Raw genomic sequence first — 72089 nt, 5'->3', positions numbered from 1 at the left:
CTAGTTGATTTTATTGTATGTTAGTTCTATGCATCAAATAAAAGCTAAACAAGTAATTCTTGAACTTGTTAGTATTGACATTAAAATTTTTCTATTTAATTTTAGTATTTATTATTTTCATTATATATTTTATTTTAAAAAATTTTCATTGGGCTTTCTTTCTTATGTCATCTCCCCTCTTCACACTGTACAGCATTCCCATTGTTTTAACTGTTGTAGATTTATTTAGCCTGATGATGCACATTCAACATGGGCAAAAACATTAGCTCTATCATCTTATTTCTGCTGGTTATTTGGTTTTTGTGGCTTGATAAAAGAAACTAATTTAAAAAATTAGTTTCTTTTATCAAGTAATGTATCGTCATTTTTCTTCATTTATCATTCAGCAACCATTTGTGCTTTTAACACTTATGTAAATTAGGAGGTACAGTCTCAAATATTTCATTTCACTTATTTTAAAATTACCCCTCAATGAACTGTTAATGAAAAAGAAATGAAAGAAATAGAGAGGAAAAACAATAATTGAGATTATATCTTCTGAACTGTATATTACTGTGTCATATTTTCAACAACCATTTTGGAGAAATAGAGCTTGAAATGATGCAGGTTATTAAATTTTATTTTTGTTCTGGAAATTTTTGTAGAGTGTATGCTGGTACACAATATAACCTGCCTTAGTTTACCTGGGCTTATCTATGCAAAATTATTGTACTTTGTTTTGCATCACACTTAATTTCATCCCAATTAATCAAAGATGAACAAATTTGGCATTAAACTGAAGTATGACCAGTTTATAATATTAGTCATACAGAAATTTAGTACCATATTTACTTGAGTGATCCACACACCATTTTTTTTAATATACTGGTTAGAAAAAACTTGATAAATTTAATTTTTTTAATCACATATTTAACAAATTTATGATTGTAACACAACAGCAACCTTTATTCTCACTATTTTGTATCATTCAATATGGCAGCACTCATTTACAAAACCGTTTCATATTAAAAGATAAAAATACTGAGGAAAAAATAATTTAAATTATCTGTATCACATGTACAAATATCTGCAATTTCAGTAATGTATTTTACTTGACAGTGGAACCTCGGTATACATCTGCTTTAGAATACGTCCAATTTGGAATACGTCCTGTTTGGATGAAACAAATTTTGCTCAGTATACGACTTTTGTTCGGTACACAACTTAATTCAATTATACGCGCTATCTATGAACAAGTAGCACTATTGGTGTACTAGACCAGACTAGACGTTCACAGTGCCACGGTTTATAATTTTGTTAAATTTCTTCTGATTTTAAATTTTAAGTAAAATTTTATTATTTTTATTAATCATGAATTGCAAAAAGGCAAATGAAAAGCAACAGAAAAATAAAAAAAATTACTAGAATCACAATGGAACTGAAAAAAGAGATTGTTGAGAAATATGAAGGTGGCATGCATGTTCGAGATTTAACTGTTGCATACTGTATTCTGAGGACAACGATATCAACAATCGTGAAAAATAAAGACATTATTAAATCTGCTAACGTTGCGAAAGGGGTTAAATCAATTTCTAAACAGAGATCAAAGACATTAGATCATGTTGAGAAATTGCTTTTGCTTTGGATAACTGAAAAACAGTGTGCTGGTGACAGAGTATCAGAAGAAATTATTTGCAAGAAAGCTAAAAGGATACATGCTGATCTCATAAAAAATCAAGCAGAAACTAGCAAGGAAAGCAAAGTGTTTAAAGCCAACCATTTTTTTTTACATGAGAACGGATTAATTATTTTTACATTACTTCTTATGGAAAAGGTTGGTTTGGTATACGTCCTATTCGGTATAAGTCCAAATACTAGGAACGGATTAAGGTCGTATACCGAGGTTCCACTGTATAATGAATTAATTTACTAATTAACTGAAAGTAAGAGTTCTTTACATTATTTAATTTGAATTGAAGATGAAAAATTGGTAATTGGCCAATAGTTTAAATTAAAATCTAATATAGGTATAAATATTATTTACTGTCAGTTTGAATTGTACATTTAAATACTCTGTTTATCCTCATTTTTTCAAATTTAATCACATCAAAACATTTAATAATGTTGCTTGTAACTACTGACTATAGATGGTCATTATATTAAGCAAAGTCATTCAGTTGATAAGCAAAATTTATCACTAGCATAATAAACAGAAAGCTTAGTAACTGAAACCACCCTGGACTCCATGGGTTGCATCACCAAATTTGTTGCAAATAAATCATGGACTCCCAACTTTTTGCCATAAATTTTTGGAAAAAGTGTGCATGACTAAATATGGTATATTTTATAAATGAATGTAATCTCAAAATGATGTTTTTAAAGCTATACTGTATAGTTTTTAGCTTATGTTTTATTTTCAACTTTCAAATCAGATATATTTGAATGTTAATTAGTTTTCAATGACACCTATTACCTATAAACAATAGTTATTAAAACAAAATAAAACTTTGCATGAAAAGATTTTTTTATTTGAATGGTGAAATGAACTATATAGGATGTTAATATTTGATGTTCCATAAATTTAAGGGGTGATAGACATTAATGAAATATAAATTTTTTTATTGAAGCAACTTAGGGTTGAAAACAAAAATTAAGAGGCTATGGCAACGGAAAATTTTCACACTCCTAACCAGCCAACTCATTCACAGCAAATTTCTTTTTAGTTGGAGACTACCAATTGGGCAACACTTCCTACCACCATATTTGACTGCACAAGTTTATTGAGATTTCTTGTAGAACACTTTACCAGAACTTGAAGATATTCCTCTATAATAGCTCATTATCATATACCTTATTTTACGGACTATAAGACACACTTTTTCTTCAAAAAGTTGCCTCCAAAATCCAGGTGCGTCTTATACTTGAAATTAATATACAAATGTCCAGTGTTTGATTTAAAATTCCTGCATCTTAAAAATGGCCATATATTTGATGCTGTGGGAAACCTATCTCTATCTGGCAACATTGAATTCAACTGGCAGCAGCAGTGCACCAATGCGATGAACATGAGTTGTGGGGTGTTGGGATAGAATCGTCTGGATGTACGATTCCCACGCTTTTTCTCTTTTCAAACAAGCAACGGTTGTCGCCATAGAAACTCTGATCACGAGATGACCAGTGGTTCTGAATCCACGACCATGGATTGGCCAGTGATCATCGTGCGACCATCGTACGATCAGTGGACATCCGATAGCGCTACTAAGCGTTGATTTGTGGATCAGTGTTTGCTTCAATCTGTATAAAAGGATTGAATTTAGGCGGTAAAAATAGTAAAAATGTTATTTTTTTAAAAAATTGCTTAAAAATTAAGGTGCATCTCATACTCCGTAAAATATGGTAGTTCTAACACAATGGTGCTACAGACAACTTGTTTCTCTTAGTGCATAAGTATTTGAATAATGTCTTCATGCATCAAGAAATTGGGAGGAAATATCTAGTGCTTTGGCCCTTATCTCTTCTTCCTCAGGGATGTGAAGAGGCATGGTGATATTGCCTACCACACAATTACATGCAAATTTTGAATTCCAACTCTAGGTTGCTTCATAAAAATATGTTCATCTCAATGACTTCTGCTATCCCTTAGAGCAGGGCTGCCCAATTCATTTTGGAGGCAAGCTATAATTTCAATTACATGTCAGCCAGTGGGCCACCTAGTGAATCATATTTGCTTACACTCATGATCCTTCTATAAATGGATAGGTATTTGAATCAAACAAAGCTTTAAGTTGCACATGTTTTAATAATACGTAATAAAAAATACATGAATGAGACCTATGAAGGGACTTATTAGCTAATAATTTTTCAATATTTGGTGACAACAATTTAATTTTAATACACAAAAGTTGACTCAAAACTAATAGAACAAGTAATAAACGCATGGGTTAGGTATTAACAGCGGTGTGGTGGTGACTCAAGTCAGAGTTTATTCTGTGTTCAACCAATTGACCAATCATGTGGTGGTTGGCATTATTGGTAGCACGACATTTTGCATAGTGACAGCCATCTACTACTGTGGGCGGGCAAATTCAAATGTGTTGGCCAACTTTGTGCAGGCCACAAAGTGGCCCGCACTGAATGAGTTGGCTGGTTAGGAGTGTGCAAGACTGGGTTTGCACAGTCTTGCCTTAGAGGTTGTCCGTAAATGATGTCCACACTGGAAGAGAGGAAGGGGATTACAAGTAAGACAAGGGGGGAGGAGAAGGTTGAGCATCAGTGGGCATCTGTTTATTTCATTATATTTTGTACAGTTTATGCATTTTATTATGTGAGATTCTGGACACACCCCCCAATTAATTGAAAATTGATGTCAAATACATAAATTTTTAGAAGTAACATTTCTGATTTTAAAATGAAAAGTTTTAATGTTAAAAACGAAGGAAACTGGTAAAAGTCACTTCCTTCTCAATGGAAGTTCGATATCCTTTTTGTTTTCCCTTATCTTCATAAATTTTGAGTCACATACAGTCCAATTACCCCTTTGTAAACCCCCACTCATCCTAAACACATGGGAATAATACAATTCTCTGATTGCAGAAAAACATCAAAAAAAGGGGATTCTTTAGTATCATTCAGGAAGTATGCCAGAAGATCCCAAGGAGGACAGACGTATTCCATATAAACTCCCTACAGCCAATGCCCAATGCCCATATTCGACTCCCATAGTTCATATAAGGTTTGTTAATAAGTTTTTAAATAGAAGAAAATGTTTATTTATGTGCTGTCAAAGAACTAACCAAGAACAAGAACATTCACCCAGAACCTAAAATATAGAAGAAGAAAAACATATTTTGAAGTAGTATGGTTTTAATTGAAGTTGTAATCTCTCTCTCTGAGACATTCCATAATTATAGTTTGAGAATTCGATTTTGTAATTTATTTCTTGTTTATTAAATTTTTGATATTTTATATTAAAGTAAGGTCTAGAACAGCGTTTCTCAAAGTGGGCGATAACGCCCCCTTGTGGGCGCTGGAGGCTTTCAGGGGGGCAGTAGAAGGCTCAAAGAGAATTGGGGGGCGTTAAGGAAATATAGAGGGGCGACAGCAGACAAATTCTATATATAAAAATTCGACGGAATATATATAAAATGTTGACATTTTATATATTTTTTATTTTTTATTGAAGGTCACAACTTGAATATTTCTAACACATTGACTTTTATTTTAGCTCAGCGTTTCTCAAAGTAAGCAATAACACTCCCTTCTGGCGCGATGAATAGATCTATGATAGAGGCAGGGTATTGAACGGTGACCAAAGGCAAAATTGGGGCTGATAAGAGGAAACATTGCATTTAATGGTTTCCAGATGATGAGAACAATGTACAGTAAGGGCACAAAGTGTGAGATTCATAGAAAAGTTTTCCTAAGAATATTTCCAATCCTTTTCTCACACAAGAGAAAATGGGTTAGGGGGCGTTGGGTATAACTTTATGGAACAAAGGGGGCGGTGGATCGAAAAAGTTTGAGAATCACTGGTCTAGAATGTCTGAATTAAAATATTTCATCATCTCCATAGCTATTCAATACACGTGTTAATCTGTGGGTTATAAATTCGATTAACTGGTGTCATCATCCTGACGTGGATCTGAATCTCAAAATTTGGATCCCTTTTAAACGCCCTTAAGGCCATCCTTTGTCTAGAGACCGGATCTCCTGATCCGTGAACTCCTGAGAACAGATTTCACTTAATCTGTGCCAATTAAGTGGTACAAATTCTACGGATCTGTACCCCTGGCTAACTCACAATTATATTCATTTTAAAAAAAATCTTACTGGAACTAAAACACAATAATATAAATAAATAACGCCTTTATAACAGTCCAGCAAAAACATTTAATTCTCTAAGAACATTTTTGACCAATTTTAGCGGCCATCATCAGTTATTCCAATATTAAAAAGAACAAAGTATTCGAAACTATGTAATACAAAATTAAATAAAATTAAACTATGTTTGTGCAGAGCAACGGAAAAACCTTTGTTGGTTATTCATATTACAAAAACATAAAATACTAAAGTAAACAAATAAACCTAAATAAATAACAGTGCCATCATCGTGGATATATATATATATTAACCTGCGTTATTATAAAATGACTTCCAAGCAGAGGCCAATCCCTCTGCATCTCTGTGATTAATACATTCCGAGGTTATATGCGCTTTATGTATTTCTATTTTTTCAAGATGCCTCACTGCCTGTAAAGATCTTGTGGCCCTAATGATTGTCACACGATCCCAGTATACAGTTATATCGTGTTGTTTGGCAAATACTGCCAGAACAGTACTATTGATGTTCCTACTCACAGAATATTTATGCTCATTTATCCTTTAAGCTCCGCATCATTGCTCCAATGTACACGAGGTCAGAATTAAAATGATGATCCTTTATAGGTATAGAATATACCCCCATCAAGCTATTTCGATTATCTTTCTTCTTATCATTCCCTTAACATTCTATACACAGTTGGATTGCGCCGATATATTATTCATAGATTATTTTTGTTGGCAACTTTCCTAATAATTTTGTTAAGAAACAGAAAATAATTAAGTACGACATTTTTCCTTTGATCAGTTTTGGGAGGTTGTTGGTTTTGTTTCTGTAGCCTTTTAATAAGTGCCTCAATCTCACTTCTACGGTACCCCTGTTGTGCCGCTGATTTTTGTATGTAATCTAATTCCTCATATGTATCATATAAACTCGTGCAGTGGGTGTATGCTCTTTTAATCCACGCTCTAAATGCCACATATTTAATGTGCTTAGTATCCGTAGAATTCTTTGGGATGATAATAGGTTGATAAATCGGTTTGCAATATGCACTTGTCCATATTTCCCCTTCTTTACATGCGATTGATATATCCAGGAAGTTAACATTCTTCTTGCTTTCTTGATCCAAACCCAAAGTCAACCCATATGGGTTATTGTTGGCCTTGTCTATAAAATTCTGTGCATTGCCATCATTTCTCCATACAACGAAAATGTCATCGACATATCTGGAGTATATTACTATATCGCCACTAAAGATGGGTAGGATACTTCTTTTGAGCTGACGTAACACTAATTCACATAGGACAGCCGACATTAGGCTGCCCATAGGGATGCCCCTTCCTTGAAGATATGTCTTCCCTTCAAAAATGAAAAACGACGAATGACAAACCAAATCGGCTAGTTCTAAAATGTGCTTGTGGTATTTCCTAGCATTTTTTATGTTGGTAAATAGGAAGTCCCTCAAGGCACAAAAACAGGGTGCTAATTTTAATGAAGGTATAATGCTTTGTAATCCATTACTGTCATATATTCCTTGTCCTTAAGCACAACCTCCCTCAGCTTCTGCACTAGTTGTACTGAACTTTTTATGGAGAAGGGTACGCCTTAGCCTTATTTCGTATAAACTTGACCAGTTGCTTTTCAATAGTGAAAGTAGGCGAATTGCATTTTTCTATAACTGGGCATAGCTGAAAGCCTAGTTTATGTGTTTTCCCAAAAGCAAAAATTTTTGGTGTATCAAAAATTCATAAGCACTATATCCTTTCTTTGCAGCCATTCTCTTGCTTCTTTTATGCAGTAGTGGAACTGTCTTGTATTCACGTTATCTATTTTTTTTCCCTTTCAGTACAAAATCTTGTTTGCCATCTGATGTAATCCTGACTCGTGGAATCCATACCCTTTACAATAAGCTCAATATTAGGAATGACGCTTTTTGGGCTTGCTGCGGGATTAGGAGCGTAGAGTGGGCCGTATCTTAAAGTCTCTAACAAGTAATGTGGTGGCGTAATATCATCCCAAGCTGTTATAACTGCAGTCTGTTTTGTGCGCAGCCTCACGTTATGGCATTTAAACAACCATTTAAGCTTCTTAACATATTTGCGTTTTAAATTCCTTTCAACTGAGCAAGATAAATCTATTATCCTATTGTTGATATCCCTTAGAAGTGCCTGGTCTTTTCCATAAAGATCATTTTCACACCATATGAGCTTGTGCAAAAGTGCATAATATTTATTTCAAATTTCTTGTAAGTGTTGTTTCTACTTATGATATCTATCATTCATAAAGTGATAGAGGTTTAAGGGGGGTTGAGTTTTGTTGGACATCTAAAGAGGGGGTTACAGAAACTTGGGCAAACTGGGACGAGGGGGAGGGGAGGAAGAATAAAAATTCAAGAAAAATGTGGACATAATTTATGGACAGCCCCTTAAATTTATAACATGTTAAACATTAATATCTGTATAAAACACATTTTTTGCTGTTTCATTTGTTAATGGAAAAATTGTTGGTGAATCTTGAATTAAAATATCACTCTTATCAATTATATGGGTAATTTTATTCTCATAAGTGTTTATATTTTTCTTTTCAGCACAACAGAGAATTTAGCAGTATATATTTGGAATTCTTTATCCAAATATATTTCATCTGATATGTTATACTCTGTAACAATACATGAAACAGATAAAAATGTTGTTTGTTTTAAAGGTGAATTTGAAAAATAATAATTGACCTTAATTATAAAATGTTAAGGATTGTAATGGATTAAGTAAGAAAATAAGATATGTGCATTTAAATTATAAATGTAAATAAATTTTGAATATATTGAATAATATTAAAGATTATATATATATTTTTTTTTTCATATGAAGTGCACTTATTATTTTTGTGATGAAAAATTCTATGTATGTTTATTGTAAAATTGTTGAAATAAAGTAATTATTGCATTATGTTGTTGATAAATATATTGAAATAATTATTTATTAAATTTATCATTTAATATTGATTTAATTAATTAGTTCATTTATTTTATACTCTGAAAAAAGGAATTAGAGGAAATTTGTGGAGGTCAAATTCTATTTTTCATTGATTATTTTATTATATGTTGGACCAAATACTGCAAAATCTGCAAATTCACCACTAAACTTTAGCTTTATAACATTAGATAATATATAATTGTTACCTTCACATAACAAATTTTGATAAAATTTCTATTTCTTCATCTCAAATGAATCTACAAAAATTTTATCAGAATCTTTTCATATAAAAGTAACAATTATAAATCATGACTCAGACTACCTGTCCAATGTTATATCTCAAAGAATTAAAAATAAAATTGAATAGTGAAAGATATATTATTAAAATGCACAACAGGAATTCAAAAAGCAACAAATTAATGTCACTTCAGAAGAATTTTGATTCTTTAAATAATTTTAATAATAGTGTTTTACTACTAGACTTTATCCATCTGTCTATAACTATAATTAACATAATTATTAAAGTCAATATCAAAACAGTAGAATTAATGATAGAATAATAAATGTAAAATGAAATTCAAATCTCTCAATGTGTGAGAAAATGTTTAATAATGTTTAAAATAATTGTAAAGCAAAAATAAAACAAAAGGGCAGATTAAACTTCAGCAATATTTGTTATAACTTACATGATAAATATAAATTGCTGATTGATTGATTTACATACTTTATTTCAAAAAATGTATTGTTTATGAAATATGTTCAGTTGAAAGCTTATATTTCTGAAAAAGTCATGAAAATCATTAGTCTGCATTATGAAATTTAAAAATAGTTATACTTTTCATAACATTAAAATTTAAAATGTTTATTATTGAAATACAAAATAATAACAAGAATCTTCTTACAAAATAATTAAATTAATACTGTATGTACAGTACAAATAAATTCCAAAAGTTTTAAAAAACTCATTACTTTAATTAAGAGATAATAACTTTAAGAATTATGATTAATTATGCTTATCTTCCAAAGTCAAATATGTTATTAACTTTGATTAATAGTAAAATTTATTTTTTAAAAATAATTTTGATTATTAATGTTTCTTAACATTACATGAAGGTTAAATAGGATTCGAAATATTTTTTTTTATGCAAGACAATTTGATTAAAATAAAGAGACAATAATAAATCATTATTAATCAATGATATATTCACACACAATACTCAATATTCAAAATTTTGTAGTTTGATAAAAATGAAACCAAATGAAAAAATATTTTTTAATTAAATGAACTTTATGTACAATTATTCTTTTAACATTAATAATAAATTTTATGCAGAAATAAAAAACTTTTTGAAAATTATTGGTTTTAAATTAGATCATTTCTGAACTAATTTATTTTCAAATATTTTAACTTTGGAATTATGAGATAAACATCAAATAATATAAACTTGAAGTTTAATAACTAACTTTCTACCAATTGTTAACTTTATAAGTTTTAAGCTGATACAGTGCTGGATTAAGCCTCTACTGGGCCCTAGACAAAATTTAAATTAGGGCACCATTTAAATAAGTTGCTTTTAAAGAAATTGAAATATTATTAGTTAAAACTTTTATTAATAATAGTGAATAAAAACACTATAATAATAAAAGAGTTTCTGGTATAATGAAAAATATATAAAAAGATATATAATTGTGACCAGAGGGTCAGCACCATGTCAGAATGACACCACTGTGTCTCTATCGACCACGACAGCAATTTGTTTTTTTTTTTTGGACTTTGGTCTTGCAAGTGGTAGCATGTGTAAGTGATCGGATTCCGGATGGAGGAGATCTGTGAAACTGCTAGATGAAAGTGAGTCAATTGGATACTAGGTTAACAAATATCTGTTTATTTTTCAACAAACATGTTTCCAATATAGCAGGACAAAACAGAGACAAACACGTTATTTTTGCGAGAGAGAGAGTTTACATGAAATTGCATGTTATCATAATTACCTGGAGTAGAAGAAAGTCATTGGTAAATGAGATGATTGTCCTTGAAGAGAGGTACTGTACACACACGAGAGTTTTGCTCACTGGAGACAGTTTGAAGACAGGCGGAAATTTTCTATCTGTTATGGGAGTAGGAACTGAGGAACTGGAATATCAAGGATCTGTAGCTGGAGAAGAGGATAGTCCATTACTGGAGGCACTAATTATATTATTCTGTTATGGGAGGCAGTAATATTGGCAGTATCGGCAATGATTATATTCCGAATTGGAGATGATGATAATCCAAATGGAAGGTTTTGCATTATATTATTGAAAAGTTATATTACTTTAATAAATTGAATATTAAACTCAGCTTCTTTTAAAACATTTAACACCTTATAACACTGAGAATATTTATTAAATCACAAATGTTTTCAGCCTAATGACCATAATAAAGGCCATCATCAGGTGACAGGCTATCAAACAAATTTGAAAATTGTGTTAAAACGGAACTTTCGAACATTACAAATTCAAAATTAAAACGTAGAATAAATTAACCAATCAATATACAAAATAACTATAATAAATAGATTGAAGCCAAATTAATATAAATAATAAAATAAGATGATATAAAAAAATTTGAATACCAGCTAATTCGAATGACTCACATGAATACAAAATGTCAGCATTTCGTGCACTCATTAGGAGAGCATTTACTTATTGCTCTAGTGTATTGGACAGGATTAAAGAGATTGACAGAATTAAGGAAGTAGCTTCAAATTTGGGTTACTGCAAAAGTACAGTTGAAGGACTAATAAAAAGTTATGAAAGAGGCAAGAAGTTATTTAAATGGAATGAAGCATGTATTCTCAAGACTGGTCCTCATCGTTGGCTTTGCAACATGAAAAAATTGAAATTTATAAGAGTGAATTAAGGGACGGCTGCATCAATGCAAGGGATGCTGATAGTTTAGCTTCAGCATGGAAGTTCTTTGTAAAAGAAAAGTTAAAACACACAAATTCTTAGTTCCTATCTGCCCTTTATAATGTGATGCTTTTTGATGTATATNACAAAAATTTTATCAGAATCTTTTCATATAAAAGTAACAATTATAAATCATGACTCAGACTACCTGTCCAATGTTATATCTCAAAGAATTAAAAATAAAATTGAATAGTGAAAGATATATTATTAAAATGCACAACAGGAATTCAAAAAGCAACAAATTAATGTCACTTCAGAAGAATTTTGATTCTTTAAATAATTTTAATAATAGTGTTTTACTACTAGACTTTATCCATCTGTCTATAACTATAATTAACATAATTATTAAAGTCAATATCAAAACAGTAGAATTAATGATAGAATAATAAATGTAAAATGAAATTCAAATCTCTCAATGTGTGAGAAAATGTTTAATAATGTTTAAAATAATTGTAAAGCAAAAATAAAACAAAAGGGCAGATTAAACTTCAGCAATATTTGTTATAACTTACATGATAAATATAAATTGCTGATTGATTGATTTACATACTTTATTTCAAAAAATGTATTGTTTATGAAATATGTTCAGTTGAAAGCTTATATTTCTGAAAAAGTCATGAAAATCATTAGTCTGCATTATGAAATTTAAAAATAGTTATACTTTTCATAACATTAAAATTTAAAATGTTTATTATTGAAATACAAAATAATAACAAGAATCTTCTTACAAAATAATTAAATTAATACTGTATGTATAGTACAAATAAATTCCAAAAGTTTTAAAAAACTCATTACTTTAATTAAGAGATAATAACTTTAAGAATTATGATTAATTATGCTTATCTTCCAAAGTCAAATATGTTATTAACTTTGATTAATAGTAAAATGTATTTTTTAAAAATAATTTTGATTATTAATGTTTCTTAACATTACATGAAGGTTAAATAGGATTAGAAATATTTTTTTTAATGCAAGACAATTTGATTAAAATAAAGAGACAATAATAAATCATTATTAATCAATGATATATTCACACACAATACTCAATATTCAAAATTTTGTAGTTTGATAAAAATGAAACCAAATGAAAAAATATTTTTTAATTAAATGAACTTTATGTACAATTATTCTTTTAACATTAATAATAAATTTTATGCAGAAATAAAAAACTTTTTGAAAATTATTGGTTTTAAATTAGATCATTTCTGAACTAATTTATTTTCAAATATTTTAACTTTGGAATTATGAGATAAACATCAAATAATATAAACTTGAAGTTTAATAACTAACTTTCTACCAATTGTTAACTTTATAAGTTTTAAGCTGATACAGTGCTGGATTAAGCCTCTACTGGGCCCTAGACAAAATTTAAATTAGGGCACCATTTAAATAAGTTGCTTTTAAAGAAATTGAAATATTATTAGTTAAAACTTTTATTAATAATAGTGAATAAAAACACTATAATAATAAAAGAGTTTCTGGTATAATGAAAAATATATAAAAAGATATATAATTGTGACCAGAGGGTCAGCACCATGTCAGAATGACACCACTGTGTCTCTATCGACCACGACAGCAATTTGTTTTTTTTTTTTTTTGGACTTTGGTCTTGCAAGTGGTAGCATGTGTAAGTGATTGGATTCCGGATGGAGGAGATCTGTGAAACTGCTAGATGAAAGTGAGTCAATTGGATACTAGGTTAACAAATATCTGTTTATTTTTCAACAAATTTACATGTTTCCAATATAGCAGGACAAAACAGAGACAAACACGTTATTTTTGCGAGAGAGAGAGTTTACATGAAATTGCATGTTATCATAATTACCTGGAGTAGAAGAAAGTCATTGGTAAATGAGATGATTGTCCTTGAAGAGAGGTACTGTACACACACGAGAGTTTTGCTCACTGGAGACAGTTTGAAGACAGGCGGAAATTTTCTATCTGTTATGGGAGTAGGAACTGAGGAACTGGAATATCAAGGATCTGTAGCTGGAGAAGAGGATAGTCCATTACTGGAGGCACTAATTATATTATTCTGTTATGGGAGGCAGTAATATTGGCAGTATCGGCAATGATTATATTCCGAATTGGAGATGATGATAATCCAAATGGAAGGTTTTGCATTATATTATTGAAAAGTTATATTACTTTAATAAATTGAATATTAAACTCAGCTTCTTTTAAAACATTTAACACCTTATAACACTGAGAATATTTATTAAATCACAAATGTTTTCAGCCTAATGACCATAATAAAGGCCATCATCAGGTGACAGGCTATCAAACAAATTTGAAAATTGTGTTAAAACGGAACTTTCGAACATTACAAATTCAAAATTAAAACGTAGAATAAATTAACCAATCAATATACAAAATAACTATAATAAATAGATTGAAGCCAAATTAATATAAATAATAAAATAAGATGATATAAAAAAATTTGAATACCAGCTAATTCGAATGACTCACATGAATACAAAATGTCAGCATTTCGTGCACTCATTAGGAGAGCATTTACTTATTGCTCTAGTGTATTGGACAGGATTAAAGAGATTGACAGAATTAAGGAAGTAGCTTCAAATTTGGGTTACTGCAAAAGTACAGTTGAAGGACTAATAAAAAGTTATGAAAGAGGCAAGAAGTTATTTAAATGGAATGAAGCATGTATTCTCAAGACTGGTCCTCATCGTTGGCTTTGCAACATGAAAAAATTGAAATTTATAAGAGTGAATTAAGGGACGGCTGCATCAATGCAAGGGATGCTGATAGTTTAGCTTCAGCATGGAAGTTCTTTGTAAAAGAAAAGTTAAAACACACAAATTCTTAGTTCCTATCTGCCCTTTATAATGTGATGCTTTTTGATGTATATTTTTATGAATTTAATCCTTTTGTGCATTTAATCTTTTAGGTTTATTTTTGTTTTTGTTTTTTTTTATATCTTCTTATTTTATTATTTATATTAATATGGCTTCAATCTATTTATTATAATTATTTTGTATATTGATTGGTTAGTTTATTTTACATTTTAATTTTGAATTTGTAATGTTCGAAAGTTCCGTTTTAACACAATTTTCAAATTTGTTCAATAGCCTGTCACCTGATGATGGCCTATTCCATTAGGCTGAAAACGTTTGTTATTTAATAAATATTCTCAGTGTTATAAGATGTTAATTAATATATTTTTGCAAAAACTTTTTAATAATTATAGTTATATTATTTTATTATTTTGTCAAGTTGAAGCATATATTATTTGATTGATATGCATTTATCTTTTTTTGTTTAATAATATTGAAAAATGAATTCATTAACTTTTGGGATTACATAGAATTTAATATTAAAGGATTTATTGGAGGTATTTTTAGTATCATTTTTTAGTTTGTCTTACAATAAAACTGTTTTCTTACATTTATAGAATAACTGTTTGCAAAGTAATAAATATAAGTTTATATCTTATTTATTTAATGTTTTAGTATTTAATTGTTTTTATATATAACATTTATTCTTAAGCAGTTTTGTCTGCTTTTCTATTGCTTGTTGTTTTTTAACTATATTTGTTGTTACAGCTTTTCTCTCTGGAGTTCTTGTTTGGAGGGAGGTAATTCTTTGCTTCTTGAAGCACCTTTGTAATAAATAAATTAATGAATATCATGTCTCCTCAATTTTAAAATGTACCAGAAGTTTGAAATCAAATATCAAAATTTTTTATGGAGCCTAAAATTTTGTTAAGTAAGAACAAATTATAAAAACAATAGAAATGCTATGAAACAGGTAATGTTTGGCAGATCTATTTCCATGTTTCTCTGATGCTGCATCATGATGTCCTCTTGCAGGAATTTTAAATATTAAAAAGGAATTTAATTTATAAACACACATTACCAGCAAAACTTATTTGAACTGAGGTGAGTGTTGAGCAATATATCCAAAATATTGGTGCATAATGACCACTTGGTCTACTTGTGATGACTGCTCATTGTTATTTTGGACTATGAATGTAAGGTGCCATTGATTCTAATGCACACCTCTAATTCAAACAAGCAAAAATGGTTTAAAAAACTGTCTAGAATTAAGGAAATTGTTAGAGCTTTGTTTTCAAAACTTTATTTTATTTGAAGAAATAATGATACAATTTCTTCTTATAATATTCAAATAAAATACATATTTATGTATTTTATTTGAATATTATAAGAATATATATATATATTTTTTAAATTTATTATTTAGTATTATCCTATTTACACTTCAATTAAATCTTTTTAGCACTTTGCAATGCCGTAAGTAGAAGATGACATTACAAATTGCTAAAAGACTATATTACTCATTGGCATTTAACATGTAAATATATTAATTAAAAAGTGAAATTTGAAATGTTACTATAATTATAATATAATTTAATTTCCTTGGCTTTTATGGTTGCCATAGTTATAGTCTATAGAGTTATAAAAATCTGAGGGGATCATTAATAGATAGTCGAAGTCAGTTAAATTGCTCAATCTGATCACATCCACGAACAGGATTATCATAGTGTTGAGTTATATATTCTAGGATTGAAGGAAGGATCCGAATGTTGTTATTACTTGTTTATTTACTGATAATTACAACTCTGTGTACAGAAGGTTATAACAACGTCACTCATGTAGACAAAGGTCAGAGCACTCGAGACGGACATCTGAAACGAAGCATGTTGAGTCAAAAAGTGGTCAACCTCAACCTCTGACGTCACGCCGGTTGGGGACGGTGGTCAGGCGCAGTCTTGCTGACCACCACAAATTAATAATATCCCATTAATTTCTTTTTATCCTGAGAATAATAACAATTTGTCCTTGGAAAATTACTTTTTACAGTATACTACAAAAAATAATTTTGTTTCTATGCCATCACTTGCCTATTGATTTGTGACATAATAAATATTATTTATGATAAAGATAAATTTTAATTATTGATTTTTATTTGTAAAAATATTAATGCAATTTATAATGTGTTATTGATACTAGTCAGCATCAAATATAATATAATATTTAATTAACGTGTTAAATTTTGTGAAATTTTAAGAATGACAACTAATTACATTAATCAATTTTAACATTATTCCAATTTTAAAACAAAAATGCATCATCATTTTCATTAAAATTTATATACTCTCTTACAATGACATTATGTTTTAATAATTTGGCAAGATAATAATAGATCATTGTATAAAATATATTAAAATGCATTGTCATCTTAAGTTGATAAATTTTAATGAAACATAATGTAGTTTTTCAGTTATATCATTATAAGAAATACATTTATTTTTAAATGAAATAGCAATTTGTATAAATTCATTACCAACATTAATTATAAATTTTCAGTGATACTTTTATTCAAAATATATCCATATTTTTCAATACGGTCAACTCTACTTAAGAGAACTCCCTTGGCTTCACTACATTATGCTCCCCTACCTGGACTGCTCTCTTATCCAAAGTAACAAGATTACCAGGGGGTTGTTAACAGTATTCATTTTTCTTCATTTTTTCATCTCTTAGGAGCTCTACATAATTTATAATACAATTGGAAATGTTAAAATTCATAATCACATATTTTTACTGTATATCATCAATTTATTATTCTATCAAATAATCAGTAAATACAATATTATACCAGTCATATTACTTACTTCCCCAAAATACAGTAAAGTGCCTAGCTGAAAGATGTGGACATCCTCCAAAATTTGTGAATGCTTTCTAATGGAATGTATAAAGAAACACAATTATAGTACCACCAAATGAGATCATGTGACCTCCAAAATTGTTTACTAATTATTTCTTGCCTTGTTTCCTCAAGATGAAGATACACAAACCTCAGGCTTTGAACTTAATTCATTCCTAAAAGTCATTCAAAAATTGACTTGTTCTCAAACCAAAATAAATTTTCTGATAGGACACAAATTCATTCTTGACCCTCAAAACAAAGCTTTCTTTTTTTTTTACCTTTTAAGCTGCATTTCATGCATAAAAATGTCTACAAATGCAACATAATAATATTATCTATATCTGTTATTTAATTTAACTTTTAAACAAGAATTATTGGATGTCATTTATATTATGTGAATGTCAATTAATGTGGTTCTTATTAATTTGATTCTACTGTAAAATGGAGAAATGGAAGTAGTATCTTACCCGCATGCGCATTGAAATTTAATTTGAATAACAATGTTGTTGATGATTTATGTTGTGAATCTAATGATGCGAGGTGATCTCAATGCCACTAACTTCTGAATCAGTAGTTCCGTCATTGATTGGTCGAGTCGTTGACTTTCTTTAACACAGGAAATATATGGAGTTGACTGTCTGTCTCTCCCTAATCTGTGCCCAGCTCTTGCTGAGTAGCTTGTTTGGTAACCAGAGCAAATATGACATTAAAGTTTTGTTTGAGAAGTGAGGCATTTGAAACCTGAGGTTTGACTGCATATGTCATCTGTGCTGTTTGTTCACATATATTTTATGACACCTTATTAATATATAATTACTTCTCAAATGTATCCAATAAAATCTGTTCATTATGATTCTGTAATAAATCTAATACAAATACATTGCACTAACCTTGTATAGCTTTGCAAATAATATTTAGAACGTAACACTAATGTTTTCGACACATTTCTAGGGTCTTCCTCAAGTGTTCTAATGTTGAAAACATTAGTGTTACATTCTAAATATTATCTGCAAAGCTATACAAGGTTAGCGACATATATGTATTTATTATCACTTTGTTCGTTGGATGGATGTAATAAATCTTTTGACTGTTCATATATTAGAAAACTGACAATAGAAGGTTTCACCAAATCTCTATATAATGTATACCATAGTGTACAGACTTATGTGTCCTGGGCAATGATGTATCATAAATCTTTCTAAATCTTCCTTAGAATAATGCTCTATTATGCAAACTGCTCCGTTATTAGTGCTCTGTTAAGTGAATTCAACTATATAATTTGTAAAATATGATCAAGATAAAGAAATTTTAATAGATGAATTGAAGTATTTGTTCATTATAAGCTAATTATTATTATTATTATTTTTCTGAGATTTCTCATATTTTTGTAGATATAGTAAAGGAAAAACTTATGAAATACTTTGTTAAGAACTGGTTGTGTTCTCTCTTTGTTTAAATCTGTTTATTCTTCTAAAATAGATTTTAGAAAAAAGTTATGTTTATAAACACTTGAGTCTGCATTTTTTAATTCTATCCTGTGAGCACTAAGAGGGTTCTTCTATAATATCCATGTGGGTTCAGCCAGGTACAGGCTCAAGCACAGACTGGATGATGAGAGATGGGGGACTGACATATCCAGGACAAAACACTCCTGAAAAATTCCTGAGGGTTGCATCCTACTAATATGTCATCCTACTAAGCTGACACCTTACCACTTCAGCCATCTAACTATTAAAAGTTTATGTTTGTATTAAGGAACAAATGAGTAGAACAAGAACAATTGCTGTAGCAAAATTACAGAAACCAGAAATTTAGTTTAAATAAATAAATTAGCCAGATTTTCTACAAACTACAAAATTAAAAAATGAAAACTGAAATGGTCAACCTTGTATGAATTTATGGAAATTCTAACTGAATCAGGAAAATGGTGTATAATCATCTTCGAAATGAGCTACTTTCAAGGAATGTGAAGGTATCAGAGTCCCTTGTATTTACAATGGATATTGACCATCTGAACTTTTGTTCCAAAGTTCTTTTGTAGATACAAACTCCAGTTTTAGTACTTATTAAACTTGTAGTTTAATAAGTACTAAAACTTTAACCCAAAATGCAGTCATGTTCTTACTTATTGCTTGTACAAGTTTGCTAGTACTTGTAATCCTTTCTTTTCTAATATTCTTTCTGTATGACAAAATCCTGAGTTCAGTTTTTTGCTGTAACACCTACATATTCAAACTTTTCTTTATTTCTGGTAATAATAATAATAATAGGAATTTTAAAAATTCAACATTTGTAGAATATTAACCTTCCTTACCATTATAATTTATAATTTTATATGGTAAGGAACATGAACCTCCATCTTATTAAAAAAGTTGAAAGGTTGTAGGGTTTCTTTTAAAAGCTAGACACTAACATTAATTTTTGTAGCTGTTATTTTAAAAATATATAGGTAAAATTTTTAGGAAATGAATTGGAACAATGAGTTGGAAACAGAAGCAGCTCTAGTTCCAGAAAACTAGTAAATACTTCCTCATAAAAAATTTTATATCAAATATCTAAATGAATTAGCTTTCAAAATATGCCTGACTTTTCCAATCAATAGAATGTCATTATCTGTTTTGTATATCTAATTAGCAGCTTCATAAAATTATTCTTTACCTGTTTAATAAGAACAATGTTGACTGCTAAAAGGCATTTCACAAGAACCTCAATGTAAAAACTTAAATGTAAATATGTTTTATCCATAAACGTTTTTAGTTCCAAACAAAGCATTTTGTGAGTTTTAAGTTTGGAGGAGTATACTTACATAAGAAGTAAAAAAAGGGAGAAAAGTCAATGAGAGAAATTTTATCAAATTGATTTCAAAAGTGATTAAAAACTAAAATCATTACTCATTAAATCTAACAGATAAAATTATTTTTAACTACATCTTTAGAAATGATTTTATGGTTTAGTGAAGTATAATATATTTATCTGAATATTTCTTCTCTTTTGAAAAGATGGAATATTAAATTAATTATAAATTCAGAGCTTAATAATTTATGGAAAATATGTCATCCTACTAGTTCTTGCATAATTTAACAAAATCATTTTGATTTAAAATTTAAAGAGAATTAAATATGCAAGATTATTCATTTTTGAAAAAGCTTTATGATATTTGAAGATATTTCTAAATTATTTTTATCTTTATTTCAAAAATTTGATTTTATTTTATTAAGTCAATTTTTTTTTGTTATCAAAATAATATAAAATATGTTATTTTTATTAAACTATTTACTTAATAAAATTTCCAAAATTGAATAATATTGATTGAATACTACTTGAAAAATGAGATTAGAGATGTTTTAAAATTGCATTTAAGTACTAATATTAATTCCAAAAAACAAAAATCCAGTAAAAATTGAATGTTTATTTCACTAAATATGATCAATTAAAAAAGTGGCTTCACTAATAATTATTAGTGAAACCATCTCTGATGATCTCTTGAGATGGTTAAGGCTGATAAGTCAAGGAATATTGTGTTGCCATTGAGGTCCACCTACAGGAGTACTATCCTAGAATATATATGAAGCTGAATGCATATCCACTTTTCAAGGCTTTTTGGAAAAGATCCAATCTAGGATCCTGAGACTCACTAAAATACACTTGATTGGTATTCTATTCATGCAAAGGATTACTCTCTCTACCGTCTCCTACATCACACAACTTTGTATGCTAAGATCCACAAGGAAAGCTGGGAGCCTTGACCAGTTGGGGATAAGTATGTCTCTCCTTTGATTTATGTCAAGAGAATTCTTAAATCAATTTATTATGGTCAATCTCCAACAATCTCCACATGTAATCACTGGTCCAGAACCTTTGAAGATTATGTAACATTACTATGCAGGGGCAAGTTTACTTCATGGAATGTGATTTTCAATTGCTTTTTTCATCAATCAAGATTGAACTTTTCATTTGCAAATTGCATAACTTTCTCTTTTCCAACATTTCTGAATTGGACAAATATTACTCTATAATCTTGGAGTTAGCAGACATCATTTGTCAGTCTTCCTTTTTTTATCTTTGAGAAGTGCACATGTATCCAAACTAAAAGTGTACTTTTGGGTAGCCCCATCTCACGTACCTTATGTGAACTGATTGTATGATGTTTGGGGCAGAGAGTTCTTCCTGAATTCGAAGACCAAACCTTGCTTTATACTAGATACATGGATGACATTCTAATTACTTGGTCTTGTGAACCCCAATCTAAGAATTCCTAGACAGCATTCACAACAGTTCATTTGGCTTACTGCTATGCCTTCAACAGCTAAGTGGATTACCAGGTGTTCCAGTGATTACTTCCTTGATATTTATATCAATATATTTAATGGCACTCTTATTATTGACACTTATTGAAAGAGTTCTTAAAAGCCATTTTTCATTCCTCCATCTTTACACAATCCTTTTTCTTATAAGCCTACTGCTTTCTAGATTCTTGTTAAAAGAGTCTATACCACTGTTCTGACTCTCAACTCAGAAACTGGGACTACATCATATATCATATAGCCACTTTGTATGGTTACTGCCTGAAGTTTATTTTAAGACCATGATACATTGTTGTAGGTGACAGTCCTAAAGAGCTTACAATCATTGCTTCTGGAATTCATTTGAGTGTGATAATGTGAAGGAAGTAGCAATCTCTCCAACTTTAGAATTGCATAAAAAAAGGAGCCCTATTGCCTTCTCCTTACTGAGAAATAATGAATATACCACTAATGATAGGACACTACAAGGAGTCTACTCCATTCCTTTACAGGATGAGAGTGGATCATCAGTATGAATATGTTAGAGCAGCATGCAGATTTTTGAAAATAGGATCACATCATGAGACAATTAGAAAGGGCTTATGTACAGTTGCCATGACAGTTTTTGCTTGTGACAATGATGATGATGTGTCTTGATAAAGCACACCTACATCATGTCTTTGGTCTGGCATATCTTAAATATTTGAGATATCTGAAAATTTATAAAGCTATCAGGAAAGGGACTGCAATTAACTTTAAGCACTTTGCAGTGGTGTTGCATGCATGGAGGGCATTTTTTTGAAGTTTTGTAGTGTTCTATTTTTCATCTTTTGCTACATTTATGTTTTTACTCATTATATTAATGTATCTTGTTTTAACTATTTTCTTGTTAATTTTATTTTCTATGTTTTATTTAACATAGAAGTATGTTATGCTTCTGTGCATGTGACTTGTGTAAATTTATTTATCGAAAAATTATATTTTCAAATTTGTTTACTGTTTGATTTACCAAGTTCTATTCTAGAATCTGATGATGACCATTAAATATGGTCAAAGATGTTTCACTAATAAACATTCCATTTTTACTGGATTTCTGGTTTTTGGAGTTACAATTTTATGTAATCTAAACTGACATATTAAAGTATGTTTCTGTAGGTGTTGCATACATGGAGGTCATCTGAGACCCAAGAGACCACCTGATTATTGTAGATAATTGATCTGTAGTATTTTAATTAGGATTCTTCCTTACATGATTTACTTTTCTGTGCTCAATACCATAATACAAAATGAATAACTTTCTAAATTCAATGCTTTTCAGAGTTTTATTCAAATGTAAAACTCTCATTGTTGATTAACTGTTTTAAACCGGTTTTACTACTGGATTCATGAATATTTTATTTTATTAAAAATGTTACAAGCAATGCATTGGTTGCCTAGGTAGATCACCACTGATTTTGGATGGTTATATTATTGACAAACATATAATTATGTTCTAAGTGAAAAATTATTATAAAAAATTATTTTTTGACTCATGACTTAACCCAAAAAGTACCCTACAGTTTGGAACACCTTGAAGTAAATTCATAACACATTTATAATGATGCTTATACAGACACGTAAACATTAATAACGAGAGAACCATTTTGCTTTAAATTAAACACATGAGAAAAAAAAACAACATAGGGTTATTGATTTTTGCATTCCAAAGATACAAAAGATTCTATTTAATTCAATTCTTATTTTTTGTGATCAGCATGTTCTAACTTCTCAACTCTACAATTATTTTCATCTGATATTGTTCTATCACCAATCATCCAAGCCAAAACTACTATTCTTTTAATAAATTACTGTGCTGGAAAAGTTGTGTAAGGCTTTTCTATATTAGCCAAACTGAATATTCTCATCTGTGGACAATAATGAGGAGTAATTCTGTTACATACAAGGCCACTTCAAGCACAAAACTGAAAGATGTCCAGAGATATACTGTACATAGCAGCAAGCGGTGGTGCTTTCAGACTTTTCTGTCCATCACTCTCTCTAAATCTGCAGTGCTGCATCATCAAGAATTAAAAGTAAACAGTGTAAAAAGTCACAAGCAGTTCACACTGGATGAAACATGTATAGTTATGAGGTAATTAAGAATAAAATTTAATACTTGTAATGCTCAATAAAAAATGTAAAAGCTGAACATGTGCAGTGTTATAACTAGCTTTTCATGTGCATTACAGCCAAATATAAAATCTTGCATGTCTTTTTGGACAAAATATAGAAATGATGGGTTATCAAAAATATATTACTGATTAAAATTAGAAAAGAAAAATATAAATTTTACTTCCATGGGCCAATTCTGCAATGTTTTTGGTTAAATTTAAAAAATAACCAATTTCAGGGCCTTCCTTTGTCCTCAGCCATGTCTATGGGTGCATAGACATGGTTATATAGACATGGTGCATAGATATAGGCATCTATAAAAGATGCCTAATTATGCAAATGGAACAGACACTAGATTGAAAAGCCCAAAAACCCCACTAGATTGAAATGTCATGGACTGGTCCTGTTTTATCTGACTTTTCACGATTTTTTCTGAAGTATGCAATCTAGTAAGTTATTAGAATAATATATTTAGCCCAAAAACATTTTGTATTTATTAAAATTATTTGCATATTTTTAAACCAACAACTGAATAGAAAAATCCAACACTTCCTACAGTTGTTTAAAGATATACAAATCTTTGGTTAACAAATTTTTATAGTTACTATACTGGATGATCTAGAGCAGGGGGTCACCAAATTATAGGATCCGGCCTGCAAGGTCCGTTCATCTGGCCTACTGCCGCACTGTGCCACAAATGAGCTAATTTTTTCTACATAGTAAGTAAAAATGCCAAATTTGGTCCAACCTGATTTTTGCATCTGACAGTAATATAATTTTTAGGAAAATCAGTGAAATAAAAAACAGCAACTTTTTATATCAGAGTGCTTTTTATGAAATACCTGCAATGAAGTTTCTAAGAAAAGCAATTATGAGCTTGCTGCAGCCATTGTGCTTGTGTTGACAAATAAATATGTTGGCTGTCTTTATTTTTTGTGTATTCAGTGTACTGTATTGAATAAAATGGTTATGTGGCTCCCGCTTGGCATACTCTGTTATGTGGCCAGCTGAGAAAAAAGTTTGGTGACCCTGATATAGATAACAGTACAAATGCAAATTTGGTTTGGTGACATTTTAGTACATTAAATAGACATAATTTGAACTAGATTTTTGTGCTTTATCATATGTCAGATTTTTAACAGTAATTCTTACATTACAGATTAATGTCATGTAATTCAGATATTAATCAAATATAATAAAATTAAAGAATGTAATTTACTGATAATTCATTGAAAACAAAATCATCAGATCTTTTTCAAAATTTAGTTCTCATCAGATAAAGTTCACATAATATAAAAACTAGTGTTGCAACGAATAGTATATTCGGCCTTAGGCCGAATATTCAGCCAAACTATTCGGTTTAATTAACGCACATATGAAAATTGGTGCACAAACCGCATTATGGCAATACCCTGCTCTCCATTGGCCCGCTGTCGCTACGCTTCGTCAATTGCATTAATTCTTGACAGTTGTAGCGAACAGACAAGAGCGTCATGGCAGTATGTGATAAATGATATCAAATGTGAATAACAATGAAATGACCTTTTTCCATTATTTACACGTTTAGAACAGAGAAAGACCGCAAAGTGAAAGTGTGAAAATAAATATGAAATTGAGTTGATAACATAATTGAACAAGTCGAAGCAGCTTATTGGCATGAAATTTGCAGCTGTCAATGCCAAACAATTGTTGTCATAGACTTCAGAAAGCTAAATGCTTGTAATGAAAGTCACTTAGCGTGCAAGGGTGAAAGCCTGGAACATTCAGGATATCAAGCTGTCTCGAATCTGTGAAATCATAACTGAAATATACCGACGTCCTGTCTGTCTCTTTTCTCTGTTATCACCAGGCTATGAGTCACGTAATTATAAAATGGAAAAACTACAACGGAAAAGTGACGAATCGAAAGTATTGTGAGCGCGTATTATGATGTATGCATGGGCATACGTGGACTAGAGATAGAGGGAAACAGAAAGAGCAAAGATGAGCTCTTAAAAAGGATAGGCAGGGTCAGACCCTCAGATGTGTGCAACGATTCTCGAACGAATAGGTGTATACGTCTGCTGATATTTGTAATTGTAAATACATGTGACTAATATTTTTTTTTTTATTTTGTGCATGTTATAAGTTAAATATAAACAAACACTAACTTGATAACATGACACAGTAAATTAATCATTTTGGTATTTAGTAAGTCTGTGTTTTTGTTATTTCTTACTCCTGTTTTTATGTATTCGGCCGAATAGTGATTAAATATTCAGTATTTGGCTGAATAGCGAAAAATAGGCCTAATATTGAATAGTAACTGAATATTCATTACATCACTAATAAAAAATTTGATAATAATTACAAAGTTTTCAATATAGAGTATACTTTTTTTTGAAAAAATTCAAAGCACTTGCAGTCCATAGAGTTATGGAAGAATTTTTTGTTTTTTGTAATTGCTTCTTAATAGCTGATAACTGTTTTGGGTTTAACTTTGAATTGGCCTCACATATTTAGATTTACAAGTAATTTTACATAAATACTTTTTAACACAAACAGAAATAATGAATTGCAATACCTACAAAAATGTTTGCTTATAAGCTCATTTTCATGTCTTAATAGAGAAATTATTTTACATTTTCTCAATTTCTAATAAAATTGGTGGACACTTCAAAATGAAACATTAGTGTATGTGTACATATATTTTTAGTATTAATCTCTATCAATTGTGTGCAAAATCAGATTTTAAGTTAAACATATCAAGCCAGTGCTTCAATCTGCATAGTGTTTTTGTAATTAGTCATTCAGGAAACAAAACTCAAACAACAATTCAAAAATCTTGTGTTCAGTACAAACATTTTGAAATTAGAATATTGGATGAATTTTTATGATGGGTAGATGAAATGTAAAGCATTTATTCAAATAAATTTTTTTATAGTTATGATGAAACATTTTTATTTTGTTATGTAAGGAAGGTTTAGGAGTATAAAATTTAATTATTGGAATTAAGTGAAACTTTAATAAAAGTTTGTTGAAATACCTAATGACTATTGGATAAAGGAAAATATTCTGAATATATTATATTGATTTTTACTAGAAAGCACAGATGACAGTCTTTCTCTTAACAAAAAAAATTATGTTTGCATATTTCATGAACTCTTTAAAACAAAATTATTATAAACATGACTTTATTTTGTAAGAATTTCAATAAAAAGTTCAAAAAAATATGATTTTACATTTTGATAATAAAAGTTTGAATACATAAGTGATTAGGTTGTTAGTATGAAAATTTTCACAGTAAAACTTTTATACCATAATTCTTAATACTTTTTGTACAGATTAATTATGTCTTCAACATCTTCCTTAGAGCCAAGAAATATTGGAGAACGTTGATGAATATTTTCTGGGACAATATCCAATATAGGTTTTTTCCCATTAGTTGCCAATCCGCCTGCATTTTCCATAATAAAAGCCATAGGATTACATTCATATAAAAGGCGAAGCTATAATTAAAATGAATAAATGACTTATAATTTTGATAATAAATAAAACAATCAAATTTTAAGAAAAAAAAATATCTTTATTCAATTAAATTGAAAGAACTAATGATAAATTATTCATTATTTTTTTATAGCAATATTTGATAAATTAACAGTTTACAAATAGTGTTTTGTTCATTATACTTTAAAATTAATGATATTAAATAAATTTAAAAATTGTAATAAAAATAAAATTAAAATTAGAATTTTATGAAATAAAAGAAAAAAGGATAGTCCATTAGTGTGTCATCTTATGACACTAATTGGTTAATATGACTGCTTTTACATTAACACATTTTAGAGTTATTCTTGGTCTATTATTCTCTTATAGTATGGAGGCACTTTGAACTAAAGAAACAAGTTAACATATATATGTTTTATCACAGTTTGAACAGAATTTTCACTTTGAATTTTGAAGTAGCCATATTTTGAACTAACTGAATTCCTTAACATGTAAATCCTTACATGTTAAGGAATTCAGTTCAAGTTTAAGGACAAAAGTACAGTTGAGAACTAATGTTATTTCAAACTATTAAGAGTTTAATTTAATGAGGATTTCCTGTATGTACATATACACTTATATATAAGAAAGTAAATAAGAAGATATTATATCTGTCAATGGTAGTCAAAGTATGACTAACAGGTTGCATGTGGCTCTCAAACATTACTGGTGCAATTTATGTAATATATTTGTCCATTTAGATTGAATTAAAAGATTAGAATACAACAGTATATCCTTTAAACAAAATAAAAACTTTATATTAGAAGGATAATAAATATTATGTGTGTGGATGTTTGATATCAAGACTGGGTAAATTTACAATCAAAAAATAGAATTGTCCTTATATCATTATCATAATAATGTTGTATTACCAACTCATTGTTCTTATCAAAACTGACTTATTATTAAGTGTGGATTTCTTGAAGTGTGTTTAGTTAATCAGGTAGGGCATATATATATATATATAGACCCTACCTGATTAACTAAATATTATAATACTTATTAGAAAATAGTCTAGCTATAGAATTAATTCTAAAAAATATCTGTTATTTCAAATAATACAAAATATGATCTTAATGTGTGCAAATAAAGATCACAAAAAGATCCCACAGTGAGTCAACCAGTTAAAATTAGAGAATTTTTGGAGATAAAGATGAGAATGAAAGTCTTTGTTGGAATGATTAACTTTGTAAGAATTATAACATTTAATTAAAAATGTTTATTCTCCTTATATATTAGTATCATCAGATAAAAATTAGAAAATCAAATCTGAAAGGTGTTCAAAAGTTCTAGGAATTGATACATAAAATAAAAAACATCAAAAGATTTATAAATACAAAAAAAAATCAATGATGAGCTTCATGTGTTCACATAACAGAACTATCTTGTACGTGCGCATGTAATAAATTTTTCTGAAATTTGTCATGGAAAATTCAGAACAGAAAATATGCATAAAATTGCAGAAAACATACATCATGATAAAACAAACTTTCAGGAAGAAAGCTTCATCACAATCAAGATGTTATGAGTAACATACATAATATGAAACTGGATGAATTGTTATAACCAATGATCAAGGTAGTGAATGACTTTAAACTAAAAAAAATAAAATGTCGAAAATAAAAATATTTGATCAATGATTAGTAGGGATAAACTTTTTCAGACATTGCAGATCAGTTGGAGATATCTCTGGAAACATGTCATCCTACCATAATACAATCCTAAAGCACTAGGAAAGTTCCACACAGACCAATAAAAATCAACTCTCTGAAAATCTCACAGAACATGTTGGAAATGTTTGTTACTAACCCTAGTTAGTTAGATAAAGAATGTCATTACTCCTGCTGAAAGTTGGGTATATGGCTTTTGAAAGTAAAACCAAGAGAATCAAATGGCTAGTGAGAGCATTTACTGAACTGTACTGGATAATGATAAGCCTATACTGAGAAGTCCAATATTAAAATTGTTTTCCTATATTTCTTGGCCAGTGACTACATATCAATATTTCAAATTAAACTTTCCATTAAAAGTTGGAATTTTTGTTAATGTGTGAAAAGTGTATTTATATAATTTAACATGTACTTATAACAAAAATTCCAGCTTTTAGTGGAAAGTTTAATTTGAAATTAAGACTGTTACAGGTATATTTATTTTTTGAGAAGCAGATTAATCATTATGAATTTAGTCCTGATGGTCTATTTTTTGTTGCCATTTTTCATTCAGATAAATTCTTCCATATGACACCATTAAATGTTGATACAAATATGTTGATAGATTAACTACTCCACGAGTGTCATTACAATCACTACTTATTAACGAAATATGGAACCACTATTCTGTAATCACCCATTTCCCAATGTAACTCCTAACCACTTTTTAATTTATCCAAAGTTGATAAAGTTGTAAATGAAAAGAATTTGAGTTAATAGGACTCATACAAGACAAAATTTTGTGATCCCTGAATGATGATTATTCATATATTAAAATAAATTTATATCCTAACATGTTTTGACATTTTTGATCCATTCCTGAAACGTTTTGAACAACTCTGGTACAATTATTAGATAAGAAGTTAATTAGAAAATCAGTTTAACTCTACTCATTTCCAGTAACACTGGGCAACAAAAAAAGAGGGAAGAACAGGAAACAAAATATTCTACATATTATCAAACTTAATATCATCATACAAGCTATGTCTTTTGATGCAAAGCAAAAAGTAACTATTTCTATGGGACAAACAAATTTATGGGACTAAATATTTCAATACTTCTGTTTTGAATGACAAATTCAGCTAATTTAATCATAAATATGCTAATACATATATCTCTAGCAAGTGAAACTTTCAGGCTTAGCTAGTCATTTCAATAAACAATACAGTTCAAGAATCTACATAAAATGAGTTTTATATAAACCCAATAAATTCCAGCACTGCCATTTATCCTTAATGTATTGAACAGATATTACTTGCACGTACTCTATTCAAATTCAATAGAAATTTTGTGTGTGTATTAGCTATACTATTTCAGATATAAAAATATCCTTACCTTTCCTTTAGGGGACTCTTTAGTTGCAGGATACATAAAAATGCCCCCATATTTTAAGGTACGATGAACATCAGCAACCATTGAGCCAATATATCTAGCACCATACGGTTTTCCACTCTACATACAGATGAAAAATCATTAATAAAAAAATGGAGATACTTTAAACTAATTTTTTAAGGCTAAAAATATTAGTTATATCATACAGAAGGAAATTTTTTCTGTTTAACATATTCTATAACAGCATCATCCCATATTGAAGCATATCCTTCATTTATACTATAAATTTTTCCTCTTGGTTTAATCTTCATGTCAGGATCTGTCAGAATAAATTCTCCAATAGCCTATGAAAAAATTTTATGCTATTACATATCTTTTTTAATTATCAATAACATTCTAACAAAGTACAGTACATTCTACGTAATCTGAACTAGCTAGTTTTACAGCAAATATTTTGCTGTAAAAAATTGTACATTACAAATAAGCAGAAAAAAATAAAGAAAATAAATTTATTCACAAAATTTATTAATATACAGCTTATAAAATTTTTCTTGATACACAATATTGTGTGTGTAAATACTTCTGGAATTATGTATCTTTTCTTGTAATATTGGAATCAATTCTCTCATTCATTTCTACATGCAAATTAAGTCAATGACATTTAGTTGAATGTACATACAAGGATGGTTTCACTTCTATTCAGAATTTTAATAATGGCAATGAAACTGTTATATAGTTACAATTTGCAATTTTATTCTAGGTATTTTCCCCATACTGACTTCTTCCACCATTTTGACAACAATGCTTGCATAATAGAAATATTTTGACTAGTGTTGTAGACACATGCAGTGGCAAGTCTTCCAAGGTTTCCTTTAAAAAGAAAAAATCATGTGATAATCAAATTGCAAAAGATCCAGAATTTCCTAATGAAGTCTGTTGATTGCCTCCACCATGCAAGGATTGTGCTCCAACACCAGTCAGTACTTCTATTCTACAGACAATCATTATCAAAATGATGAGAATATATGGAGGGAGATTTCCTTAAGAAAAATGAATTGGGACTATGTAAAATACACAGTTCCATTACCATAAATTCCAGATAAAAGTTGAACCACCATGTAGTTTTTAGTTTCTCTCACCTATCTCTCTACTCTATTATTAGTAATATTAAAAATTTAATTTACAATAATCTTTCTGTTAATAACAAAATTAAAAATAATTGTAAATCAATGAAAGAATGCAACTTGAGAAGTTATTTTCAGAAGTATTTTTGTACTGGATAAGGATAAGTTCAATAGCCAGAATGGAAGGGGAATCATTTTGCACTATAGCAAGAGCAAAACTGGACATATTTTTTGCTTCTGATTATTTTAAATTAAATTGAACAGTAAAATAGATGTAATAGTTAATCTACCATTAAATAAGCTTTAAAATAATATACAAAACAAAATGTAATTCACAAGCAAACACCTTAACATATTCTGTATCTAGGTTGTTGTATGGAGTTCAGATTAATAAAAAGTTTGGATTGGTAAAAAAGTGTACTGTACTCTAACGTGGTGTATGCCTTTATATATATATATATATATATATAAAGGCATACACCACGTTAGAGTACAGTACACTTTTATTTATATATATATATATATAAAAATCGACACTGGAGTGAAATTCAGTTTTTGGGTGTTAAGAGTTCAGAAAAATAACTGTTTACAAGACTTCACAAAATTTTGTAAACCATTTGTCCTAATGAAGCTGTTTTGTAATGTTGAAAAGGTTAGAATTATATTTTTAATATATTATTATTGTGTTTACTTTTCTTATCCCCTAATATCCAAAAAACTGAATGTCACTCCAGTATTGTGTATAGTATTTGAGTGTACATGCTTTTACTAGCTTAAAAAAATAAATATCAATAAAATTAATTATTACTAATAATATATTCACGAATAATTAAATGTAACAATAACTTACAGGATCAAGCATGAAACCATTTACACCCGTTCCAGTTGATAAAACCACCATAGTAGCACTCCCATATAATGCATAACCTGCAGCAACAATGTTTCTACCATTTTGTAAAGCATCTTTCAATGAAGGAGGATCTGATGTTGTCTAAGCAAAAAATGAATGTAATAAAATAAATAATTCAAAAATTATGTTAATATATAATCATTAAAATAAAATTTAAGGAAAAATTTAAATACTAAAATGAGATATTAGTGAAAAAATGTATCCATTCTTACATTTAATAATTCAACTTGGACATTTTGACATTAAAAAATAAGTTTTAACTTTAATTTTAAATTTCAGCCTTTCTGTTTACTCAGATCATTGCTACTTTGCCTTGTATAGAAAATTTAAAAAATTTAATATACTGGATTACTTACTTGATCAACACATCAAAAACCTTATTTTAATATCAGCAGGAAATTAATTTTTATTTGGATAAATGTTTTTGACATAATTATAGGTCTGCTTCAGATCTAAACTTTTTTCTATTGTATTTTGGAACTTGAATAAGAATAACAATACATTCCTCAAAAGTGAAATTGCAACACCATGAAGGAATGCACGTAGCCACCTGCAAATTGCAGGACTAGTAGGTGGCAGATATGCAAATGATTAAGTTTGCATAAGCATTGTGGGTCATGTGGTACCCAGTTTTGGGCTATAAAGACCAGCAGCCAGCTCAGACTGTAAATGCAGTGATGGTTCACAGCAGATGAACTTTTGAAGTGTGGAAAGTGCCTTGGAGAAACAGCAAGCTGAATACCACCAATTAATGGCTGGGGAACAATCCTGGAGCTGCATGACCTTGATTTGTCAATGTGTGCATGCCATGTGTGTTGGGACAACACACATGGCACCATCCAGTGGTGTGTGACATGATGGATGTTGCTACATCCATCATGTCATATCCAAACACACCAAAGAGGGAGTGGATTACACCAGTATATGACAGAGCACACAGACCAGCAGATTTGTCAAATGGCCCATCGGGACCCATTCACCATGGCATGTGACATTTGAAGCTGCCTGTTGCCATAAATGGATGCATCAGTGTCCATCCAAAACTTTTCCAACAGGTTGCATGAAATCAGGCTGCGTGCATGGCAACCAGCAACTGGGGGCCATTAACTATTCAATACAGGGCTGCACACCTAGCACGATGTCATTGTCTTCACAACTAGACCACTGAATGGCATCAGGTATTGTTTACGGATGAATGCTGCTTCTGTCTGTGGAGGAATGACGGTCATGAATGGGTGTGGCAGTATCCCATGAAATGCTACATGCCAGCCCTTTTTGCCAAGCATTACAACACTAGCCCCATACTGAGCATCATGTTTGATCAGCAATGAACATTTCAGGCACTCTGACAGAGCACCAGTATATCACACGAATTGTGGGGCTTGTGGTTCAGCCACTGGTACAGGCTGCACTCAACATGATGTTCCAGCATGATAATGCCTGCCTGCATCACATGCTGAACTCTCATTTCTCTGAATGGTATTCACATCCTTTTCTGGCTGTCAGCTTTGCTGGATCTCTCTCCCCATCAAACACCTACATGACCTCATCTGACATGAGGTGCACTGGAGACCACTGCTACATACTGTGGATGACTTGCATGCAAAATTTGGCAAAGGATATCTCAGGCAACTATTAAATTGTCACATTGATAGTATGCTTTGCCATATAGTGCCCTGTGGGAGCCATATTCATTACTGAATAAACAGATGTCTGTTCCTTTCTTTCTTCTAATAATTTGCATTTCTCTGTCATCTAAACCAGTCCCACAATGTGCACACATTCCTTTGTGGAGTTGCAATTTCACTTTTGAGGGTTGTATTTCAATCTTTGGAATAATGATGAAATTTAAAATTGGTCCTTAGAATAAATATTTATAAATTTAAATTGATTTTATATAGATATTTATGAATTTAAAAACAGATGTTACATAAATTTACATATGTTTACTTAATTAATGAAATCCATTTTCTTGCATCCCATTTGGATCATGTTTGTCATCTACTTGAAATCATTTCCTCCTCCTTAAAATTGAGGCATTCCTCTCTCAATCTCACTTTGTAAATCTCAAGCCTTCCAGCACTTTCACATGCTCTGTCTGAATGCTGTGGCTGATGAGATTAAATATTTATGAATTTAAATCAACATACTAAGAACATCAAACATGATTTTGAATTTCACCATCATTTCAAACTTTGAAATATTATATTATTCTCCTTCAAGTTCCAAAACAGAACAAAAGGTTTAAGACTTGAAGACCTATAATTAGGTCAAAAATATTTGTCCACATGAAAATTAATTTCCTTTTGTGTTAAAATAAGGTTTTTGGCAAGTTAATTGAATATATATATCAATAATTTTAAAATAAATTTGATATTTTTATTTTGTATTCAATGATTTCAAATGTATTACTGAAAAGCATATATTCTATATGTCTTTGCCAAATTCTTTTGAAAAATAATTCATATTGAACAAAATCTCTCATATTAGTCAAATATTTTAAACATTAAAAATACTAATAATAAACATTCTATTATTAAATAATTAACAAACAATCTAAAAGCAAAAGCAATGAAATTCAGTAAATAGCAACAAAGTTATTAAAAATCTATATACAGCTAGACTAATTACATTTGAAATACATTATTCATTTAAAAAGTTTGAGTATTCAATATTCTATAAATGTTTTTAAAATACAAAAGTAATTATACAACTATTTAAAAAAATGTAGTTTGAATATACAGCTGTCCCTTGATAGTCCGACGTTTTATAATCCGACATACTCAGTAGTCCGACACACCTCCCGTCAAGGTACCTGTCCCCGTTATGTGTCTGCTTGCACAGAAGCATGTCGCAACGTGAATCTCCCCACCCAATTCTTACACGATGACACACATTTCGTGTGTTTTCCGTGAGCAGTTCTGTTCGAACAATTGGAGTAGGGAATATTGTAGGCTACTGCTAGCAAAACAATGCCAAATAGTTAATCACTTTTGGTAATCCGACATCCCTTTGGTCCCCATACCTGTCGGATTATCAAGGGACAGCTGTATTTATCATTATCATTTATTGATTCAATTTCTATAATATATTTATCTTTTAAAATAAAATATTTTTCCTTTTAAGAGTTTTCTTCAAATAAATTTACATTCTAAATTAGAAAATAATTTTAATATTTATTAAAAGTTGTTTTTATAAATTCATAAATGATTAATACGTCTTAGAATAAATACTGTCAACTAATTATTATTAGATTTTACTTACAATAAGTATTTTTTTATTTTTCTTTGGTCTCAAAAAAAAAAAAAAAATACTTAAAAGTCATTTCAAAAACTCAAATAATTTGGAAACTTATTCTTAATATTTAAAATTATGAAAAAAATTTTAAAAAGGAATCTGAATATCACATTTATCATTATATAAACACTAACTTCAGCCTATATAAAATATCAGTTAGGATTGATTTTTTATAAATTAAGAAAAAAAAAATACTAAATGTTCTAATTTATAATAATCAGAATACAAAAGTTTTTAGATAATATAAAAATCTCTTCATATTTAAAATGTAGACAATATTTTTAAAAGAAAAAAACCCATTAGTTTATAAGATATTTTAATTAGTAGTAAATTCAGATATAAGATATGAATAACTTGATAATTTCATAATTCTAAATATTCAGTACTTTGGACTACTAATCTTTAAAAATCAACTAACTTGTTAAAGACAATTCAATGGTTTTAAAACAAACATTGAATTTAATCATTTCTGATATTTTCAAAACTAATATTTAAGTAAGACATTATTTTAAAAAGTTACAAAATCAAATTTATTTTTATTTAAATTACCTTGCGATAAATTGCAAAAATAGAACCAATAGAAACAAGACAATCTATATTGGAAGAACCATCCAAGGGATCAAAACATACAATATATTTTCCTTGTTTTTCTACTTCCACTTCAATAACATTATCATTTTCTTCTGATACTAGTAAACATGTAGCATAAGAGGATTTTAGCATATTAATAAACAGATCATTTGCCAAAACATCTAATTTTTTCACTTCTTCTCCTTGAACATTTGTCTGACCAGCAATGCCATACCTGCAGTATATAAAATAAAAAGTGAATTAAAACCTGAAATTTTAAATATATTTTAAATATCTATTTTATAACATTATCTAAAGATTGTTCTATCTGCATTTAAGAATGATCATCTATGAAATTTTGATAATTTCAATAGTTTAAATATTATTTGAGATAAGAACTGTTTAAGTTACTTTTAACTATTTAAAACAGAAAATAAAACTTAAATGAAATCAAGACTACAAATTAAAAATTGTGTCCTTGATTCATAACAGAACTAAACTGTAAACTTAAGTTTATATTTCATTTTGTAATTTTTAGCATTTAAATTTCATTGAACTAAAATACAGTTTTAGAAACAATTTGCATAAACTTGGTTTTTCAAATAATTTATTTGAAAAACCATTTTAATTTTAAAAATTGCAGAGCATATTTAAAGTATTTTTAAAACTATAATGATATTCTACAACAAAAATACTTTAAGTTATTCCTAAGTTATTTTTATCTAATTTAAAAATTGTATCAATAAGAAATTTATATTATTTATGTAAAATTATACTATCACTTAAAGCATTTATACAGGTTTTCATTAAATTATTGTATAAAAAAAATAATAGTTGTGATAATGAGAGAAAGAATTGTACACTTTATCTTAAGTTGGTCAATAATCACTGAATTTATCATAAGATAAAATACTTAAGCAAGGCTTAAACTAAGGAAATTTCAAAGCTAAAATTTTCTTATGATACTTAAAAATAATTAGAAAATTACAGTAGTATTATTAATCTGAAAACAATGAATCTAAATCTATTTGGTTTCTGATTTTTAATACAAACTTGACTGGCTATAATATAAAAGTGAATCTTTTTCACATTTTCAAAAAATTTAAGTTCTGAAGAAGAATTTAAAAGATTAAAATTTAATCTAAAACAAACAGTTTTTTTATGATGATGTTCTACTTTTATTTTTAAACTACAGATTCTATAAACTAATATATACATACATACATACATATTGATAAATATAATATATATATTTATTTTATCAATATATATTCAGGAATGAAAACTAATTTTAAAATTCAGTTTAAACAATTACTTAATTTGTGATTAATAATTTTGATTCAAGTTTAAATTTAATATAAATGAAACTTTAAAAATTTTGAAAAGAATTTTTTAATTCTTAATTATCAAGTATATTTAAATTTACATATTTTATAAATACTTAAATTTAAGAAACATTTGGTTTTTATTAAGACTATTTGTATTAAATAGGACTCTTTAAAAATTCGGAATTCATTATATTGATATCTATATAAATTCACTAAAATGATATTAAAGAATTTGTTGTTTAATATTTTCTGGCTGTGTGGAGTTTATATTTTGATCAGATTTTAAGACTTGTCTCCATTTGACAATTTCCATCATATGGATTCAGTTTAATAATGAGTTCATTGCAAGTGTTACAATAATAATTACTAACAAGGAAAAAATAATTACAATCTTCATCACAAGAATACTATCCTATAATATTTTACATCTTACATTTTGTACTTCTTTCCAATATTTATTTGGATATTTAATTTTAAAAGTTGACAAAAATTTATAAATTTGTCTGGATAATAATTGAAGAAATAACATTAAACTTTAAAATAAAAATTAAATCTAATAATGGAGAAAGTTTTATATATTTACTTTATTTACATATATTTACTTTATTTACAATATTTACTTTAGCAACAGCAATTAGTTTTTGGAATTTGAATCATTTCATTTCTAAGTTTAATTAATTTCATGATCCCAAACTCATCTTCAAGAAAACTAAGCTAACAGTAAATATTAAAAACATTACATACTTAAAATTATACTCCCAATTTAACAAAAACATCAGTTCCAAAAAAGTAAATTGATTAATACTATTTAATCTATTAAACATTTATATTTTTAAGAAATTTTCACAAAGTATTCAGAAAATAAGCAATACAGTAGAGTCTTGAAAACTCGGCCTAATGTGGACCGAAGGGTGGCCGAGTTTGTGAAAATGCCAGGTTATTGGGAATGGGGTTAAAAAAAATAAGTATGAGTGTTTCCTCAGAAAATACTGTACTGTACTTGTATGTATTGTTTACTTGAGAATACAACAGAGAATAAACTGCCCAAATACCCTTAAACAAAGGAAAAGTACATCCTTTATGAAGGCATAGAGCCTTTACTACATGAAAATGAAAATTAATGAATACACTATGTACAGTAATTTACCTGATAAGACAGACCTCAGAAAAATACTTTGAGGCATAAAGTTGTCTATAATGAAAATTAATTAACTAAAGATTTTTTTTGCCCTGCCAGGGTGTGGCCGAGTTATCCGAACTGCCGGGTTATCGAGTGCTGAGTTTGACTCTCTACTCAGTTGGGGTTAAAAATATGGTCAGGTATCATGTTAAAGTTCTTATCCAATAGATACTATTGCTGAAGAGAGATTCAAGAAAGATGCAATGATTCAGGTGTGACAAAGTGGCAAAAGGTTAAGTCTATGGACCAAACATCCCCGCTATTAAAGTTAGTCTGAGCAATTGTGTGTTTTGTAGTTTCATTATTGTAAATATGGAGATCAATAAATTACATTTTTAAGAGTATTGTTTTTATCACCCTCTCCCAACTCAACCTCACTAATTCCCATTCTCTCAAAAGCATAAGCAATGCCAGGCACATGCAGATTGTACATTGTTTATTTTCATCTTTTCACTAGTCAAGTTTAGCTTGAATGATCTTTGTCATAAATATTAGCTTAGAGCTGCATAACGGCTTGAGGCAGAAAACAAGAAAATAAAATCAGAGAACTAATTTATTTTATTTTATTTACAGATCTTGTTAACAGAGCAACACCTAGATAGATGTGTACAAAAATAATTTCAGTTTCAGGAGTAAAGGGTATTTGGATAAAGAAAAACAAAGAATAAGAATATAGATGTTCACAGTAAACAAACAAGCTTTTATTCAGGCACAATTACTGAAACAATTTTCCCCTCAGAAAACAAGAGAGTTTGTCTAACTTTCTAATACACCGGGTTGAATATAAATCTTATTTGTAACCAATTAACCGGAGCAACATTTGTTTTTAAAATGCAAAATGCCTGAAGAAGCGCCCAGAAGGGGCATCAAAAAACATTTGCATTTTAAAAATGAATGTTATTCTGGTTAATTGGTTACAAGTAAGAAGATTTAAAATACAGAAACATATGCACATATCCAGAACAAAAACTATAGCTCCAAGGGATCAAAACATACAATATATTTATATAGACCCTACCTGATTAACTAAATATTATAATACTTATTAGAAAATAGTCTAGCTATAGAATTAATTCTAAAAAATATCTGTTATTTCAAANACATTTGTTTTTAAAATGCAAAATGCCTGAAGAAGCGCCCAGAAGGGGCATCAAAAAACATTTGCATTTTAAAAATGAATGTTATTCTGGTTAATTGGTTACAAGTAAGAAGATTTAAAATACAGAAACATATGCACATATCCAGAACAAAAACTATAGCACAAATAAACTATTGTGTGTGTGTGTGTGTGTGTGTGTGTGTGTGTGTGTGTGTGTGTATGATATAATATTAAAAGTAAATTAATAACTTATCTCTGAAAGCTAATCAAAATTAGAAAGTAATTAATTATAGTAACTACAAAATTATAATAAATCTTTTTGAGCTTTTTGCAGTGCAATTTCAGATGTAACAATATCCATGCTAATTTTACACAATACAGTTGACCCCCTTATAACACTGTTGATTATTCTGTTTTATATGAATTCCATGTTGTACGAGTCACTTAGATTTTACAAATACGTGTGCCGGACCATGAACGGATCACATATTTGTAAAATCTAAGTGACTCGTACAACATGGAATTCACATAAAACGGAATAATCAACAGTGTTATAGGGGGGGGGTCGACTGTATCTCATGTCCAATAGAAACTATTGATAAATTTTTCAAGTCATTCTTGAAAGTGTTAATTTCTTTTGTTTTATAATTTCCAGTTTTAAAGTAGATCATTCACTAAATGCACTTAATACTGGAAAAAAAACCAATAAAAGTTTGTAATTGATACAGATCTGGAGGTAGCTGGATCTGTCCCTCCTTTTAGATTTCTGAATAAATATTAAAGAATATATTGAGATTGTCTTTGTCAAAATTCAAATGAATTTATGCAATGGGACATCCAGAGGGGGGCCAAGGCCTCTGGCACCCCCCCAATGAAACAGGAGGGGAAAAATACTAGAAAATTTTAATTACAAAAAGATGTTTGGAAAATTCATTTTTCTTCTTTATGTTGTGTTGTGTCTTCTATTTCTATACTACTTATGAATTAGCAGTCATATAAGGTGAGAATTTTATTGAATTCACATTAAAAAAATTTTTTTTTATCTGTTCAACTCTTCTTCCCGTGACTAAATCCCAAGTGTGCCACTGCATTCATATCACAAAATTAAATTTTTAAACCAAATTCATCAATGCCTGGATTTGGTTCATTGCTTACAAGAAACTTCTAATTATGATCAAGATGTTATGACATCCATAAGTACCTGTAAAAATAAATACCCAATGATTTAGAATAATCAAGAATACTTCTCATGAATAACTTTGATTCCATAAATTTATGCAAAAATTATCAATGTCACCAGTTCCCAAAACAAACAGTTGAACAGAAGCATTCATTATTAAGATCTTGCAAGTTTTCTTGTTTACTTGGAAAAAATAGAAAAATGCATGATCTATTCTTTTTACAAGATTTAAATTTTTACACAGTTTTTAATATTTTTACCTATTTTAATAAGTTTTTCCAACTTATTTGCAATAATCAACTCAGTAAAAATCTTTTTTTTAACAGTCAGATATACAATAGAACACAGTTATCTGAGGTTTCAAATTATCCAAGGCAAATCTACAAGTGAATAAACAATTTTTCTTATACCATAATTCATAAAAGAAAGTTTAAAACAATACTATGTATTACAAAATTGTTTGTTTTTCCATATCATTTATAATTTACCATTTATCATATTAACTTCAAATGTGAGAAAATTCATTTATATTAAAATGTTACAACAATAATACACATTGTTATTCTTAAAATTATTGTACATATTAGCTATGTAATAAATGATGTAAAAATTTTTGTTCTTATAAATTAAATTCACTAAGGTATAAAAAGAGACTTAGAAGAGATACCATATAAATCTTTTATATTGCTATTTTTAATCCAAAATGACTATGGCTTTTATCCAAGGTAGCATCAATTTCCATTACCTCAGATAATCTGGTTTCTACATAGAAAAAACAATTAAGCAAAATTAAATTCAAGCATTATTGGATGCTTAGGTCTATCTTCAGGAGAATCAATTATGTAATAGAAGAGTAATTTTTAGACCTTTTAAACTTTTGAAAAATAAACTGTTTCTCTGATAACACTTTTCTATTCCATTCATTGTTGTTTTATATACCATTATAAACACCATAAAAACAAACTGCTTTATTGGAGGCTCTATATGTATATATCCTCCAATAGAGTTTGTTTTTAAATATTGTTTCAATATTGTTTATTGAAAATTTAGCCTTTATGGAGAATAGATGTTTAACTTAGATTAAACTTTGCATTTCAATAAAACAATAGTTTTGTTATATATACAGTATCTTATATATATATAAATGTATTAAGTGCATATCTTCTGATTTTATGATTACAGCCTTGTGTTTTCACTGATTTTAATTAATAATTATTGACAAATTAATTTTGCAAAAAAAATATATAGAAATGTTCATCTCTAAGACTAGTAGGAAATGACTACTAAATTGATAAAACTATACAATTCATTTCAGTTGGCATTCCTAAAACTCTTGTCTTCTGATGTATAGATTAGAGATGTTCAATATGTTTAATATTTGTCTTTAGCAAAATCACTCTCCAGTATAAATGTAAAGGCTTTTTTTTTTTTAAGTTAAAGAGTAAGCATTAACAAAAGTGAAAGGAGCCCAGCCTTATCAATGTTTTTAATACACAGCCATGAAGCTAGCTCTGATTTTTAGCATACCTAGATTGTCATAGCAATTTACAATTTATGGAAATTTTAAAAAAACCTTTACATATAATTTGAATGCTCATTTATTTATTTTTATTATTAGTTACTTTTCATAACCATCAAGTACTGTATATTATTTTAAATTTTAGATTTAAATAAAAATGATAAACAATGTATTAAAATAGTATTAAGTCCACTTTTAATTATAAAATTTATTCACAGTTCTTATAATAAACAAATTTTTTTTTAAAATTTATAATATGAAACGAAAGAGTGCATTACAACTATTGAAGATGACAAAAAATAAAAATGTTATGAGCAATTGGGATTTAGTTAGAAATTTTATAATATAGGAAAAAAAAATTGCTGATTAAGCAGAACACAACATTCACTGGAGACACTCTTTTTTTCTAATACAGTCTCCCAATATAAGTAAAAAAAATTTAAAGTACAATTAAAAATTTAATTTAATTTCATTTACAGTAACAATGTAATTATTTTAAAAAAAACTACTTTTATTTTATTTCAAAATTTTTAATTGCAAAATTCTTCATACCATTTATATTAAATTAGGCTTATCTTTACTATGATATAAATTTATGTATGGAGTTAGGCAATCAGAATTATTTTCATGCTTTGAAATATAATCAATTTTTGCAACTTCAAATGATATGGAAATTATTCTACCAATAATGTATTTATTGCATCATTTTTAATGCATCAGTAGGATTAATTAAAATGAAAATTAAATAGAAAAATTTGTAACCAGCATTTTATTTTTGATCTTGACAAATCAAGAAAACTTATCAAATGAATATCTGAAATAAAAAATACATATTAATTTTTATTAATGCAGTTATATAAAGTTACCGATTTTACATTTTAAATAATAAATATATTAGAAAATAAATTCAATATAAAGGTTAATTAATCAAATTTATTAAATAAACCACTTCAACAAACAATAAACTAACTTTTTTTGATTGCAAATAAGTAAATATACAAATAATATTTTAATTGAAACCTAATTCCTCAAGATAATTCACACATAACCTATTTTGCAAGAATAACTTCCAACATATCGAAATGGACTCACAATTTGGCAATTCCTGCCTTCCTGACTGCAGTCGAAACTGCTTTAACGGCCGTCAAAATAGTACTTAACAACTGGGTGAAGTCACCTGTTGCTCCTGGTATTTTCCGTTGTTCCGCCAAAACAAAACGAGTTAATGTCATACAATTAGTATCGATAGATGGTCCCGTCGATGTCATTTTGTAAAATTAACGCGCTTGAAACTCACACGAATCGAAATCGCCACCACCTAAATTGACCTCCAAACTCGCCTCGATTCTTATCACGTGGAAATAATCAGCTGATTAGTTAGCGCCATCTCACTATTTTAACTTTTTTTTTTTTTTTTTTAAACCCCTTCCCTTGCAATTCAATACATATAAAAGTTTCTAAAAACGTCATAAAACTCTGTTCAATTAGTTAAATATTCGCCTTTACTATTTATCGCGTAAATTTATTACATATTAAAATTCATTAACCATCCGCGAATCATTAAATTTGTAAATTAAACTTTTGACGGAATTTTCGCAGCAAAACGTTGGTTCGTTATAAACTTACATATTAGCTAATCCAGCAGCTCTGACTACGGACGATATTGATTTGATGCTCGTTAATATAATTGTCAAAAGAGTTGTGAATTCGCCAGTAGCGTAAGGAACCTTCCTTTGCTCTTCAACTACAAATGTAGTTAACGTCCTAAAATTGGTTTGAATTACTTGAGAACTCGTCATGCCGAAGTTTTTCTTTATTCCCACCTATTGTCTAGAACTGGAAAAAAAAAACGAAAACAAAATATAAATATACCTTTCACTACAAAGAAAAAAATAGACATTATGATATTTTAAAAAAACATTACAGTATTATTACAATTATGATCAAACGAAGTTACACTCACTTAAAAAGATATAAATTACTTAATTTACTTATCAACTGCATTATTTAAATACAAAATATTAATTTATGATTAAATAAATATCCGAATTTTCACAACTCTCCAGAAATACCCTCAAGTCATTCCAATTGCAATGCTTGACAATGCTAAACATAATTATGAATTTAAATGTTCAATTAAAACGTAGTATAAATGAACTGAATGAGTAGTTTTCAGAACAATTAGTTATAAATCTTCAATGGCATTTATGTTCAATTAATTATTTATTACTGTAATGTAAAATTATATTATAACGAATTTCTGATGTAAAAAAATACTAATTGTAAGTTTAAATAGCCCGAAAAACTGAAATATGCTTATAATTTTAAACGATTTTTTTTATCCTCGCTTATAAACGGAAGTACTTGTTAATTAAAAAGAACTGTTATTCGTCCAAAATACTATTCTTGGTGGTGTTTTTTTATTTATTTAAATAATTTCGTTTTCTAAAAATAAGTTAAGTTAAAGATATGTTTATATAAAGTATAGAAATACATTGTTTAATATATAATTTATATTTGATTATTTATCTTTGGTTATTTCTATAAGTATGCCGATGAAACCAAAAAAAAAGGAGAATAGACACTTCTACTGGGCGACAAAGTTTGCTGTTACAACAGAATTTGTAGACAAGATACTTCTATTCGTTTGACTTTCAACTACAGAAATTTTTTCCATTTTTACTTCAGCCCCGAGCAATTTTACATTTCATTCCATATCGAATTTACTGGAGAAAAAAATGCTAAAAACATTTTCCCACTTTATTGTATTTTAAACTTTGATAGAATTTTCAAACTGATTATAGAAAGTCTCCTTTTTTAACTGTTAGAATGTATATTTGCCTATAGAAAATTTAAGTAAGTTATGTTACTATATATTTCTCTGCATATGATATTGAATGATATGCTTAAAATGTCGATTCTGATTACTTTATTCTTCCAATATTAAAAATTTGTAAAGTTCTTTTTAGTAGTTGCAAAATTACTACATACAGTTCTATACTATAAATAAATATTTAATAATCAATGATTAAAAATTTAAATTATTTTTAATATTCACCTATTATATTTCTGATTGCTTTTTTGAATATTAAAAATATTCGGTAATAATCATATATAAGCGCCAAATTTAAAATAATTAATGGATAAATATATTGTAATAGTAAACTTATTTGCAATGTAATATATTGCCATTATATACAGGAGAAATGTTTATATTAAATTTATATCACCATGGTTCATATCAGAACAATACGCAGATTCTTCGGATTTTATTATTTTCTTCCTGAAAATTACTGTTTTGTGTATATAAAGCATCTTATTAATAGTCTACAATAAAATTTAATACATTTGAAATTTCCAATTGTATTTTATCTTTTATAAATCGTTCTGATGTGAAGTCTTCCTCGAAAATACTGTTTTGGTTGCGATTTATTTTGATTAGTCTATATTTTTCGGTTGATATGATCTATTTTTCTTTGGTATAAATCATAAATTTCTGAATTGTACGATAGATAATATAAAGTTTCATAATATTAATAGTTCATCATATTAATGAGATCATTACATCTATATCAATAATAGTTACTGATATTATAATCACAGTGTTTCAGTAATAATTTTGCGATGACGATTTCTGGTATCAATACCAAGTTAACTATTTCAATTCATATAAATTTACTTGTTAAAGCTAAAAAGAAATTATATTATGAAAAAGTAATGGTATTTTAACATTTATAATGCAAATTATGATAATATTTTTGAATAAATTATGAATTTTTAAAACAAAAATCTGTGATTTTTATCTTTATTTTAAACATATTTAATTAAACTAGATTGCCCTACCAAAAATAATACTTATGTTATAATTTTGTAAAGAAATCAAACATTTTGATTTTTCTGCCCAAATTCTAAAGTAATTATCAAATCGTTTTCCTAATTTTCTTCATTAAAAATGTCATTTCCTTGATTGTGACAAAGTAATTTATCACATAAAACAGTATCATAGCAAAAGAATGAAGCAATTTAAACGTAATTGAACTGTTATTTTATACCTTATAATTTCAAAATGTTCAGCGAAAACATACACGTTTCAAATATATATGATGCTCTAAAAAACTATTAATAATTATTTTATTACATTAAATTTTTTAATTTAAAATTACAGATTTCTAAATAAACTAAGTATTCAGTTGTAAGAATTATGCGATTAATGAATTTCAATATATAACATCAAAAATCCAGAAAATTACAGGAAATGCAATAATTTCAGCTAAAAAATAAATAAATAAAAATAAAATAGAATAAGATAGAAACTGAATTTTAAAAAAATCTGCATGTACTGCATATACTGTACAGTACATTTATTATTAGAATAAATAGATACAAGAGAAGTAATTATTCATCATCTCTTTTATGCGCTCTTTACTCTTCCCAATTCTAAATATATTTGAAATATTAATATAAATAATACATTACTTTCTAAATATAAAAAAAAATTAAATTAAAACTTGAGGTTATTGTTAAAATTAAATAGTTTAATGAGGATAAGTTACATTCATCAAAACTCCCTAACTATATAAATACATAAACCTATTTTTAGAATAAGATATTCAAAACATGCATTAGCGAAATATTGGAATTTTCTTTTGTTTTCTTTTCGCTTACGTTAAACTCGAGTTTTAAAAGATTTCGTTAACATTTTAAGCTAACAGTTTTGCAGGCCATTCACAAACTAAAGTACAGTACTGAATATACAGCTGAAGGTCAAAAGTATTTATTGTCCTTAACAAGAAAAAGCCCTCTACTGGTACAAAAACGAAACTTTAAAAAGACTTTACGTAACTTTTAAACATTCAAAATAATAAAATTCTATATTAAAAGTAATATATAGGCCTATATACATTCTTTTGTTTAATTTTTTTTAACGTTACAAATAGATTTATTTAATATAAGATATAATAATTTAAAAATTTAATTAATATCTTAAAGGTTTGTTATAGAGGAATTTCGTGTCATCATTAAGATATTTAAGGGAAATAACCATTCATGTGTATTGAAATCGGCTTTTATTCAAAAGATCAAAGTTTATGTAGGAAAGACATTAGCTTTGATTAGAGAATTTCATAGTTTGAAATTAGTTTCTATATACATATTATATTACATAGCTTATATAATCTATATAATTCTTAGATTACCTTTGTATTATTTATATAGAATAATCAAGAAGAAAAATAGTAATTTCTAGTGTTGATTATTTGTATTAATAATACACGATAATCCTCGAAGATACACAAACCGTAAACCGTAAGTTCAGAGAAAATTTATCGTTATTATATCTCGCTTTCTATCATAAAATGCCCAAAGATTTTTATAATATCCAAACTATTAAACATATATTACTCATGGATGATTAGGAAAAATATTCTTTTCTATAATTATCGCGTAATAAGTGATTAAAACTATTAATTTAAATAAAAAAAATACGTATTTTAGCATTCGACATTCGTAAATTCAAAATTTAATGTGATTGACATTCTAATTATATTAACTATATATATATTATATGCTACACATTAAAATAGCTTTGAACTCAAGCAATATTAAGTTATATTTAATTTTATTAAACTATTATTTATATTGAACATTATATTTAATATTTCACATATTAAAAATACTACATTAAACTTTTAATTTAAATATATTATAAAAAAATTAAAATTTTAAAAGTTGCAAGAGTTAATATTTTTCGTCAATGTCTTTCATCTTTCATTATTATTAATTCAATAAAGCTTCATTTAATTATCATACCGGCAATTGAACTTAAAGTCAATGAAGAGAGTTTTCATCACTTTAAATTATTTATTGCCGCATATTATATTTTACTGTAGATTTTAAACTAGATTGGAAACTATAACGATTATCGATTTTCAGTCGGAACAACAAACGAACGAAACTCGATGATATTCATTTTTAACAGGATAAAACCCAAGTGTATATTGCTGTGATATTTATTCAGAATTTGAACTCGTTCAAGCAAATTAAATTGCTGTTAAAGAGCTTTAACGGAATTGAAATATATTAATAATAAAAAAAAAAAGTCAAAGTGATGATTTTGATTAACCGTACGTAATCTCTATTCCATTGTATTTTAACTGGATTATCTGACTTACTCTTGAAGAATACCTCCGGGTTAATACTACGAAAGAGGCAACCCAATTAAGATAACAGAGAGTTTGAACAAGAGAAAATCAATAAATACTAGAATTTTTGCTCTAGACTTAGGAAAAAAATTTTTTTTCTCTTGTTTCAAGAAATAATATAAAAATTTAATATTGTAGTCCATATACTATAAAGTTTATATGAATATATAACACGTCTTACATATTTATATAAGATACATATTATAGTTTATAACTTTTCTCTTATTTACATAATACTTATGCAAGCGCAATATATATGCACAATAAGATATTATATTTGTTTTAAATTAAATGTAGTAAAATATATTAATGTTTAATCTTTATGCAGAATTTTAAATCGCTCGATAATATTAATATATAATAATACATTTAATATTTATTTTCAAAAAATGACATTAAATAAGATTAAAGTAAATATTACGATAAATTAGTTGCAACAATCGTGATGAATTCATTCAAATTAATGTACAGAAATTTGATTGAATGGCATTTTAATTATCAATTTTCAAATAATATACACAAATAAATAATATACAGTTTGGAATTGTAATAAATTTTCGCGGATTTTCCAAAACAACTGCTTTTTGCTTGTTTAGTTTTATAATGAAAATAATAAATGAAATGAATACATTTTCGAAAATGCGAATAAACTGATACTAAGAGAATGTAAAGGTTTAAATCATTTGTTTCTCATTATACGAAATCAATCCCTTTCGTGAAAGCGAACAGATGTTATGTGAAGCTACTAACAAATGCTTTAGTTCTAACAAGGATATGCGAAATCCACGCGAATAATTTGAAACTTTATTAATAATTCGATTAATAAACATTTACTATTGATAAATTTTCACCTATTGCAGTACAGTACATTTGTATATAAATTACTAATAATATTTTATAAAATAAAACGATATAGAAATAAACAAATAAGAATTCACTTATCATTTGAAATATATTTTTTTCCTCCTTCAGTCGTGTAATTGCTTTCGTATTAATTTATGAGTAAATTTATCAATTACTTTTCGAGGAAAATATTCGAAATTTGTAATGGAAAATTGGCTTATAAACACTTGAAACATCATTAAAATCTACGCAATAACTAAATGTTTACTTAATTAAACTTTAAATTGAGACAGCGCAAAACGATGAATCACTTTGGTAATTAAGTGGTTTAAGCGAATATATTTTAAGTAGTACTTAATTAATATTATAAAAATAATTTACATATTCGTATTTTTCTACTGACATCGTTATTAAAAGAAATTCGTCCATGTTTAATTTATAAAGCGCATGCACGTCAGTATTAGTATAAAGTGTAAGCGTAGTACGATTTTTAAACATGAAATTGCATTGCCGTCCTAGAAAGTTTTATTTGCAATTTTTTATAAAATGGTCATAGATCACGAAAAGAGAATCTAGAGGATTTGATTTGGATGTTACGATGCGGGAATACAAACAATGAAAATATATTATTTTCGAATCAATTCTGGAATCGGGATTAAAATCAAAAATAAATTTTTGAATGATATTTTAATAATTCGATAACGTTTCACCAAGAAGAAATATTACAAAATAGATTTGAAAATATAGAAAATCATTTTATAATTGAACGTAATTTGCAATAAAATTAGAAATTTATTAATGTCATTATCTAATTTTAAAGACTTTGACAGTTTCATTTAAACGAAGAGGTTAATGATTATTAAGGATACTTAAATAAATTAATTAAATCACTAATATTTAAATATTAATATTATAAATCGGTTTGTAATATCGTATAATATTTAATGAGAATCTACAGATTTTCTCTTATTTGTACAGTGTTCAGTTAATAAATAAAATTCTAGATTTATCTAATAATGAATTAAGTTTTTTTTCTTTTAGTATCAGTCGATATTTTTAGAATAAAGATTAATTTCTTAAGAAACTAAAGAAATATATGTGTTTTTTTTAAAATCTTTAAAGATTGATTTCTATTTTTAATTTTCACACTTGAATTTTTTAAACAATTTTCCAAGTCCTCTTGAGAACAATTCAATAATGTTATCAGTATTTTTAATTTAAAAGATTTCCATTCTTATTTTCTACAAAAATAAATATTCGTGATAGAGTGGACAATTACGAGATTTCTATATATCGAATGGTTAGTAGTACCTTCATAATTTATGCATTTATCGACTACCTTCAGGTTCATGCCATACAAATTATGACCTTTAACCTAGGAAATCAATAAAGTTGCATCAAATACGACAGCGGCGATTAACATCTCTTTATGTGACGAATAAGAATCATAAAGTCCGATTGGGTTATTTTTTTAAAAAGAAATATTTCCTTATTTATTATTATTTGATTTCATATGAGTTTAAATATGAATGATTTATATGGATTATTTAAATGAGATATTGACTTTTAAATGCTCATCCTCGAATAAATAGATCAAATATTCATATTAGTTTATATTTTTAAAAATGTATTAATTAATTCATTTCTTTTAATATTTTTCAGTTTTAAAAATTAACTTCGTTTTCATTTAATTTATTTAATTTTTATATTCTTTCTTTACAGAATTTTGAAGGAAATTAAAGAATTTTATATATTTGAACATTATTTTTNAGTTGCTACTGCTAACCAACCATTGAATCTTCTCCAGTCTCCGCCCAACTAAACCTTATGATTTTATTATTGAAGTTGACATAATATAAAACTACTAACAGTTTCAATTAAATAAATAAATAAATATGTATGATTTGTATTGATTTTCATCGAATTTTTATACAGATAAAATATTGCCTAAACAATATATGTAGGTTTATATATAATAAAGGCTATATTTTTAGAGGTATTATCTATTAGTTCGTGATACATATATGCAAGTACTCACGAGAGACGTAGCATTTTAAAGTAAACTAAATTCACAATACAAAATCCATGAATTTAAATCAAATAATTTTATATAAACTGCGTTTTTTTCTTTCTTTTTTCTAATTGAAAATTCGAAATTAAACTTTAGTTAAGAAAGTATTTTAGCAATATCTGAGAAACTTGAATTATTCATGGGTAGAATAATTTTTCAATAATTTGTTAATTATTTGAATTTACATAATAAAATGATTTTTATCGGAAAAGCGTTACTCCAAAAACAAAAGATTAAAAATTTTACTGTTAACTTAACTAGGCTACACCTTACTAGAATGACATTTACTTCTTTTATTCTATCCGAAAATAGTTGTAGTTTATAACCATTTTATCAATAGATAATCGAATTTGAAGTTCAAAATTCTATCGATTTATTAAAATTATCTTTACTTTAAGTAACATTATCGATATCTTTCTTATACGGAAATATATTCTTATGACTGTTATCGTTACAGACCAACAAGTTACAGACGTTTCAATTTACTATCACAAGCCAGCGAGTGTAGAACAAAAAAACACAATAAACAACGAAAGAAAGTGAAAATAAAAAGAAAAAAATATTGAGAATATTAAAAAAAAACTTCTGTAAAATAGATATCAGAAAAGGAAAATTGTATTCGGTGCGGACACCTGGAAATCACAAAAGAATATTTTCAATTTTATCTTTTAAGAACTGCACTGAAATCGCCTACCACTAGCAGAAATACTTCCATTTCGTTTTCTTGTATCCAAGCAACGAACACGTGACCTAGTGTCATCCTTCATGTATTGGAACAGAGTAATGTCAAAATAGAAAATATATGATTATCTAAACTTCAATTAAAAATATAAATAAAAAATTTAATCGGCCGATGGTTAATTAGTTGGCGTGTAATTATACTGTACTTAAACTTTCAGAAATTGTATTGTTGTAATTGTTTAAATTATCATTGTATTATCAATACTTTCTACGGGCGAATATTTTCGAGTGTCCGATATTACATTAATTATACACAGACTGATAATCTGCGATTTTCTTGTAAAGATTTTATATTAAGAAGTTTTCGAGGAGAATTTCCATCTTAGTTTCATAAGTTCTGTTTGCCTATTGGAAGGTTTCTTAATATTATCAATGACGTCACAGATGCGCATTGGTAATCCTCATCCCAGACTTTCATTCCGAATAAAAGCAAATATGACTTGGATCCTTCAGCAAACAAATTAGAATTAATTCCTTACCTTGTAAAGAATTGATTATTTTGCGTTTTATATTGCTATTTTGACATTTACTGACTTTTAAATTCCCATATTTATCTAACGTATTATTTGCATATGCGTAGATAATTCTTAACCCCTTTTTTTCTCAGTTATTTTGAAAATTTTAATGCTCTTTCATACTACAAATTTACTTAATTAAATCTGAAATAGTTTTAAGCATTTTAATAAATTAATAAAATGCTAACGGAAGATTAATTTGCGATATGTAAATTTAATAGCAATTACATTAAAATTTTCCTAATTAAAAGTTTTAAAAAGGAATGTAAAGCGAAATCATATGTTTATACGAGTTATATTGCATAATAATTTTTAGAAAATATAATTATTTTATTTTTAAAAAAGGATATTAAAGAAGAAGGATCTAGAATATCAAGGTGTTAAAATAGAGTCTGTTATACTTAGAGAGATCATAAACAAATATCCTGAGGATGATAATATACTAGATTTGTATAATAAGAGATAATGCTCATCTAAATGTCTTTATTAATTGCAATACGTTGGAAATTAAGTTTAATAAATAGGTTGTAATTAAACGTTGAATACATCATAAACTTATAATTACGTGGTAAATTTGAGGATGGTATTTAAAACGTAATTTTCTCATCCGTGCTTATTTGAATGAGGTAAAATCCTCGAAAAAAATGAAATAATAACGTTTAGAACATTATCATTTATTTTTATCAAGAAAAATAAATTTTACAACTCGCATTACCCAAAATGAAAATGATGATTTAACTAAGCGATTACGAAGCATTTTCTATTGTTATGAAATTTCTCTTAATAATTGAATTTTTATTTTTAAATGTTTAATTATATTTAAAATTATAATTTAAGTTCTACGCTTATTATAATTTTCTGTGCATATGTTAAAGTGCGCTTAATTAATTCATTAATTGTACATTAAAAATTTATGCTTAAGTGCTCGCAATTTGAAAGATGCATTATAATTCCCTCTATTAGTTACAGATTCGCTTATGTTTAATATTGATTTTAAGCAATTAAAATTGTTTCTTTCGTATACTGTACAAACAAAAGAATTACGCTTACTCTACGTATGGATTCAGTTGCATTCTACTAGATATAAAATAGAAATTAACTTGAATGATACTTACAGAAAGTGTTGATTTATGTATCTGTTGTTGATTTAGTAAGATTTTCCCATTTTTTTATGTGGAAAAAGGTAAATTCTTCAATTAACAAGAGCGAGGCAGGTAAGTTGCTACTGCTAACCAACCATTGAATCTTCTCCAGTCTCCGCCCAACAACATTGTACACGTGCACTGTCTCTACTCACACACGCAGTTACTCGATGCACTTGGGATGATGGTATCCTGGAATGTGCTTCTCCTGCTTACGTCAGATAAAAATGCTTTACTTTTGTATCAGGTAAGTGTTTAAGGAATTTTCCAAAATAATATTTTTTCACTGTCATTTTTTAATCTAAAATGTAAAAATTACAAGAATTTTAAAGAGTAAGAGTATAAATTCAATTGTAGTATTCTTGTAGTTTAAATTATATATATATATATATATTGTTAAAAAACAATATAAAACATTGTTTATTCTTTAAAATATACCTTTACTTTAAGTAACATTATCGATATCTTTCTTATACGGAAATATATTCTTATGACTGTTATCGTTACAGACCAACAAGTTACAGACGTTTCAATTTACTATCACAAGCCAGCGAGTNAGTGTTTTAAAAAGTTCAGATGTTTTGGATAGATTTCTTTCTCTGTTCAGAACAATAGTCCAATACTGGTTGTCTTCTTTCATTGTTGCTTATACAATTCTCCCATCAATAATTCCACCATACCTGTCTTCATGACGTCATGTAGGAGAAGAAAATGTTTCAGATCATTTCTTTCCAACTTTCAATTCCTGCAGCTGTTACTGGTTTTTGTAAGAAGCAACATGAAAGAAGTTATGATTACTTTTATTCTTTTGCATTTTATAAACAATTGCTTCTTTTATTTTTATTTGATAAAATTTATAAAAATAATAATTATACATACGCACTTATAATCGTATTAGTTTTATTGAAATTTTATGTATTATAGTAATTTATATGATACTTTATTTTGATTTATATAATCACTAATCGAAACTTAAATTTTAAATACAATATTTAATTTACAATACATTACTAAATTTAATTATTATTAAAAGTAATGACGATAATACAGCACTTAAATTAACTGTTGTATAAGCATTTACTTACTCATAAAGAAATTTATATTTACATATTGATTAAACATGAAATAATTAGATTGATAAAGTACTCGGTTCATGCTATGAGATGTATAATTAAAAAGGCATTTACAAGAATTATCATTACAAATTATGAAAAATTTCAAAGCAGTAACGTTATTCGTTGTATTTTTTCCACTCTCATTTTAATCAAAAATAAAAAAATTATAGAGATTTAAAGAATAAATCATAAGTAGTAAATTTATTTATTTATTTAATTCGTCGTGACATGTATACGGAAAAATCATTTTAAAATAGAAATTATTTTAATAAATTTATGAAAATTTTGGCTATTTAACATTTTTTAGTATTGAAACTATTGTGTAAAGCAATTGTTAAAAGTTTATGGCTTTATTTCATAGATAGAAGAATGTGTAATACATATTTAACAGGAACAATGCATACATTGATGAAGATGCTCGTAAATGGTGGAAATTGAACGAGAATATATAGCAAACTCTTATACGTTATTTAAGGTGTGTATGTGTGTGTATATACACACATATACATAAACGTATACAATATATATATAGACATATAGATTTTTACCTTTACATTTCTATCAGTTTTTGATGATAAATTCCATTTCGTTTATACATATTCATGGTTACTTTTATGAAATAACAATGAAAAAAATAATCAAATAGGTTATTTTTTTCTTGCACTGATGACATTTATTTTTATATGGTAATAATATAAATTAAATTACTGTACATTACAGATGTTGAAGAGGCAATCGAAAAATCCGGATTAAAGAAATGATTTAAAGTTAATACGGTAGTTAATTTATAAAATGGCTTAGGTTTTTAGAATTTTCAACATGCACACAAATTTTAAAGGAGCTAGGAAGAAAGTATATCACGTTATACCTTTAGAACCTATTAGCCATCATAGAAATACACATTCAGGGTAAGTTTTATAACTGTTTTTATATTGGCTAATTTATTCTGGTAAGAAATTTTTCATGCGTTACTATAACATATGAACGATTTAAAATATTAAATATTTTTCCTGTAAGAAGTAATTACTTATAATGATCGATTTTTAGAGGAAAGATAATTTTTTTATGGAGGTTATATATATTATTTTATATATTTAATGCTGGAATCGAATAAAAAATTGATATATTTTTGTCAGAAAAATACTTTTAGTACTGAATAATGCTAACAGATGGCGTGAAGAGTAAATATATTAAATTTTGTTTTATAAAATATTATTTTATTCATAACTTAATAGTGAGAATCTTGCCCGAAATGAGGAAAGTAATGTTATTTCTTTCTAAAGCTTAATAATGTTCGTGATACGGATCGTAATAAAAAGCTTCATCATGCTTGAACATTGTTATCGCGTAGTGTCACGGAATATTGACTTTTTATTACTAAATTTTATATTTAATACTTGTGTATAACAAATCTGTTCTATGTAAATGTCAGGTAATTATAATAATTTCAGTTATGATGAGTAATGTTATATCATTTTTATTTTCAAGCTATTAAAAATAAAACACGTATTTTTATAGCCAAAATTATCATTAAAATAGTTTTTTATAACTATATTCTAGATTTGTTTACACAATATTAATTTAGTATTTCGTTACTTATTTATTTGAAATACATTAATTAAAATATCGAATTACAGAAAGATTTTAAACATCCGCAATTTATCTGAAATATTTCTAATAAAATGTTAAAAAGTTTTGAATTCTTAATTGTAAATTTATAGCTGCACGTTGCAAAATGATGATTTTTTTTAGTTTATATTTATTTATTTATTTACAAGATTTCAAACTGTCTTCTTTATATTATATTTTAGTATAGTTCGAAACATAAAATTTTATAAAAAAGTTTAAAGTTTAGCTTTGACAGTGTTTAAAAAAGTTCAGATGTTTTGGATAGATTTCTTTCTCTGTTCAGAACAATAGTCCAATACTGGTTGTCTTCTTTCATTGTTGCTTATACAATTCTCCCATCAATAATTCCACCATACCTGTCTTCATGACGTCATGTAGGAGAAGAAAATGTTTCAGATCATTTCTTTCCAACTTTCAATTCCTGCAGCTGTTACTGGTTTTTGTAAGAAGCAACATGAAAGAAGTTATGATTACTTTTATTCTTTTGCATTTTATAAACAATTGCTTCTTTTATTTTTATTTGATAAAATTTATAAAAATAATAATTATACATACGCACTTATAATCGTATTAGTTTTATTGAAATTTTATGTATACAATTGAGTGTAAAGTAAGCTTTTGTGATTTATATTTTTATTCTTGTTGATACGGATATTATCCGAGGATATTTATTATTATTATTATTATTAATAATAGTTTATAATAAAGTAGGTGTGCACTTTCAAAAAGATTTGTTGAAGATAGTTTGGAATCTAGTTATATTTTGAAAAATGATCATAGACATTTATGACAACGAAAATAAAGATATATGGTGCATAAAATATTTATGTTTTTGTAGTTCTCGAATGACATTTTATCACGTGATTGTTGTTGTTTAGGGTGGTTTTCTCTGTTTAATTAGAGCAATATTTCAATGAAATGATGCGAATAATTGCAAAATTATAATTGCTTTTATAAATACATTTGTAAGAGAAAAGTTTGCTTTTGACGTAAATCATTTTTCATCACGTAAATTGTAACGAATGTAAATCCATTCCAAACAATTTTATTATTATCATCATTTTTGATTATAAACATTTTATAGACATTATTACAAAAGTTGGTTTTAGCCATTGGTATAATAAATTAATTAAATCACTAATATTTAAATATTAATATTATAAATCGGTTTGTAATATCGTATAATATTCAATGAGAATCTACAGATTTTCTCTTATTTGTACAGTGTTCAGTTAATAAATAAAATTCTAGATTTATCTAATAATGAATTAAGTTTTTTTTCTTTTAGTATCAGTCGATATTTTTAGAATAAAGATTAATTTCTTAAGAAACTAAAGAAATATATGTGTTTTTTTTAAAATCTTTAAAGATTGATTTCTATTTTTAATTTTCACACTTGAATTTTTTAAACAATTTTCCAAGTCCTCTTGAGAACAATTCAATAATGTTATCAGTATTTTTAATTTAAAAGATTTCCATTCTTATTTTCTACAAAAATAAATATTCGTGATAGAGTGGACAATTACGAGATTTCTATATATCGAATGGTTAGTAGTACCTTCATAATTTATGCATTTATCGACTACCTTCAGGTTCATGCCATACAAATTATGACCTTTAACCTAGGAAATCAATAAAGTTGCATCAAATACGACAGCGGCGATTAACATCTCTTTATGTGACGAATAAGAATCATAAAGTCCGATTGGGTTATTTTTTTAAAAAGAAATATTTCCTTATTTATTATTATTTGATTTCATATGAGTTTAAATATGAATGATTTATATGGATTATTTAAATGAGATATTGACTTTTAAATGCTCATCCTCGAATAAATAGATCAAATANGGTTTACATATACTTTTTTACGTATGTAAAATGTATTTTTAACTAAAAATATTTAAAAAAGAGAGAAAAAATTATAAAAAATTATGAATGCCAAAACTAAAGGAGATAATGTTTGATAATATTTTTATTTCGAGTTAAAACGAGAACCAATATTAGCTTAGGCATTAATGCAATTCTGATGACTTCCTCCATTATTTCAGATTTTTCAAATTCTCTAGATTTAGTAACTAACCTCGTTTATTTTGAAATTGTGTACAGAAATGTAATTTTTTTCCCTGGAATATAATTTATTTATAATATAAGTTTATTGTATTTTAAAATTTTAATTACCTCGTTTAATAATTTTCGACACATATTCATTCCATTACACATCCGTTTATAAAAGTTTCAATTAAACTATGCTTAATAAAGTTACGAAGTTTTAGACAATTTGGAAATTTTCTATTCTGTTATTTAATTTAATAATAGATTATTAAAATATGGCCTGAAGTCACGTGATTACATAGTAGTTATCAGTCGTTCCCTTGTGTACTATAGATTGAAATGTTTCCAATTGATCAGAATGCAATGCATGCGGTGATGTTGGACTAAAGCTTCTGATTACCATAATATCCTTGAATAAATGGATGTCGTTAGAATATAATGTTTCCACTTTATGATTCGTGCTTAGTTACAAAACCAATCTGAATTCTATCGCAATACTATTCAGTAAAACTTCATTTCTTTTAATGATTTAATTAAATGCTCGTGTAAATATAATTTCATATTACTTTAAAAATTGAAAACAAATTAAATTTTAAGTAGATTATGTATTCTTTGTACGTTAAAAACGTCTAATCTTGTTATTTATTTGGCAATCAATGAAGAAAAAGAATTTACTGCATGTTTATAGAAAAGATTGTTTTTTAATATACTTATATATGCTTATATTTTTAAACGTAACAAAAACATGTTTATCATACAAAGAATTTTAATTAAACTAGCATGCCATTAATAAAAACGAAAGTTTTGATTTTATAATTTCGTTAATAATTTAGAAAACCGTTAAAAAATATACTTAAAAATTAATAAATTATATCCAATTATAAGCTGTATTGAATTAAATTAATTGCCTAATTTTTTCTGCACATTAAAACATGTAATTTTGCATGAATACGTTTTAAAAATAAAGCAATATATTGCTTAACTCACAATTTTTATATAGGAACAAGATTTAAGAGCATCAACCATGTTATACAGTAATAGCAAATATAGACCGCTGAATGGACGAGACGGTTAAGGCGTTAGCCTATTGTTTTGGGAGGTCCGAGTTGCATCTAGGCGAGTCACTCCATGGGCAGCAAGTCCTGGATATGTCGGGCCCATCCCCCACTATCTATTGTCCCCATTAAGGGCCTGGTCGAACCCACAATAGGTATAGGAAAAAAGGCCCTCAAAGTGTCTACAGAACAGAAAAAGCTAATAAATAAATAAATAATTAAATTATTATATAATTAATTAGGTTTTAAAAGATAAGTTAATCTTTTAACTTAGTATACAATATATTTGTATATTCTACATTTTCGAAAACTAATTAAAACATGATTATTATTTGATTAAATATTATAATATACGCTTATTAGTTTTAAGGTAGAAAGGGTAATTAGCATTTTAATGAGTACGTAAATTTTATTTATATTAACAATCATTAGAAAGTACAAACGTAATAGTTTTTGTTTATCGAAATAACAAAGTACATTTTAGAAAATAAAAATATTTAATTTTAGTTAAATATCTGATTTAAAGAGTTAAAAGAATAATTTCAAATTTTTATTCTAATTAATTAAATAAAGCTAATAAATTTGTGTTCTTAGTAATGATACTTTATAACCAAAAGAATTAGTTAAGAAAATTAAATTAATTAATTAATTAAAAAAGTACAAAACTCTTATTTTGTACACTAAACAGAATTCTAAAAAGTACATGCAAATATTTATTTAGAATTCTAATTCCAGAGAAATTTGTATTTTCTATAACTTACAATTTAATAGCAATAAAAACTATCAGGTAAGAATATCGTTATGACGGTTGCGATATTTTTCTATTAACATATTTATGAACAATAAAATTACTACATAAATAATAAAAATTTTAATCCAAACATTGTTTTTATAGCAAATATTCCAGGTAATAGCATGTTAATTGATAAATAATTCAGGATAAGAAAAGATTACATAGCTAAAATTAAATTAAACTTTCATTTTATTTTAAGAACAAATAAGAAAATTACTAGTTTCACAGATATTAGGTAAGATCTTTTTGTTTTTCCTCAATGTTAGACGGTAATAACAAATATTTATATAAATTTTCAATAAATTTAATCTTTTCTGCAGTGTAATAAACAAACATACATTTCAAATGGATTAAAAATAATAAAGTACATTCGATAAGAGAATGAGTGAAATACAAGTAACAAATTCCTAAGCAAGTCAACATTTGTTCAATCGTTAATTGAATTTGCTATGCTCTTACGATAAACAGAAATGAAATTACAGTTAATTAAACATATAAAAAAATATTTCGAAAGCAACAGAATGAAAACATTAACTATGTATATTTAATGCTGAAATCTACCACATATACTTTATTTTATTTACTTAGAAATCATAAAGAATATCTGATTAAAATCAAATGCTGCAATGTAAAATGAAAAACTGAACTTGTAAATTACCCTAATTAAATATACGGTTGGCTTTTATGAGTAAAATAGAAGCACGTAGCTGTATAATATTTTCTTTGATAAGAATAAACTATTGTCTTTATTAAAATACTTAATTATTCTGAATTATTGTACAATTTTATACACAACTTTAAGGACTTTAAACTCTTTTATAATTATTAAAATATTTTAGGTGAAATTTTGACAATTACTCAGGTACGAATTCTGAAATGATGATATAAAAATTTATATATTTGTAAGTTTAAATACTTGAAATTCTTAATTATATCTTCGTACAACTTCAGATAACAATAAAAAGAAATTTTGATATATTTAAACTGAGAGAATATAAATAGAAGTGAAATATGTAGAGAATGTATATTTGTTATTTTTAATGCTACCAGACTTATATTAATTGCTAAGAGAATTAGAAAGATATATAGAATCCATTATAGTTTAGCTCTTTTGATGTCTGTCTCTATAGTCTGGCAAATTTATATCCACGATTATAATGTAGATGTATAGTGATTCCATTGGTTATCCCTCTACATTCTAATATTATTCCTCATTTCTCATTTCGTCTAGAAAATAAGTGAAGTTTGATTAAATAAATATAACTAAACAGCTATTTTAGATATAAAACTTTTACGTACTTTTTTGTACTTAATTGAAATTATTTGTATGAAATTGAATTACACGATCAATTATTAAAATTTTTAAATAATGCCAGAAAATATGTAACATTTAAACCGAATTTTCTTTTAAAAGCTGCACCTACATATGCTTGTCTATCGAAAAAATGTATTTAGTTTTCACGTTTCTTAAGAGTTTTTTAAAATAATTTTTTATTTGATTTTATTTTTTAAATCTAAAGAACAAATACCTCTTAACATTTAGTAAACATTTCATCGATTTTATCAAAAGGTTAATTTATTTAATAACTTATATTTTTAAACGTAACAAAAACATGTTTATCATACAAAGAATTTTAATTAAACTAGCATGCCATTAATAAAAACGAAAGTTTTGATTTTATAATTTCGTTAATAATTTAGAAAACCGTTAAAAAATATACTTAAAAATTAATAAATTATATCCAATTATAAGCTNTACATTTCATAAATCTTTCACTTAATAAAACATATATTTATAAATATATTTATTTGTATATAATATCATATGACATCCAATCAGCAAATATTTATTATTAATTTCTTTTTACAGTTTCTAAGAGTTGCATTTACCAATTTTTAATTAATAAATTTATTATATATACAATTATATTTACCACTTTTAATGGCATATTATACCATTTAAATGAAATAATATGCCAACATTAAATAGTTTAAATGAATGCCACTATTTCTCTCTCCGATTTTAAAAGAAATATATCTTAATTTTTTTCCTTGATGTTTTGAAATATTTTATTCATTGTGTATTTGTTTATTTAATTCTTACAAATAATCATGTGAATACAAGCTTTTAAAGAGTTTATTAACCTAATAGGAAAGTAAATAAGCGTAAATGTTATGGCAGTCAGTCAATGGCATTTAATTCATTAAAGTATTTTTTTCACAAAAATGAAAATAACATCTATACCGGAAAGTAATTGAAACAGAGTACTTCTTGTAATTGAAGCATGAGTTTTTTATCAGTAATCACATAAATAATTTGAAATATGAATTATATATCCAAAATATTTAAACCTGGCCGGATGGCAGAGGAGGTTAAAGAGTCACCTACCGTTCTGGAGGATCCAGGATAGTATTTGGACGGTCAGTCTTGGATATATCGCCTTGTCCCTCATCATCCAGCAGAGGCTAATCATTGTGGCCTGGCCGAATGGATCTTCCACCCTTTCCACAAGGTGGAAAGAAAAATTTCATCCTTAAACATTAACTATTGAAACCAATTCTGTATAGCATGCTATTGAAATGCTTGCAGTACATTAAAATTTACGAATAAATTCGACGTAAGGATACAAGACAAATTCTTTTAAATATATATTTTAAAATATTTCTAACAATGATTACAATACGAATGATTATTTTGTCATACAGAATTGCATGACAAAACAATAATAATGATGTTTTCATTTCAGATGTAAACACATTAACAAACAAAAATTTAAAAATTAGATATGTTATTATTTAATTAAGTGATCGAAATATTGTTTATTCTATAAAATGCTTTAACCAGTTAAACCCCGAGAAATTTTTCTTACTCACACAAATCGACACCAATGTTTCATAGTATATTATATCATGCATTTCAGATGGATCTGATTCTTTATTAAGGAGATAAATCAGATGATCTCGTCGTGCGAAATAAGACATTTCTTCAGATTGTCAATATGTAGTGAAGCTACCCAATGAGGCATATCTTTAAGTGAATCCGTTTACGAACATAAGATAAAAATCTTATAAACGTATTTTATTACCTAAATCTGCTTTTACTCTGCCAACACATCTTCAATTTTAGAAGCAGACAATCCATATAACTAACCTTGATTTAAAAATGCAAATGCTGGACTTCGAACTCGCATTTGAGTTATAAATAAACACTTGGCTTTATTTCCATCATTTTAGTTGATACGTGACGACAGCACGTTTCGGGCATAAAGCCCCTCAACAATGCAGCACGTTTCGGGCAAGCCCCTCAACAACAACAAACAAACAACAATGCCAATGCTTTTAATTTTCTGTAAAACAGTCTAATAGAACGCTTAATTTAATTTTGGCAATCGTAACTTTGCACATTTCATCAATTGGTAAGAACTCATCCAACCATTTTATTCTGTAAATGACATCTTCGTAATGATATTTTTTAGCATGAATTCACATATTTTCACTAATATATCTGAATTTTTATAGTTTATTCATCGTATCTAGAGAATATCCTGTATTGAACAATGTGTAATATGCATAATTAAATATATTGTATATACATTTATCGACATGATATTATTTCTTATTGATCATTTTATAGAACCGAGTGGATAAAACCACTAAACATGGTTCGCGCTTCATCAAAGGGCTATGTGCAGTTTTTCGGGTTTTTTCACGTGTCAAATACCTACCAGAGGACTATTTCATATTAAAACTCCTCCCTGGAGGCATTCCTTATTTGGTAGATAGCCCAAGTGTTGCGTTTCCTTATTCCATCAATTCAATTCAATCCAATTTTTATAGAATCGAAAATTACAGATATTTACGATTACCAATAGAGAAATGATTACAAATCAAATAATAATTAAGTTACTCTGTAATCAATAAAGAACAGATTTTGCTGAAATTGCATTTTTCCAAACATTTTTTTTTTTAATATTTTGATCAAAGACTTTTCTGTTGAAATGCTATTCACCCATGTTTTTAAGATTTTGAATTTACATATATTTTGTAGCTACGGAATTTTTGTCAAAATAAGCAATTTAAACAATCAATAAAATAAAATGTTAGATTTCAAATAAAAGCATTTTAAATTTAAATAATAGTTGTGGACATTTGAAGACACTACATGAATAACTTCGTGCTAAATGAAAATATAAAATATTTTAATATTTCTATCTCTAACTCAATAGGCATAAAATGTCTTTACAGAGTTTTCGATTGATTAATATTATTTATTCTTAATAATTGTTAATTTGATTGATTAATATTGTTAATTAGTTTTTCTCATGTTTTTAATTTAAGGAATTATTCCTTAAATCTAAGAATTTTATGCAATGCAATATTGAAATAAAATTTAAGTTAAGAAGAAAAATTTATCAACATTTAAAAGAGCACTGTGACACTGTTAATCACAATTGAAATGCTCATTAAAAAGGACTCGAATAAAACGTAAAACTTAAATACAGGAATAAATTTCAAAAATATCAAACGTAGCCAACCAAATCAGAGTTTCATCTATGACACGTAATCTGTAGTTTGCCGATAGGCAAACAACAAACCGAAAGTTTCGCCATTATTTCTCTCGCCTTTCCAAGATTTAATTGAAGATTTAAAGTACTTTCAGCACATTTTGGCTTAAAAGTTTATCGTAATCTGCATATATTTTGAGAGTAGTTATATATTTGTTAAATATTTTCATAGTTACTTTAGTGTTTATAGTCGTTTCAGACAAAAATAATTTCTATTTCGGATGATAATAATGGCAGCATATATGGTTCCGTTATAGTGCGCTTCGATTTTGCTTTTTGAAAATTTTTTTAATTAAAATTTTTTTATAATTTTTATTCCAAGTATACGACTTGCGCATAGCCAATCAACGCAATTAATTTAAAATTATTCTTTGTTTTGTAAACATAGTGTTGTTCATAAATTACGTAACGCAGATATGAATGGGTTGATATGCGGATGATCGTTACGATGCGTTACAAAGGAGGGGTTGGGATGTTTACAAAAACGTTGCGTAATGCTAGGATCTCAGCCCTTGGATAATGGAATGATTCATTTTTGTTTTAGAAGAGTTGTATACAAAACCGTACTGCTCAGGACACTACGTAAATAATAAAATAACGCGAGATACAATACAGTACCTTGTGCTGTATATTATTCCTTAGTACAATTAAAGGAGTCAATCTAGGATATGCGTTACATAATTTATGGAAGATCCATATACTGATTCCTAAAGATCCTTATAATTATTTAACTGTAACAAAAACAAATACAATCCATATTAAAATATGAAAAAATTTAATACAAATTATATTATGTAGTATAAATATTAAGGGCGTAATGTGCCGCACGTCTGCTAGTACAGTATTAAAATATTCTGATTAAAGGATTATTTCGATATTATACTTCAATTTTCATTATATTATATTGCATTTAGAATCATAATGTTTAGAAATTGTATTAGGATCAAAATCAAAGAACTTTATTAATAGTGTTCAGTTTGTCGATTTTCAATCTTCATTCTTCATATTGAAATATACGTGACAGCGATCACAATTCCAATGATAGAATTTGTACTTTTGAGAGTTGTTAAAAGCTAAAATGAGTAGTAATCTGCGATTTACATTTAGAAGTTTTTATATTTTAAAGATTGTTTTAATGGAAAAGTTTTCATAAATTTATGGAATGTAAAAAAAAAGAAAGAAAGAAAGAGCCAATGTTAATTTGCGTGGAATATTCCTTTTAACTATGTCTAAATTTAGAATATATTGTAAAAGAATTCTTAATGATTGCTTCAGAAATTTAGTCAATTATTTCCTCACTAGATAATTAATGTCTAGGTTATAGTTTACTTCGAATGCTTTCAAATATTTCAAATTTTCTAAGGATCGCTAACAAGATTTTGTTTTCCTTAATCACTCATTCAAACATATTCTCTCTTTCCTTTATTTATTTTTTTCTTTTGTAAATATTCAATGAGTTAAACATTATTTTTTATTGATAAAGACGAATCAAACAAAGAAATTGTTAAAGAATTAATTTATTTTGATTAAATAGAAAGTTTTAAAGATATTTTTCATTTTTTTTCATTTTTTCATTGTATCACATACCAGATGTTTATGCCAAATTTGAATGTTTCGGTATCATATTAATTTAAATTATGTATTATATATCAGTTTTTAATGATGTATCGTGGTCATATACTATTAATTAAAAGATTCAATAAACTAGTGTTTTCTAGAAACCGTGTTTACATATGTTTACATTTCACAACGACGATTGGTCGCGGGTTCATATCTCATCAACGGGTCCAACGAGAAGTTTTCCGGGTTTTCTTCGAGTTTGTAACACCTAATTAGGAGTTAGTTTCCCGTACAAGATCTTTCCGGGAGGTACTGTACTTCCCTTTGACCCTCTTGGCAGATTGCCCACGTGTTCCATCGCCTTATCCAATCAATCCTTAAAAATTAAAAACAACTTTAATTAGTTTACTTTTTCTGAAATACATGCGTTATGCGATAATATTTTATTTTCTTTTGTTTTGAAATTAATGAATTATTATCGTTATTCTTATAAATTTTGTGATAAAAAGTTTTAATGAATATTAAGTATGTAAGATTGTCTTGAAGGCTGTACTACCGAAAATATCAGGGCACGAAAAAGTTTCGCTTGCATTTGTAAAGGGGCTATGCTATAGATCTGGGCTACGTTTTTCTCCCCGTAGATTCTATTAATTTAAATTTAAAAAATATTTATTTGAGCATATTTATATTTTATAGAAATATAAGTTTAGTTTTATTTTTAGTTTAAAAAAAAGTAATAATATTTAATGTTCAATTCAGCATTCATTTATATACTGTATGTAATTGTAATTGATTTACATAAAATAAAATAGAAACATAATTATAATATATGTAAAATAGTTTGTCAATTTTTGTATATTTAAAATTTAATTGCTGTTTTTTGCAACTTTTGGAAAATTATATTGAGATATTTTGTTATTATTTATGGTTCTAACATCCATTCCTTGAAAATCAAATAGTCTAGTCTGGAACTCATCTTATTTTCGACCATGACAAACAAAACTAGAGATGTCAGGTTATCAAAAAACTATTTTTCGATCGATATTTTATTTTGTATAACGTATAAGTCTGTACAATTTTGACCTTTAAAACCGAACTTCAAAATCTAGTACAATTTAATTGCAATGAATTTCCGTGTTATCCGTTTGTTATTGTTTAATTGCCTAGACGATAATTATTTTTGCTATTACCATTCACAGTTGTAGACTACATTTATTTATTTATATATTAGATTTACAACAAATTAAACATTGATTTTATAAATACAAGTGACTTTTTCTATTTTTTTTTTAAATCACTGTCTTTAAATTTGAAGCATTTTTTATTCGATTAACGAGCAAAGTAAAATTGGGTTATTTCTAAGGACAGAACATGCAGATTTTGGACTTGCCATGAAACTTTTTCAAATAACCGATTGTGTCATTTGCTAGGCTCTATTTTTAATTCTTACACATATAAATAGATTTTTCTCATCTAGTGCTTTCAATTCTAATACAGACGATGTTTAGACTCTAAAAGTTTAAAAATTTTTGCAATTAGAATATAATTGTAATAAAATAGTATAAAATTAGCATTAAAATTGTATTAAGAATTACATACAGTGCTGTTTAATAAAGCTGCTAGAATACAGTAAAAAAAATTCTACTTAATATAGAATAATGCAGGTTAATATATATCAGTATTGTGTACAAATCAAGCGATCATATGTACTGAATTGAACTTATGAATAAATATTTAGACAACCGGATGGCCGAGATAATTAAGGTGTCATCCCATCGTTCTGGAGTTCCGGGATTAAGTCAGGCCAAGAAACCCCAGGAATTTTTCGGAGATGGTCTGTTTCGATAGGTTGAGACCTGACCATCTGATTTCCGCATTGTGGGCTTGATTATGAAAAACCAAGTCAACAATGCCTTGTAGACTTGGATTTTTTCATGTCCAAGAGAAGTGGGCACTAAGAGGGCCTTTTTTTATACCACGATGGGTACGGAAAATTCCCTTTTTGGTACCCATAGGATGAAAAGAGTTGAAAACACAAATAAATATTTTATATTACTGATATTAAAGAAGTGAATCAAGGAATATATAACTTCGTTTACTTACTACCGACATTAGTTTTTTTTAAAATACAAGTTAAATATGAATATAATGAAATATAAGCTAACATTTAATATAAACTATTATTTGAAAAAATGGTTTGTGAAGTTTTATATATGAATTTATAAATGAATACATATAAATAATTATTTATATGTAAAAAAAACTTATAAATTGTTTACATTAATATAAATATATTAAATTTGTATTTTAAAATAATGTGAGAATAATATTCTACGGAATTAAAATGAATTCTGTAATTAAAAATTTAAATTATTTTAAATATAAAAAATTTATAGTTTTAGTTCGATTCAAAACATTTGAAAATTGTTAGGGATCTCGGTACCAGGCCTTTTGAAAATATAATATCCAAAGGGATATAAATTGTTGAAGTTCTGCCTGATCACTAACACTCATGGGTTACTCGTAATTAGCCATGTGTTCAACTCGCATCAATGGCAGTGAACTTTAAAACGATAGACTCTGCTAGTACGGATGATGAATGAGTATAATCCCGAAATTATTTATGAAAAGCTATTTAGGTCAGTTCGAATTTGTATCCATTATGATGGAAGAAAGTAAATACTGTACTATATCGAGTGATCATTCCTTCGACTGAAGATAAAGTAAAATATATTATGAAAGAAACATTTTAATTAATATATTAATGTAACAAAACAATTTTAAAAATAAATGAAAATGTGTTCTCATAATTTGTAAGTAAAAAGTGCTTTTATTGTTTAGATATTTTAGAATATTTGAAATGAAAGAAATTAAATACATTTCGGCAAAATTTACACTACAGTCTTTCAAGTATAGAGAAGAACCACTGTTAAAAAAGATAGAAAATGATTCTAGTAGAAAAGTGATTAAAATATTTAGGCTATATATTTATATATTACAGTAGAGTCCCGAAAACTCTGTCTAATGTGGACCGAAGGGTGGCCGAGTTTGTGAAAATGCCGGGTTATCGGGAATGGGGTTAAAAATGAATAAGTACGAGTGTTTCCTCAGAAAATACTGTACTGTACTTGTATGTATTGTTTGCTTGAGAATACAACAGAGAATAAACTGCTCAAATACCTTTAAACAAAGGAAAAGTACGTTCTTTATGAAGGCCTAGAGCCTTTACTACATGAAAATGAAAATTAATGAATACACAGTGTACAGTAATTTACCTGATAAGACAGACCTCAGAAAAATACTTTATGAGGCATAAAGCTGTCTATAATGAAAATTAACTAGGGGTTTTTTCGCCCTGCTAAGGTGTGGCCGAGTTATCCTGACTGCCGGGTTATCGAGCGCCGGGTTTTCGGGATTCTACTGTATTATATTTTATTTATTTATTACGTTTTTAAAAATAATTAAAAGTTAATGATAGTGTGACAATGCGCGAAGGGGCCCCTGTGCTTCGGCACCACTTGACCGAAGAGTCGACATCGCGTTGGCGATGACTAGTTCGTCAGGACTGGCATCACTATGTCTTTTGAACAGACACAGAAACCGCTATGTTCGCTTTTACGCTCGAGCGGTCGCGTTTATAGGTGCTCGGGCCCGGGATGGAGATGGCCTGAGAGACAACCGGAAGAAGTGAGTGCACTTCACTACGAATTTAACAATTAACAATACTCGTTTATTTACACAGCAATAATACACATAAGTTATGTTAGGAGCTTAGCTTGCTGCTAATTTTATAACACAATATGGAAAAAAAGGTAACCCTTATCGTTAATATTGCGGGTCCCTGACCGCGAGAGAGAGTTTAGAATCGTCTGCGCGTCGACAAATACCTTAGTAAAATCGAGGTTGATCCTTGTTGGAAATCAAAGAATCGGAAGATCGATGTTTTGCTGGTCCGCAAGGTTGTCCGGGAGAAGCTTCGACGAATCGGAAAAGTGTGAAAGTCTCTGGATGCCTTAAGATAGGCAGAGGATTGGCGACAGCTACTTAAGCGGTATCCAAAAGGGATCGGGCGCGAGTCCAAAAATAGTGAACTCAGATGACGACGATCTCCCTCTGTCATCGTGGGACCTTACCTGTTATCTGGGATTCTCCCCGTTTCCCCCTTGCCCTTCTTTGGCAATGTTGCAATGCCTATGTCCAATAGCAAATTCTCGTCGCCGATATGTTCGATGTATCATCTTGAAAGAGAAGTAACTCTATAGAGAGATAATATCATATCCTTTACAGTTTTAACAATCGTGGGAAAAATTACAGCAAGTTTTTATTTCAAAAATTAAATTTTCACCTGCAAATATTTTTGTCAAGTCAGGGCTCTCATAATAGTAAGTTTTATTACGCAAAACGTAGAATGCAAATCCGCGAATTAAATCATTCATTACACAAGATAAATGTCATGCAGGGGCGTAACTACAGGGGAGGTAGAAGAGTCACTTGCCATCGGGTCTAGCGGATTGGGGGCTGACTTAAGTGGATTTATTTCTACGTTATTTGTTTGTCTGCTAAAATAAATCACTCGAAGTCGGATAAGAGAAAGTAGTTTTACTTGGTTTTAATCTGGAAATTATTTTATTAATTTTTAGAATTTACATAAAAAATTTTTATGAATTTTTAACCGATCCCATTGTTTTAAATTTTGTGAATATATTTATAGTGGATTTCTTTTTTTCGATTTTTTTCATAAAACTCTATTTTTCTTTCGATTTCATATAACATATTACTATGTTAGATTTTTTATTTACCAACTTCAAACGCAATCACAAACCAGTTTAGCCGTTTAAAGTCTTAATTCAGAGGAGGAAACTCTCGTAACTGTTTGCCTCTGGAACCACTAATTTGAAATTACGCCACTGATATCATGCTTGATCGGTTCTTACATACCTTAATAAAAAAGACACCACTGTAGAAAATATTTACATTATAAATTTGGCTAATGATTTAAATATACAATAGAATACATTTTTGATAGATAGAAAATTGTAACGAAAAAGAAAATCTACTCCGAAGAAATGATTCCGAAAAGTAATTGTATGCATTGTCAATAATAAGAATTATCGATAACTGATTTCTAATTCGATTAAACATTCTTTTAAAGGAAATATATATATAAACAGAATGTTCTATTTTAAACG

The 72089-nt window shown here is 27.6% G+C and overlaps 2 protein-coding genes across 6 annotated transcripts in view; one reads left to right on the top strand and one right to left on the bottom strand.

Moving 5' to 3' along the window:
• LOC111627504 (6-pyruvoyl tetrahydrobiopterin synthase-like) overlaps positions 1–8593 on the top strand; it is a 24234-nt gene extending 15641 nt beyond the window's left edge. For 2 of the 3 annotated variants that reach the window (XM_023371089.1, XM_023371090.1), the window contains exon 6: positions 8385–8593. In XM_023371089.1, coding sequence (XP_023226857.1) covers positions 8385–8517 — 133 coding nt within the window. In that variant the 3' untranslated portion in view covers positions 8518–8593. Of the gene's footprint in view, positions 1–4572; positions 4952–8384 lie in introns of those variants that run through there. The other variant, XM_023371091.1, reaches the window with a different exon arrangement.
• Positions 8594–27002: 18409 nt separating this feature from the next.
• LOC111627502 (fructose-1,6-bisphosphatase 1-like) lies at positions 27003–54234 on the bottom strand. 3 transcript variants are annotated; one of them, XM_023371087.1, is made up of 7 exons: positions 54105–54234; positions 44246–44455; positions 36293–36548; positions 32387–32527; positions 30619–30756; positions 30416–30532; positions 27003–27334 (listed from the first exon to the last, which is right to left on the bottom strand). In XM_023371087.1, the coding sequence occupies exons 2-7, from the start codon at positions 44416–44418 to the stop codon at positions 27152–27154; spliced, it is 1008 nt and encodes a 335-aa protein (XP_023226855.1). In that variant the 5' UTR covers positions 44419–44455; positions 54105–54234; the 3' UTR covers positions 27003–27151. The 3 variants fall into 3 exon arrangements, with proteins under 3 accessions (XP_023226855.1, XP_023226854.1, XP_023226853.1); XM_023371086.1 differs by lacking the exon at positions 54105–54234 and adding an exon at positions 47285–47393; XM_023371085.1 differs by lacking the exons at positions 44246–44455; positions 54105–54234 and adding an exon at positions 43712–43988.
• Positions 54235–72089: the final 17855 nt, after the last annotated feature.

Source organism: Centruroides sculpturatus, unplaced genomic scaffold, assembly GCF_000671375.1.
Source record: "Centruroides sculpturatus isolate CEXI.00-Female unplaced genomic scaffold, Cexi_2.0 scaffold354, whole genome shotgun sequence".
Lineage (NCBI taxonomy): Eukaryota > Metazoa > Arthropoda > Arachnida > Scorpiones > Buthidae > Centruroides > Centruroides sculpturatus.
Note: the sequence above shows the minus strand (reverse complement) of the source record. Positions and strands in the feature narration are given on the sequence as shown.

What these genes read in the sequence shown, in the direction of transcription:
- LOC111627502 (XM_023371085.1), bottom strand. Translation starts at nt 43,887, where the DNA reads ATGACATCGACGGGACCATCTATCGATACTAATTGTATGACATTAACT. An exon ending in AAGGCAGGAATTGCCAAATT is followed by an intron (nt 36,549 to 43,711) that starts GTGAGTCCATTT and finishes TATATACTGCAG; the next exon opens with GTATGGCATTGCTGGTCAGA. An exon ending in ATGGTTTCATGCTTGATCCT is followed by an intron (nt 30,757 to 32,386) that starts GTAAGTTATTGT and finishes ATTTTTTCATAG; the next exon opens with GCTATTGGAGAATTTATTCT.